General features: G+C 39.6%; 2 protein-coding genes across 2 annotated transcripts; both read right to left on the reverse strand.

Annotated features, from left to right (window-relative positions):
- Window positions 1-10,805: 10,805 nt before the first annotated feature.
- Window positions 10,806-12,000, reverse strand: LOC131225701 (nicotianamine synthase-like). Its single transcript, XM_058221277.1, has one exon. The coding sequence runs from the start codon at window positions 11,934-11,936 to the stop codon at window positions 10,977-10,979; it is 960 nt and encodes a 319-aa protein (XP_058077260.1). The 5' UTR covers window positions 11,937-12,000; the 3' UTR covers window positions 10,806-10,976.
- Window positions 12,001-24,779: 12,779 nt separating this feature from the next.
- Window positions 24,780-47,474, reverse strand: LOC131226185 (probable glutamyl endopeptidase, chloroplastic). The gene is made up of 15 exons (XM_058221939.1): window positions 47,066-47,474; window positions 43,990-44,206; window positions 43,696-43,806; window positions 42,349-42,394; window positions 42,161-42,267; window positions 40,905-41,408; window positions 40,038-40,166; window positions 33,242-33,538; window positions 32,203-32,661; window positions 31,882-31,947; window positions 30,487-30,547; window positions 30,245-30,394; window positions 30,015-30,152; window positions 27,686-27,996; window positions 24,780-25,101 (listed from the first exon to the last, which is right to left on the reverse strand). Coding segments are annotated over exons 1-15 (2,859 nt in total). The 5' UTR covers window positions 47,328-47,474; the 3' UTR covers window positions 24,780-25,100.
- Window positions 47,475-72,089: the final 24,615 nt, after the last annotated feature.

Here is a 72,089-nt window from a genome sequence, read left to right on the forward strand (position 1 = left end):
TGCATTTGGACTCGTTATCCACTACACCTATCTAGGCCGTCCATCAATTTGAGTCCGCACGTCTGGAAGAAATCACAGCAATTCGATGATCAGAAACAACTTCAACTGGACCCGTCTTCGAAAAAGATCTTGCCCCCTCCATATTTGCATGCCACTTTAGCGTTTGGATCCCGCAATACGTATGAGCTTTTCAACGCAGCTTATCATGTGTGGAATGTATCTAACGGTAGATGATGTGTATGCCAACTTGTCCAAATGCAACCGTGTATGGAAAGGTTTCCATGCACATATATATCTTTAACGGCATGGCCGTACGTGAGCCGGCTTGTGCGAAGATGTTTATCAAGGATTATCATCTATGCTTGCCTCTTTAAAATAAGCTGAGCCACTCAGGTGGCCATACACATTCTTTTAATGTGTGCCACTGTCATTATGAAAACCATTCATTGCTTTTAATCCCAAGTGGGCCCTCTCTATAAATATTATTTACGCATGCTTAAATACGGAGTTTTTTTTTTTTTTTTTGCTAGATTATTGTTAAGAGTCGCAATTCGGGCAACCCGACTGACCAATGACCGACCCGACATTGGGTTGGGCTTGGGCAGGATGTATCGGGTCCGGTCTCAGGCTTGGGCTATACAAACACCAACCTGATAAAACTTGGGTTAGGCTCAGGTTGCCCGGCCCAACCCGAACCTAATCGATATATAAGTTACTTATAATTTGTCTGTGTTGAAGGCACAAGAAATTCGAGTGCCATCGGGTTTCATTGGTCCGTGCCTTGAGCTAACAAGATATGGCCAATCTCTCTCTCCCAAATAGATTGCATGCTACAAAATATAACTTTTAAAGGAGCTTGTTTAGAAAGAAAATGAAGATCTTTACTATAAATAACTAAAAAAAAGACGTATATTGAAAATATAATAGACTAATGTAATAACGAAAATATTAGCATGTATCAGCCTGCTTGGATTAGGCTTGGGTTGAGAATTTGGATTGAGGTGTAGGAACCTTGGGTTGGGCTAGGGTTGAGCACCAACCCGACCCAACCCAACCCGCTCTACTTTCAGCCCTAGTTGTAATCCTTTTGAAAATTAGTGTTTTCGATGTTTGGTTATCTTTGTTGCATCAGTTTATATAATTACAACTGTGATGAGCCATGAACTGATGTTTTAAAACCCGGACCAGACCACATTATTTCCTTGTTGGATCTTTGCAATGGACCCCACTAACTCAGTGCCACAAGGATTGATCTGGTCCATTCAGTTGCACTGCCTTGTGATCACCCTCAAACCCAAAAACCACGACAGTCCAAAACTCAGGTAGGCCGCACCATAGGAAGCGGTTGGGATTGGTGCGTCAACCCACGTTGGTGTCTATATTCCATCTAATCCATTCATTTGAGGCCCCTCATTAGGATGAAAGCATTCCCCTATTGGGTGGCCCACCTGAGTGCTGAATCCAGCTGTCTGATGGTATGAATCGCTAAAGCGAGGAGAACCAGAATGTAGTAAGGCCATCTTTCTACAGAATACGTGGCATCGTGATGAGCGAATGAGGTCTGTCCATCTAGTGGGACCTATCATGGGCTGATATTGCTTCAAAAATCACACCTATTACTCGACCCAATTCATTTTCTTCACTCATAAGATGAGGTATATGTGCATTGCTTTATACCATCAGCTGTCCGTTTATTTCTGATGTAGTGCGGGCCGCAGACACTTTCATGTCCAAGATGCATCAGAGAAGGCCCGATCAGAGGCAAAAATCATTAAGACCATCACAACCATAAACATGCATATCTCGCAAACCAGAATGAGTTACTCGACGTACCATATATGATTTTGGGGTAGGACTAGCTACTTTAGCCAACCAATGCGGCTATGCCGGGTTGCCCATGCTGAATTTGTGAGATTTCATCCTATCGACAGTCTAATTCCATGTTTAGTTATGTTGTTACTATAAATAGTAAGTTTTAGTTTGATTATAACTCTTCATCTAATTGGCTTTAGGAGTTGTGTCCAACATAAAAAGTGCTTAGAATATTTACGGGAATAATGTGGTTAAGCCACATGCGAAACTTACTATAAAAAGTATTTAAAGGGTTGTGAACTCGTTTATTTCATTAATTACTCAACTTCGAATTTATTTCTATTTTCTGCTTTCTTTCCTCGTGAATTCGAGAAGTATCTGTGAGGAGTTCAGAAAAGTTCCGTGGATTCGGAATAGTTATCCTCTCGAGGAAGACGGTGCTCGACCTCAAGTCCTTCCCTGTGCCAATTTTGATTGTTTATCCCACCCAGATCAGTGAACGGCCCGATTTTTATTTTTTTTTACCACGTGATGATCATAGCGTGGCCACCGTTTTCATGGATTGAATTCTATTCGTACACTTTCCTATATGATAGTTTACTTGCTTGGGCTGCAAGGGATCATTTCCAGGGTAAAACTGAAAGATAATGAACTGTTTGCCCGGGAGATTGTGATGATTGATACTCGGGCAGTTGAAAATTGTACACGGGACATTATTTCCGTTTACCACATGAGCCAACGCAGAAGAGTGAGATCCAAGCCGTTCATCAGATAGATCTTGCTGCATACATTCACTCGATCAAATATCAAGCCTGTAGATTCGCAAAGTAGGCCACATCATTAGAAACAAATAATCGGATATGATGTAGGGCTGATAAAAGCTTGGCAATTCTCTTCCGTGGCTGTAAACTTTGGTCCACTATCGAACGGTATGGATTGTGTCAGGGCATATGTATGATGTGGCCCACCCGAGAGACGCTCGGCTCTAGCACACGTGCCTAGGCACAAAAAGGGGCGTGTATGGATGCTACCTTATATACGCGCGAAGGTGTGAAAAACCTTCGTGTTATGACAATCGTCCAAAACCCAAATCCTACTTGTATGTTTTTTTTAAGTTTGTTAAAATGATGGTGACTAGTCTTCCTCGCATGTGGCACTGATGTAATAAAATCCAGACCATCCAAATTGTAGGTTCCATTGTCGATGGAGTATATGACGAAATTCACACTGACCAAGGAAACCTATTCATCTCAGAATGTCTATCGAATGGACGGTTAGAAGTAAAAGAGTGAGTTCCCGTATCAGAAGGATGAAATCATATCTTCGTGCTATTTTTCGGCTATGTTCCATTGACAGTTGGGAAATCTAGTTGGGCCGTCTGGTTCACGATACAATCGGGAGTGTATTCGGTCAGGCCGTGACCGTGGGACCCACCTTGATCTATGTGTCATATATCCACGCCATCCATCCGTTTTTCTGGATTATTTTTGGACATGGGCATAAAAATGAAGCAGATCCAAATTTCAGTGGACCAGACTACAGGAAACAGTGGTGATTGGACGCCCACCGTATTTGATCCAACCTTTAATAAGGTTATACAGACCTGTATGAAGCCTAAACATAAATATTAGCATGATCCAAAACTTCTCTGGGCCAGAGGAGGTTTTTAATGGTCCATCACCGCTGTTCTCTGTTTGGTATGGTGTGGTCCACCAGATTTGGATCTGCTTTATTTTTTGGCCCAAGTCCTTAAAATAAGCTGGAAAAATATATAAACATGGTGGATATATAAAAGATACATCAACGTCGGCCCCACAGTTGTAGGTTCAGTGTTACCCTGATCTGAACCCAATCGGCTCCAATACAACCGAATGCGGTTTCGATCGATCCCGGGATACATTGATGTGGGTGGATCACTAGCTGTGGGGCCATTGTGATGTATGTATATATACCTTAGATCTTAAGTTGGATTATGCTCACGGCTGTGATTTTTGTACACAGGGTTAATATGTTTGATTGGAGTCACCGTTAGTTAATTAATTCAATTTTATCATTGGCTAGATCATGCAGAAATGTTATAGAGAATACGATGATTCCCTGTCCTAGAATGACTTCTTGATATGTGATTGAAGATTTTAGATAAGGGATTGTGGTTACTGGGAGAGAGGATGTTTGGCAAGCGACAATGTAGAAATGGTAGGAGGATTCTTTATCCTAAAAATGACTTCTTGATTTGCGATTGAAGATTCTGAATAAGGAATTGTAGTTACAGAGAGGGATGACGTGTAACAATGATTTTGTCTGTACAAATGTATGGTCTCTAATTCACAGGATCAAACGAACTATTGAGAATTGCAATTGGTTCATGCATGATAAAGATACTAAAGTGCGTAATGTTATGTTCAATGCAATGCCTATGACAAGTTGTATCGTAGGCTAGATAAATTTGCCCTAAGTCTCCCACTTATTAAAGTGATAACCAACTAATCTAAGTTTCTAGTGGGCAAGATCCGATTATTTCAACGAGTCATAGAGCATACACTTGAACTAATCGAGGTATTAAGTGCTATGTATGTGATACTTATATTCGTCGAGTTGTGTAATGTTGTGTATGCAATGCAATGTTGAATGCAATGCCTATGACAAGTTATAGCCTAGATTTGATAAATCTGCATTGACTGATCTCCCACTTGTCAAAGCATAAACTAATCAATCAAAGTTTCCGATGAGCGGAATTCAACTACATCAATAAATTGTAGAGCATATGCTTGAGTCGCTTAGGTGAGTAATGCAATGCAAGGTTGATGTATAGATGTCTGCACAATGCCAATGCTAGATGAAGTTAATTGAAGATTGGACGGTTGGATGTGTGGTTGTGTCACAAGAATTGGTTGAGTGGCTTGGATTAAGACTTAGGTTGCTCAAGAGGTTAGAGATCTAGCTTGATCAAGCTAGACTTGGGCTTGACTCTTTTCTACTACTCTCATTCTCCTTGGTGTGGGGATCGATGTGATGGATGGTTAATGATCAACTGGGTGCTTTGGGATTTACTAGACGTTTACGTGTGTTCTAGATCTATTGGATGTCTTGCTGGGTTTTTTTTTTTTTTATCTACTGCATGGGGTGGGGTGGGGTGTAACGTGTGGCAAGATCTTGTTGGCTAGATGGATTGATAAGACGGTGATTTGGGCTCAAAAGAAGAGTATTTGAGACTTTTGCAATTACACATGCTTGCACCCGTGAGTCAAGCGTAACCCCACATGTGTTGCACCCCTCCTGCCAAGGCAAGGGGCTTGCCATGTGGCAGGTAGCACACAGTGTGTCGCCCAAGCCATTCCACTCCCCTTGCTTTGGTAGGTGGGTGCTTATGCACATGTGGTGGTTCTAGCTTCCACGGGGTTACACTATTATAAGCACCGATTTTTCTCAGGGCATTGGATTGGGCTTACTTTGGACCTAGTTTTGAATTTTGCTTGAATCAATGGGTTAACTACGTAAGTGGAATAGGTAGGTTAACCGGGTGAGTTGACTTGGTGAGTAAGATTGAGTCTTGGTTAGGTTTTGACTAGGTTGGATTGGGTTAAGTTTGAATGGGTTAGACTTGGTTGGACTATATTGGATTTAGTTGGGTTTTAACTAGGTTCTACGGTTAAGGTCTTAGGGTTTTAATTGGGTTCTAGGGTTAGGGTCTTCGCCATCAAGTTTGGTTTGGTTGAGTGGGTCCAATTCAATCAGCTTGTTGGCCCAGGGTGGGGTACTGTCTACAACGTGCCTTATATTGAAGTGGTCCATTCATTTGGAAAATTCATTCTAATATAAGATCCTAAAAATGAAGCATATCCATTATTTATACCTAACTTGTTATTGTTAGCTCTAACAGATAGATGTCATTATGTGTTGGCGCGCCTTAACAGACACCAGAAAAGCATTCGAGAGAATATCGTAAAGATTCGAAAGATACCTCTTAAAGATACGTCCCACATAGGAAATGTTATATAGCACCTGAAGATATGCATGACCGAAATCCTAAAAGTGATCATTTCTCTGAGATACGTGGTTAGAAAATACAAGCCGCACATAAGCAGAGTGCCCACAAGAGCATGCCTAACCCAATGTGACACTAAGGTGGTAACATACGAAGATACATAGAAGTTTAATTGGGCACACACGTCCATAAATCACTAAGCGATATATCAAGAAGAGAAAGCCATAAAAACTAGAAATATAAGCAAGCACAACATAATGATTACCCAACCTCTTCTCAAAATAGAGGCGTATCAAGCCAAAGTCCTTAACCAATCGAATCATTGATCTCTAAAGATAAGGGACTATATGTATGGCTATCACCTAACCCAAGTTTGTAAAAGCAGTGGATAACAAACCTCTTATACAATTTAATACTAGCTATTAAAATTTTTTATCCAATATGGACACTTATCTTATCTTAACTTAAGTTAGTCTAATTTAATCTCTCCACTTATGTCATGCATACACATTAGTTTAGTTTTATTCAAAATCTCATTGTTAGACCCTGAATATTTAAGGCCTCGGTGATTTTTTAGGTCACAGTCTGCTAGATAAATCATGACCTTTCAAGTTTCGACAAATAAAAGTTCTTATATAAATATCTAAGGTAAAAAGAACCTATATGAGGGATTAATCACTTCCTTTGCAAATCACTTGATTTCTTGTTGATCAGTGGTTGATTAGTCGGGCAATCCTTATCGTAATCCAAGTATATCTGCTGGATTCAAATAATAGCATATATGACTTTATACGACTTTGGCACATCTAACACGTATGTATTGTATTTGTATATGCATGATCAAATCCCAACCGTCCATTACACATCCAGCCATGTATCTGAATTGATTTCCAATATCCATATCCAAATCTCATGTGAACCACGACACATGAAACAATGGTGATTGAATGCCCACCATTAAAAACTTCTTACTAGCCACAAAAGTTTTGGATCAAGCTTGTATATTTTTGTGGTCCCTTCATCCAGGTCGTGATGACCTTATCAACGGCTTAGATGGCAAATAAACATCCCCGTGGCCCGTAAGAAGTTCCACCACCACTGTTTCCTGTCGTGTGGTCCACCTGAGATTTGGATCTGCTGCACCTTCTGAGCTTATGTTCTAAAATAAGCTGGGGAGCGGATGGACAGCGTAGATATAAGATCAATACATTACGGTGGGCCCCATAATAAGGGATCCACCGATCGAAGCCACGTCCGAGAAAACAACGCCACGTGTACGCTTGGCGAGTCACCACCAGCACCGGCTGCATGGCATAGCTATAAAACCGTTATAACTGCCGTTTTCTTGTAGTAGCAGATGCATTGAAGTAGCAAGACCCAACATAAATGCATGTACGAAGTATCAACCATCCATCTCACCATCAATCAAGACCGTCCAAACGATAAGTCATCACCTAAAAGTTGCATTGGTTGTTTGTGACCGTCTAATGCATGTGATTGGATGACATCAGTGATAAATGAGCGACCGAAGATCATTTGACACGTCAGCAAAGGTTTTGTGGCCGACCACCGTTTTTGTCTTGGAGCATTAATGCAAAATAAGAATATTGCACGCCTACGTTTCCTATATATAGTAGATTCGTTGCTGGGCCGACGTGAGCATACACGCTCTTTCTACGACGTTCTGACCCTTTGTTTTTGGTAGATGAGAGGTGGTTTGCTAGCATACGTCCATATATATATATATATATATATATATATATATATATATATATGGTTATTGGATGAGTCAAAACCATGACATTTGGATCTGGGTCATGTTTAAATGACCCAAACGGTCCATACAATGTGCCTCACCCTCCATGGAGATTAAAAGGAAATGCACTCACAGATTAATACTTCAACTTTGGGCTCACCTACGCACCTACGCACATGCACACCTTTGCACACGTGTTATGCGGGTCTAAACCGAACAGTCCATGATGCGGAATCGCATGAAACTCAGGGGACGAATTTTCACCCTAATCTAAGATTCTGGTATGCCATAGAAAAGAGAAATACAAATCAAGGTAAGAAATTGTTTTCATTTTTCATGGCCCACCAGAGTTTTGGTTCAGAGTAAAAATTAGTACCAGTGGATTTCATGAGGTTCTACTTCACGTGGACTGTTTAGATTTTTGAGACCCATCAAGTATGATGAGTTCTCAAAAAAGTTGGTAGGACTTTAGTGCAAACTGGTTCTTAGCTGAGCATTCCGAGATATATATATATATATATGAGGCATGCTCTCCTACGCACCTACGCATGTGCGCACTTTTCCACACGTGTCTAGGGTGTTGAATCCAGACGGTCCATAAGATACGGAATCCTATGAAACCTTGGGGGTGAATTTTCACCCTGATCAAAGATTTTGGTGGGCCATAATAAAGAGATTCAAATCAAAGGAAGAAATTGTTTGCATTTTTATGGCCCACCAAAGTTTTGGTTCAAAGTAAAAATTGGTACTAGGGGGTTTTATGAGGTTCTGCTTCATGTGGACCGTTCAGATTTTCAAGAATCATCAGATATGATGAGTTCTCAAAAAAGTTGGTCGGTAGTCCACACGAACTGGTTCGCAGGTGAGCGTTCCGCTATATATATATATATATAGAAAAGGTTCCATGCAATCGAGTTGTGTGGGCCCCACCGTGATGTGCGTGTCGAACATCTACCCCATTAGTCAAATGCACCATTCCATGGTGGGCCTAACGCTTAAAAACAAGTTAATCCGTGACTTGTGTGGGCCACACCACATACAAAAGTTGAGAGGTGTTACCCTCCATTAAAACATTCATAATCATTTTTTGGGCCCACCGAGATGTGGTTCACAAATCCAGCCTATCCATTATGTGGGTCCCACTTGGATGAGGGGTCAGACCATGTTTCAGATGCATCCAAATTGCAGGTGGGCCCCACCAAGTGCTTTTATATGTTTTAGGAATGTCTTCACATGATTTTAGATGGTATGGCCCACCCGAGTTCCGCATACGGCTGATTTTTGGGATATCCCATAATTTAAAGGGGACCCATCAAATGCATGGTGTTGATGTTCGACATACATCATGGTGGGGCCCACACAGTTCGACCTCATGGAAAGTTCCCATGAGCTCAACCGCATAGAACCTTCTCCCACACACACACACACACACACACACACACACACACACACACACACACGCACACACACATATATATATAAAAGATATGTATTGGGTTGTCTCATCTACTGCCATACTTTTTGGTAATATTTTATTAATACAAATAAAAAGAAGGGAGAGAAAATGTCCTAATCTCCAGTACCGCTACTTAATGTCCCATCTGATCAGTACTGTAGTTCTGATGTATCCTTAAAACTATAGGCTGAGGATTGTGCCAAAAGTGTGGATGTCGATTGCATGCAACCCGAAACTTTGTGGGGCCCACTATGATGGATGTGTTATATTCACTCTATTCATCTATTTTGCTATCTCACTTAAGGACGAGTCCACATACAATAGCGACCCAAAATTCAAGTAGACTACACTATAAGAAACAAATGGATAAAGACATCTATGATTGAAAACAGTTTGCGGGCCATGGAAGTTTCTCCTCCATCTACTTTAGAGTCAACTTGTGAATGAGTTGGATGGCATATAAACATTACTTTCTAGTGTGCTAGGGATATTCCTGTATTGTGGTCCACCTGAGCTTTAGATCTTATGTTTGGGCTCATGTCCTAAAATGAATTGCAAAATGGATTGATGGAATTGATATACCACATACATCAAAGTGGGCCCACAGAGTTGGGGCTGCAAGAATGAGGTTCATGTGGGATTGTTAGGATAGATATGTACAGATAATGGGATAGAAATGTACAGTTGTACAAACAGTAGTAGAGTAGTGTGATAGAATCATAGTGTATTTCACACCATTCTTCCTTTTTAATTTTTATAATTTAATAAAATAGATATATAAAAAATTTATTTTTCTTTATATATAATTTTTAGATGTATAAACAAGCTTTAGCAATGTAGTCCTGTATAGAAGGTGAATCTGAGCATTTGTACTACACAACCATCCAAAACCTAAGCATTCGTACTGCAAATCAACCCAACTAATTAAATTAAAAATGGAATAAGATGGTCTGTAGGGATGTGGACGAATCTGATCAATAACTCTTCAGGCTTTTGAAGAAACATTTTGAGCTGAATCTTTTGAAAAGCCTTCTTCCACCTTTTCTGTCTTGACACACATGCAAGAACACGTGCCAATCCGGCACCAGTGTGAGTATCTGAGCCTTCCATCAGATGGGCAACACTATTTAAATCTTCTGTACTGAAAACCATTCAATCCTAAGGTCTAAAATAATGGACACCTAAACAAAATAAAATTATCTTAAGCTGTGGCCCACTTAGGGTTTGAAAGTGACTGCATTTTGAGCCAGTCTCTTTCATAGAACCAGATTAAACGGTAGATCTCACATGAGTGGGCCATATTGAGTGATTCGCTGCATGTGGGTGGGCATGGTTTCACACGCACGTGGGAGGTTCATTAAGCCTACATGCGTGCACCCTTGCTCATCCCCACGCTACCACCCATACCAACATGCCACACGTGTACAAAACCTGACTTTTCTTCAGGTGGGATACTGTTTAAACCTTATGGTCTGAAAATCAGGCTATTCCATTCAGGTGGGCCACAGTGAATAAAACAAATGGATGGCTAAAACAATTTTTTTAGCAATCCTGGGCACCAATCGTATCGTTTGATGATTTCAAATGGATAGTTAGGAACCGAAATTGAACCAACCGCCAACATTCAATGTGCAAAAATTCTCCAATCAGTGGTTAGGATCATCCAGTTGTTCTGGTTTCTTGTGCAAAGCCCATCTATGATATGCCCCAGTAGATGAACGGTCAGGATCTCTTTCGCCTACGAGAGATAAAGTGTTAGTGATAATTACTAACTTAGATATAAGCATTCAATAATCTATTTCTAACACAAAAGGCTAGTTGGGTGTTTTTATTTCTAGGAAATCAAGATGCATACATAGAAGGAAACATGGTGCAAGTACACAAGGTTAGAGATGCATAAAATCTTTTAGAAAAACAATCAAAACATCCATTTCCATAGGAATGGATGGATGGTAATGCTAGATAAATCAAGAAAGTTGCTCCTCAAGAGCCAGCTCTTCAATCATGGGACCAAGGTTGAGAGGATTGAAGGCTTGAATCTCAGAACACTTGCTAGGGAGAATGAGAGGGCTGAGCCCCTGGTCCATGGAATGAACATGAATCGGTACCGGGCATTTTCGGGCCACGATGACTGAATTTATAACTTCATCCGTCGGATGAAACTCCGAAAGAACCTCGAATCCATGGAGATCACATGGCTTGATCACCGGATAGAGGAACGCACGCGCGCCATGCGCGCTCCTCAGCATCAGGAGTGCACCAGGCGCCATGTACTTAGCCAAGTGGTCCACAACTTGGACCTTCTCCTCCATGTCCATGCCGACGAGAGCAGCTAAAAAGACTACTTCACATCCCCTCAAGTTATGTGTGACATCCATGATGTTAGTGGTGTGGAAGAACATCCGCTTCGATAGGTCGGGGTTGGTGGACACGAGGTGGAGGGCCTTGGAGTTGGCTGATGGGTCGATGTCGTAATTGTGGAATGTGGTGGACTGCAAATGATATGAAGCGAGAACGATGGAAGTAAGCGGTAGGGGACCAGAACCTACGAAGGCGACCCGGTTGGGCTCATGGGTGCAATGTTTGATGAGTATGGTGTACTCTAAGTGGCTCAGCTTGAGATAATTAGAGTAGTATGGGAAGATATCAACATGGTCAAGAGGGTTGGCAAAAGAGCCTAAGATGGAAGAGAAATGGCTCTCTAAGAGGCCCTCAGCTTCCCCACAAAGTCTAATGAGCTTTGATCGGATGTCTTGAACACCCTTACTAAGCTGGGCCACATCAATAGGGCATGGTGGCATGCATGTGAGGACTAGTTGGGTGAATAGCATGTTGACATCTTTGGAGGGTTTGAGGCTCTCCAACCTTGAGATGTGGTCATAGAGCTCACATACCCTCTCTATCAACATCTCTTCCTGGAATCCCATGTCGACACCCTTCCTTTGTGATGTTGCAAATAGGCTCTTTTAGAGGTCAAGAGACACTCTCATTCCACCAAAGGGGGTGTTATTTATGGGCACTTCATGGGGCCCACTTTGGAGGAAAGCATAACTGTAGCCGTACTTCAAAAAGCCCACAAACTCGACTCGGGTGTATGTATTACTGGGTCTGGGTTGACTCAGAGGCTTGGACTGAATCTTTTCTTAATTGAGTCGTTTTACATACATACATCTATATATACATATATAGAGTCTATCCATGGAACAGGTTCGAGTCCCAAAGTTCAACCCTAGGCCTGGCACCTCTCAAATCAGACCTAGTTCTGACCTTGACATAGCTTTTAAATGGGTTTGATTTTGGCTATTTGGAAAGGACCTGGCCCAAGCTCCAACCCAACTTAGACCTAAGAAAATTAGTTAATTGATATAATAAGCATAAGGAAATCTAACCATCTGGTTCATTAACTAACACCACCTGGGCAAGTTATGAGATTTAAGGGCCAATCCTAAACCCATCCTAATTTAGAAATTCAAATAGGAGTATTGGGTTTTGGAGGAAATTACATGGGAGACTTTCTTTTTGGATTTTTATTTATTTATTTATTTATTATTATTTGTTTTTTTGGGAATATTTATCGTAAAATGCCTCTATAATTCAGATTTTACCAAATAGTGTCTCCCATAGCCCATATTCCCTGGCAGTTCTTTTTCAAAAGAGAAATTACATTACTTCCTGTGTTTGATTTTTCTTTACAAAGAGGAGAATTCAAGGTCTACCTGGTGTGTGCTTGATATCCAATTGATATATATGGCTACATGATTATAAGATGAACCAAAAATATTGGAGATCCAATTCCAAGGTGGTCCAATCCATAAAAATTAATATAAACAACTCAAAACATCCAAATTTAAGTGTAGCCTATGTAATGATTTGAGTGGCATATTTTTTGGTTCATGCGATCACCATGGTGGGGTGCATATATCGGATGGCTTGGATGTTATACACATATCATGTGGCTCCTACAAGTTCGACTTTCACTAATTTTTAAAGAAAAGTTGAATGAGAGCATTTTTTGTAATTTCATTCCTCAAAAAGCACCTCCCTATAATTTTTAACCTTCGATGAATTATTTGATAAAATGTTAATTCTTAAAGAATTTTGCAGTAAAAGTCCCTTTTTTCTTCTTCTTTTCTTTTTTGATCCTTTATATCCTTAGCATGATAATATTTTATTGGAAGCACTACATGGATTATTTGTTCTAATATTCTTATGAAGTTTATCTAAGATAAAATAGGACCATTAACTCTCGAATCTTATTCAATCAAATCTTCGTACTAACATATTTAAGAAATGATTTATTTGAAAACCCACTTGAACAAGCTATACCTGACTGGGACTTGACCCAAACCTCACATATTGATACATGAAATGAATTGACCAGGCTTGGGTCCTTTTATACACAAATCTAACATATTAATAAATAAATTGGTCCTTTCTTTCTTTTTCTTTTTTTTTAAACTTTGGACCTAATCTAGACCCAACCCAAATTTTAATGGGTGGTTTATGATGCCAAAATTCTGACCCTATTATTAAATAGATCGGGTTAAGGACGCCCTCGACCCGACTAGAGCAGTCCCATTTGTACTCATTGGCATTTTGCTTTTCATTTAAAAGATGGTTGACCGGGTGAGTGATTTGATTTGAGTAAAGTTGACTCGGCTGAGTTTCCAGTCAAGCTACCCAGTTTTACAACACGACTGTAGCATCCGTCGTTGTGCATGCCTTCCTTGATAGGGACTGAACACTTGATTAACTTTCACTAACTAGACTTAGATAACGATATTATATTCTAATTGCCTATAATGATATTATATATATTCTAATTGCCTTTTTGCTAGCTAGGCTTTGGCTAGATTAGCCCCTTTTGTGTGCTTATTTTAGAAACTGTATGATGCTCTTCCGGACTGTAGATGATATACGACCACACACTGAGAATCCTAGGTCCCTCTGTGGATGGAGCATAATTCGAAAATAAGATTGATTGGATGGTCCCAGGTCTCAGTCTGTGGAGATTTGCTTGTCCAATTTGCACCCATTTGCTCATTTTCTTTTTTGGCCATTCATTCTACATACTGTTTGGACAGTTGAAATCGTCCAATCAGTGAGATTTTTGGGTGACGCCCCATCCACAGTGGGGCACAAAATTTGTACCGTTTGGATTTAGGTGACTACTTGCCACGTATACTGAACAAATGTATGACATGACACATTCTGTTAGTGTCATATAGCTCATTTTGTTACATGAAAAAGGGAGAGTGAACCATTGCTTCCTCGTTACCGTAAGTTAAGGTGCTCCTAGCTGCACTGGAACCTTAGTCCGAACTATCAATCCGGGTTGTCTTTGGGCTCGGCTGACACAGGGATGGATGCGATGAGATCAAGAGAATAACTACTCCGAATTCAGGCGCTTCTCTAGAACTTTCACAAAGATTACTGGAGTTCACGAGGAAAAATAAAAAAATAAAAATAAATTCTAAGAAATTCAAAAATAACTTCATTGATCATAAAAATGAATTTACAATCCTTAAAATAGTGATCCCAAACTTAGGAAGAAGTTTCAAAATCAAACTCCAACTAAAACTCTCTAAAATTCATGACTTACTATAAATAGTAAAGTTACTATTTTATAGACGGTCACGATTTCCACTAGGCTTCATGGTTTTCGGCCAAAAATGGTAAGTGTCCTATTTGGCCTAACCACATTTTTCTCCTGACTAAGACTTTTTCATGTTGGACACAACTCCTAAATCTCAAAGGATGAAGAGTTATGATCAAACTAAAACTTACTATAACTAGTAAAAACGGAAATAAAATGGATTTTTGACCGTCGATCTGATGGAATCTCGCAAATTTGGCATGGGTAACCTAGCATAGCAGGGTTGGTTAGCTAAAGTAGCTTCTCATACCCCAAAATCATATATGATATGTCGAATAACTTATTCCGATTTGTGAGATATGCCTGTTTTAAGGTTCCGACTGTTCGGATCACTTCCGCCTCCAATCAGGCCTTCTCTGGTCCATCTTTGACATGAAAGTGTCCACGACCCACTCAACATCATCAGTGCTGGTGAGATGATCCCATCCATCCCTAAATATGCCTAATTATAGCCATCTAATTTTTAACTCATGGATGAGGTGGAGGGGATTTTATTAAGCAATTCATGATGTCTCGACGAATAGTTAGATTTATGCATATTATTAATTAAATGATCTTGACCATCCATCTTATAAGCTATCATATAAAATCATATGATTAGGTTGATTTGATTTATTGTGGAAAAATACCCACATATGATCAATGCAGATAAAACAAAACCATAAAAGAAAAGATCCTAATAAAAAAAATTTAAAACCAAAGTTTGAAAAAAACAAAAAAAAAACAACAACAACAACAACAACAACAACAACGTGAGACAAATGGCACAAATATTATGTTGTTTGACAGTACATACCTATGTCCATAGGGTAACAATGTGAAACTTTCTTCTTTATTAAAACATGATAAATAAAAAATACAAGGCTTGCACAAAGTTTTCTTCACTAATATAAGAAAAAAAAAATATATAAGGCTTAATTCTTTCCCACACTTCTTTTTTACAATCTCTCCCACTAAGAAATACCATACAAGGATGATAATTTTTTAACACACAACACTCACACCCCACACACCCACTAACTCACACCACATAAGGATGATACTTCTTTCCTCATGTGCTCCCAGTTATATTGAGCCCGAATATATTGCTCTTAGCTTTGCTATTAATTTCCATCCCATAATGCCATGTGCTATTTATAGTGTTTATGCAGGCGTCCATCTCTCCGTGTAGATGAATATTGAGCTTGAATGTGTGTTGTTTGCTTCTCTTTGTGGAAGCGTAGTGTTGTCTAAGCTTTGACTTGGATGCAGGTGTAGGGTGGGGAGAAATTTGGCCAGTTTGGTTGTTACTTGTGCAAACATCAACACAGGAGTCGGGACAAACGTCAACACCAATCTTGTATTAAAAGTTTTTTCAACCTTGGCTTTTGAATCAATTGTTGAGGGAAAAAATCTCACCCAATCATGCAGGCAAAACAAAACCACAAAAGAAAAGAGACAAACAAAAAAGTAAAAAATCAAAGTAAAAATAAAAGACAAGTGGCACAAAGTTTTAAGTGATTTGACAATATATTTACATTCATTAAGTGACAATATAAAGCTTTTTTCTTCAAAAAACAAGAGAAATCAGAAATACAATACTTATTTCTCTCCCATTCTTTTTCTGTATAATAACTCTTTCACCAAGGAATCCCCCAAAAGAATAACACTTTTCTACACTAGAGCTCCCCTATTATATAAATCACGTAAGAGAGAACAGGTGACAAAGCCGAATAAAAGTAGCTAGACTTCACATATAAATATGTAGAGAAAAGAGACGTTTCTTAATAGAAGACATCCTTGTTCCACCACCTTAATGCGATCAACGTCATTTTTACTGGGAAGCCCATTAACTAATGGACAGACCAGATCATTCTATTTGACTATACCAATGCCCCGATCCAACTAGGAGCACTACAACTTACAGCGCGTGATTATTTCTACAAAAGAAAAGAACAAATTAGAGCGAGAATGTGACATGTTGCATTTCAATCTCCAAATATTTAAACACAATAAAAGGTAATTGGTGAGGTGGATTCTATTAACTCATGGTTTCACGGGATGCATGAGTACACACGCCACCATTTTGTGCACACACGTAGGAACCCAACTCACTTATTTAACTAATCCCCCTATCTTCTCGTAAAATCTTTCATATATTTTATATTATGTTTTACATATCGCTCTATGAAGTCTGCTAAAAAGCATCCCCATGCTTTGCTGCTTCTTTTTCTTTTTTTTCTTGGTTGTTAACGTCAGAAATACAAACTGTTCACATGATATACCTCACAATAAAGAATAAGAACTTCAAGAGTAGTAGATATTCTCAGCAGCCCACAAACAATGAATATAGAAGAAAAGAGTTAAATGATCAAGCGGTTGAAATATTCTGCTACATGAGTTTCTTTCCATGTGCATTAGATTCGAGCTGCGTGGCCATGATGATCGGATCTTCCTGATCAAATGCCAGGTCGTTTCATTCAGTTTCACTCCACAGATGGGTCACAAATGTATGAAACAAATAGATGGTTAAAACAATTTCACACATAGGGAGTGAAGTAGCTAGCCTGATTTTTAGGTCAGAAGATCTAGCAGTGTGGCCCACAGGTAGAAAGGCAGGATCTTGCACACTTGTGCTTGCCGTGGATGGCATGGCCCCACAACCTTGTGGGCGTACAAACCTCTTAATCACCATCAATGATTAAAAATCAGTTTGTTGTATTGTGTCATTCACCACCGACATACGGTCCTATCGCCGTTTTTGTTATGAGCCGATACAGGTGTATGGATGATATCAATACATGTTGGGCAAGATATACTAGTTTTGTTCTATATTTTACACCTTGATCAGATTTTAGCCTTATTATTAGTACATGGGCCCCTGTCATTAGACTCGATGTATGTGCCTCCGTCGCTACTTATAGATTCCCAGCATGTGTCGCCCTCAATCTTCTTCAATTGGATTTTGTAAATGAGCTATGGTGCAATAATCAATATTCAATAACGATACTTTCATTAATTTCTGGAGTTGCATATGAGCTATGGAAATTGGTTTTTCAACGTTCTCTTTAATCTGTACAGCGGTTTTTTCTTTTCTTTTCTTCTTTCTTCTTTCTTGTCCTTAGAAAGTTGCATGTGTAACACAGATGGTTCTGATAATAGAATCATCTCTGCATGTGAGCCCTAGTGAGGTGACACATGGTGGAGGTCGTGACTCGCAGTAGTAAAATGAACTCATCAAATAGGAAATTGGCACTCCTCATGAGAAGTTGATAGATGAGAAGTACTTTGATACTTAAAAATTATTCGGAAATTGCATACATGGCTTACAATTTATTTAAATTAAACTATTCAAATTATATGTCCAGTTGAGATGTACCGTTAACTGAAAAATTATGCATACTTTATTGGATGTTTAGAATGAAAAATACCCAATGGTCCCATCTCAACAAACAACTGTCCACAAATTAAAAGTTCAGGCGGCCATACAGTGTCTGTGTTTGAAAGTTCATAGGCATCAGACTATCAAATAACTCTTTTTGATAAAACCTCATTTAAGTTCAATACTTCCCTAACAAAAAGGAACAGTACTTATTACTGTATAAAAGAAGCGTGAAGGTCATTGACAAGGCCTGTCGATGTAGCAGCATGCGTTCTATCCACTAATAATGAAAAAGTGTCATATATGTTATATTTAATATCTTAAATCAAGTCAGATACAAGGCCTGTCGATGTCATTGACAAACTGTTCGATGTTACCTTTGAAGGCATCGAACAATGCTCGATCTCATCGAGAATTTTTGAATTTTCTCCAGTTGGTCATTGGACTATCAGGGTGTTTTTTCGATGTCATTGGAGGGTGTTCGATGACATCGAAGGAAAGGTTCGATGCCATCGAACATAGCTTGATGCAATTGAGAATTTTTGAAAAATCATGTTGTCTCTGGACAGTTGAAGTCTTTATTGGATGCCATCGATGTGGCTTTGATGCCATCAAACTATTCGGCACAGGTTTTCGCAAAGTTGCAATTTTGCAGAATTTATTTTTGATTTCGTTTGGAATTCTTCCATAACTTATATATGTGGGTGTAAACGGGATTGTGAGACTAATCTAGGATTTCTAATTCGTCCAAGGGATTTTCAAGAGTGTAACAAGGGTTTGATTTGAAGTTGTTTGAATCAAATAAGTTATCTATCTTGTAATTCTCTGCTTTCATAGCAATCACATATCACTTTGTGCCGTGGTTTTTTTCTGAAAGAGTTTTTCCACGTTAAAACAATGTGTTCTCTCTATGCTTGTGTGGTAAAATTGGATTACTTCTTTATATTCATTTTTGTGTGCTTCCGTGGTTCCTCAACAATATATACATGGTAGATATGAAAATCACGATGAAAAAGATGGAATTGTAATTTTATACACAAAATTCTTTATTTTCCAACATAAGTTATACATAGATGCACACATGTTGTTTTTTCATCAGCATCCACGGCGAATGAAAAGAGAAATTTTTAAATAGAGAATTCATCTACAGTGGTATGGTACAACCTATTTTCAAGCCACCCAAACTTTAGTTTCAATTGTTGCCCTTGGAAATATTGAACACCTTCAAAGTAAAAATGCTTATAAAAATGGATTGTAGTCTAAGCTAGCATGTAATCGGTTGTAAATGATCATCATTTCCCATAATCACACTTTTATTGGTTTAATCATATGTCATATCACATCTCTAAAAAACAAAATAAATAAATAAATAAATAAATAATATCAATACAGGGAAGTTTCAAGGCCCACCAGTGTCACTTTAGTAATGGTGGGCCCAACTACAGTGTGATGTTCGGCTTTCATTCCAACATCCTTGCCTCTATTGGTTCTTACAAGGGAATAAGGCCATGGTCTATGAGTCAATCTCCCACTTCCCATCTTTCTGTCCGTTTACGATAGATGCCTCTGGGTGGGGCCCACCCCTAGCGTCATGTACCTCCTTAAGCCACCAAAAGTTGCCCAAGCCCTTAGATCTAATCAACGGACAGAAGCATCATTGAATATAAGCCTTGGGAGACGTATAGTTCGTTGAGGCACAGGATCAGATGTGAAAATCACACTGGTCGGATGATCAGATCCGTTCGTTAGTTTGCTTTCTTTTATACAACCATCTATTTTCGAAGCCATGGATTAAATGGTGAGATTCTCTTATAAAATTGATTCTTTAGAACCACATGCAATCCATGATGGCACCAACAAATGGTGGATCAGATTGTCGATTAGGCCTACTATTCTTTTAAATGATCATGACCGTACATTTTATAGGACATTACTCAGATTGTTAGGATTGTTTGATTTGTGTGATTTTTAAATGGTAGTCAATGAAATTTGTGTTCGGCCTAATGGACAGCTTGGATCAGTCCATATACAAGGGAAGATTGTCCAAAGATCAAAGGGCCAGGATTTTATAATCCTGGTCCCACATGTACAGGATCTTGCACTTAAGTAAACTATACCGGTGCTAAGGCCACGCTCTTGTACTGATTCCTGATAGACACACCATGTCGACATTCTTCTCATCTCAAGAGGGTACATAGAAATGCATAATATACTAATACTTTTCAGTTTGTACAAAGGGGCTCCCACTCTTCGCTGATCCAGATCGTAGATTTGATAGGCCCCACCATGGATGGACCATTCCCTAAAAATCTTCCAATTGGATGATCCCAGTCGTTCAATCTTAGCCCTTGTTTCCATTGAATTTGGACCGTTGGTGCACTTCTTGTTTCAAGAATCTATCTGCATGCCACCAATAGAAGGGCCATGGTCATGCCATCGACGAGAATTTTGGTGCATGGCCCATCTATAATGGGGCCCATCAAAATTAAAGGTCCGAATCACCAAACTAGGGGCCCCAGTCATGCCCCACTGATACCATAAATATCCTCAGGTCTAGGATCATATAATTCTTCCTCACCACAATTGAGATTCAACTCCCTGAGGCAGCTTAGTGGCCCACCTGTTTTTGACGGTGCAAATCAAGTTTCCTCAATCTCTTTATGATAGTGCTTCAATAGTAATGGCCTTTACCTTCTCCCCACTACATGCTAACTTTGGAGATTTCCTACTTATTTTTAACCTCCCCTTTTGCTTTCTCCTTGAAATTTCTATGCATATAGGGACACCACTAGTGGTAGTCCCTATCAAGGGAGACATTGGTCTTAGAAGAATCATGATGTAGGGCGCGAAGCAAGCATGGACCTATCACAAATGGATCAGAAGAAAATCAATAAAATTTAGCATAGTTCAATGGATCAAGGTTGATCGAGCAGATCAATTGAGTTAATCAATTGATCGGTTGAATTAATTGATCGATCAATGGAAATTCAAATTTAGATGAAAAGCTTGCTAGACGTTTTTTGCTCAATTCGATCAATCAACGGGTCAGGTTAATCGATCTGAACAAATTCAATTTTATTAATTTTAGTCTTAGGACATTTTTGTGCCCTTCTGATCGACGAAATGTGAAAATTGTGTATTTTTCGGTTTTAGTTTCCTTATTTATTTAGGTCTTCTTTAATTATGTCTTAGAGTTTGATTAAGGTTATTTAAGAAAGCAAACTCATTTATTTTAAAGTGTTTTTAATAAAAATTCCTTAAATTTCCTTTATTTCTCTCATGGATTTGGAACTCCTCTTGTGGATTCAAGGGCCTGTTTGGCCAGGCAGATTGGATGGGATTGGAAGGGATTGGAAGATAGATCCCGGGATTGGCCAGGCGTGCCAAACAGACATGGGATCCTGATCCCGGGATATAGCAATCCCATGAATCTTAAGACAATCCACTGACATCACCATCGCTAACTTTAAATCCCATCCAATCCACCCTAATCCCTTCAAAATTGCTTGGGACGTGTTTGGTTCAAGGGATTGGAAGGTTTAATCCCGGGATTGGCCGGGCATGCCAAACAGACCGATATAGCAATCCCATAGATCTTGCCCCAATCCACTGACACAGCTATCATTACCTTGAAATCCATGCAATCCACTCTAATGCCATCCAATCCCATCCAATCTGCTTGGCCAAACAGGGCCCAAAAGAACCATGTGGATTCAATGTGCTTATCGTTTAAGGAAGACTTGATTAACCTCATCATGCCCACCCCCGTGTCAAATTATAAGGTCCATAACACATCCATTTTGTACAAGTAGGACTGACGGTTCAACAATCCATACCGTCCATCACATAAGAACCATAGGCGAACATAGTATGCTCCAAACCTCATTCAGGTTGGATGATTCTATCCATCTGACCCATGGTTGCTAATTTTGACTTTTATTTTTTACCTGACCATTTGTTTGTGGAACACTAATCCAAGAACTAGATTCATTGAATCTGGGATATCTTCTAGTGATCACCATCCATTGTGGGTCCCATCATATCAACAGTCGCGATTGCCAGCCGCAAGCCATATACGTACAAACTAGTGCACAGGGACAATGTCATGATATGTCCATTGGCATGACATGTGTGGTGCCTTTTTAATATGCCTGGCTTTTGCCAATTTGGCCACTCTCCTTAATACAAAAAGGAGACTAATGCGACTACTCGACGAAGGAAATGGAGACTTATTTTCTTCCTTGGACTCTTTTTGTGGGGTAGGATTTCTTCCTCTCCTTCCCTTTTTATGACATTATTAACTTTGGAAAGATAAAAAAGCAATGGTCGTGGCATTGTTGGTGAGTCAAATCACGAGGATCCAATCATTCGAGTTGGCCAAGGCAATAGTGGTCAAATGTAACTCAGTGGTGACTCAGTTGACTCGATGAGTCAACTCATTTGGGTGAGTGTGCTCTTAAGTCCAATGACATGGGTTGCACAAAAAATTGGTGTTGTGTAAGGGGTGGAGTGCTACAACTATGATACATATACAATGTTTAAGAGTAGATATGATTACCAATTCGTGTGGAGCCTTGGGGAGATGAGTTTTGTTGGTTTCAAACTCCCCACACCTCTAATCTATATTAATAGGGTTAGGTTTCCAATCCAACACCATTAACAGAAGCTAGTGTAAAGGAAAGGAAGACCTCTGCATCCTTATCTACAGCAATGTCATCACAGATAGGCAAATCATCTACTTTTTCACATCTCCATATACAATACACAGCAAGGTCCTTAGGGAATTCCACAGATAAGATCTTACAATTGGCACATTTTCAAAGCTTGGGGTGGTGTGTTCACGGCCCGTTTTCAATTTTCCAGCCATCTCCACCGCAAATCGTTTTTGGGTTTGTTTGAGGAGGCTATTAAAAACAAATCCAATAACGTTTTGCGGCTGAAAAGCTCGAAAATAGAAGCCGATGGCCGATATCTGTTTTTGGTACATCTCTAAATGCCAAACGGATAGGATTGGCCGCTGCCGAAGCAACGCCAGCCAATGGTGATTTGGTGGTGCACTTGTTGCACGTGACAAGGTGTTATAGGCCACATTCTAGTACGTGCCAATGTGTGTGGAAATTCATGTGTGTGTTCACGTGCATGCATGTGCATATGCAGGCGTCCAAGTGCTGGTGAGCAAAGAGAGATGCTTTGAAAGATTTTAGCTGGTTTCAACGGGAACTTAAATTGTGTGAGGAGTGATTACTATTATAACGGGCGGAGGCCGAGAGACTCCCGTGTTAGTTTTGCTCCATTTAAAATAATGGTGGTGACTCCTCATTCGTAGGCATGACATGGTTATAAGGCAATCCAGACCGTTCAAACTGACTGTGGATGGAGTATAATCGACATACTGTGCTGAAAAGAAAATACTAAACGTCTCACTTTTCAATTTTGAATCCGGACAACTTGCTATATTATTTTCATGCATCCATTTATCGCCGTTAATTGAATGATGGTTACGTGAGGAGTAAGAATTGCCACCGTTTTTTAAAGGTGCGAAACTAGCACAGGAGTCTTCAACCCTGAATGAAAAATATGGAACCAGTGAATGGCGTTGGCGCTCTGGGGACCGCCCTGATGTATGTGTTATCCACACCATTCATTCATTTTGCCTGCTAATTTTAGGGCATGAGCCCAAAAATGAAGCAGATCAAAATCTTAAGTGGACCACACCACATGAAAAAGTAATGATTGAACACCCACCATTAAAAACTCATTGGGTCACAAAAGTTTTGGATCAAGCTGATATTTGTATTTTCACTTCATCCAAGTCTTTGTGACCTTATCAACAGGTGATGGCAAATAAACATTACAGTCGACCCTAGAAAAATTTTAATAGGTTGTCATTGCCCCACCGCTGCATGTGGCACTTAACTTCCTTTATGTTTCATTTTTTGGGGCTCATACTCTAAAATGAGCTCACAAAACAGATGGATGGTGTAGATAAAAAGTGCATACATTACAGTGGGCCCCACAACTTCCAACACCACCTAGCTTGGGGTTGACACCCAATCTGCTGGAGATTTGGCAGAGATTAGAAAGTTTGAACCAATGGATAAAATCTCAACATAGCCATTTAAAGAGAAAAAATAACAAAAAGAAAGAACAGGAGTAAAGATAAGAAAAATGGAGTTATTTGATACTCAAGCATGGTCAATAAACTTTCCCATCTGACCCACTTTGGGGTGGGACCTGCTTTCTGTCAAGCCTGTGAGCTTGGGCTCGAGGCTGAATTATTTAGCTCATTTCCTTATTAAATTAGGTTCCTCCTTACTCAAAAAATGTGATGTTTGAGAACAACTGCTTGAGAAAAATGAAAAATGGCTGACTATATATATGGTGAAAATGTGCAGTTGTAAAAAATGGGGCATCATGTTGATGGGAGAGAGGCCACCCAACTCTGGTCAACCATCCATTGTAAGCTTTGCTCATTGAAATCAAATAACATTTTAAAGTCACCATTGGATGCTACCATCCAACCCCTTCCAACTTCGGGGTCATGGCCCATCCACATCTCACAAATCAATGATCCTGAACAACATGCCATCGCCTCGTGTACAATGAGTCTTCCAATTATTTCTCATCTCTAGAATAAACATGAAGGGAAGCTGGGCACCTCATTTCAGCATGGAAATGTCAGTTGGACCAAGACTCATGCCCCGGCCATTATGACCCAAGTCAAAGTTTGATACAAACATTACAATCTGGTGAAGATGCAGAACTCAGAATTTTTAACTTTAGCAATCACGTATAAAAATGTCCAAAGGATGGAGTGTAAATGGCTGAATTAGGAAATTATTGTACATAAATAGGGAGGATTCATTTATATAATTTATTTGATAATACAAATCAGAACATCACCAGATCTTACCTCAGTTGCTTTTAATCAAATCAGAACAACCGCAGCGCTTCCTTGATCATTACTGGCTGTATGGCGAGACCCATATGATCATTGTCGTTGCAGATGCAGTATTTATCATCTCTAAGATACTTTGACGCATGCATGTAGAAGCTGGTATATAACAGGTCCGATCTACACAAGATAGATGTTACACCCATCATTAAAAGAACCATATCCGCTTCAATTGTATGCTTTCAGAGTATCAATGCAGCAAAACAGCAGCAATGTCTATAAACCTTGAGGATTTCAATAATTGAAGAATGAGGTTCGCTAATCCTGTAGAGCGTAGGAGGCAGCACATCTCCATCACATGTGGCAACATGGCAAAGGGTTGCCAGATCCAAGACGCCCATCAGGTGGTGCGATCCTGTAGATGTCCTTTGCCCAAAAAATCATGCTGGCATATGGATCAGGTGGGTAGCTTTATATGTGTGGGAGATTGAGTTGTCATAGAAGCAAATCACACTGTTGTGCACAAAATCATATAGCTTATATAAACTTTTGCTACTTTGCTAGCACCACGAGCACCATCTCATGTGCACCTTTACATGCAGTACATGTGCCTGGCAAAAACTTGACTCAAAATTTCTGTAAAGTTGAGTAACTCCAAGCTTTTTCGAGTCTTGAACACCCCTTTTTCTTTTTTTTTTTGAGATGCGGAATTTTATTCAAGAAATGCCAAAAAGATTTGGCTTCTGAGTTCTGTAAAGTTGAGTAACTCCAAGCTTTTTCGAGTCTTGAACACCCGCTTTTTTTTTTTTTTTTTTTGAGATGCAGAATTTTATTCAAGAAATGCCAAAAAGCTACAACCAGAACCCGAACTCAGAAACCAACTACAACCCAAACAAGGAAGCCAACCGACATCCAAGTCTCAGAACAAGAGGCTCATCCTGTTACGTCTAGCTTAGCCCCTCCGAACACCTCCAACACAGTCCCACACTAATTCTGAAAACAACTCCTACAGCTAACAACACTAGATGTCACACCGCCTTTCCTTCCTTCCTGACACCACCACTGTGCCGAGCCATAAGAAGCATTGCAATGGATCCTGGCACTACCCATGACACTTGAAAAAGAATCAATAATCTCTACCATGACAAAAAGGTCAATGAATGAACGAGTGATCCACCGATGCCATATTTTGCATACACATGATATCGATATTGGAGAGGACCCTCGCCCTTTTTGAAGATTATCTGTAGTAAGCATAATATTCCCACCAACCAAGCAAAAGCTTCAACCTTTGGGGGGAAGGGGCCAAAGAACCATAAGTGAGAAATGTGGTCTCATTTCTTCCCCAGCTAGCAACTTTGAATCAGCTTGGAGAAAGATCACCGGCCCGATTTATCCTTGCTCAGACCATCGCATCCCTCCCTCACGATGGACAAGCACACAGAAGGTGCTCTAGGAGCCTAACAACATCAGCCACTTTCTCATCTGATAGGTTCCTTCAATAAGGAGTCCAACCTTGGTAACATTTAATACTTGAAACCATTAGCATTGTTGAGTCTTGGCAGGGCAAGTCTAGTTGACTCAATGAATTGACCAATTCTTGAACAGTCAATGACCAAATAGTGTTCTCCCAATATTGACGATATATAAATAATCAAATATTCAAATATTACTTAAAAATCTGAGACAACCCAGCTTGCTTTAGAGATGATAGTCTCTCTATAGACATGTCATTTCTTGAATATCGATGATTTTAACACAATTCTCCCAGGACCCAAATTCCGCACACACTGTGTGCACCCAATATTCTAAAATTCTGTTATTTTAAATGGAATTAAAAATTATAAAAAATTATATATATAAAATAAAAAAAATTTAAATAATAATAATAACAATAATAATAATAATAATAAAACACTTTCTGAATAGCCAATTGCATAGCTTTCTGATAACAAGATAGTATCATCAACAGACAATTTCTACCAAAATGATTGCACAGAAACCTCCGAATCTTTAGAACATTTTCACTTTTATTTCATTTTAGGCCATAAAAAATTGCCAATGCAGATGATTGCTAATACAAAAAATTAGATGGGACATCAAAGATTCAAAACAGGTAATTGGACTATCCTCTTTCTAGAGCAGCGATCATTAGGCATTAAAATCCACATTGTGACACAAGAAAGAGACAGCCCAATGCCCGAAATATGTTATGTAACCCACTTATTTATGTGGGATAAAAATACTAACGTCAGTGAAGATTTGAAGTGGGCCCCAAGGACTTTTAATAGTGACATTAGTACTAATAGCTAATCATTGAAGTCAGCAGCAGTATTTACAAACAGGAGATGATACAGAAGGTAAACCCAGAATATTGTAGAGCCATCTCTCTACAATAGTCATGGTAAGACAATATACTATAATCAGGTCCATCCATATACTGGACACTAAAAAAATTAACACCTACTAAACAATCTTTTCCATATGATCTGTGGCTATCAAGGCATCAGTCGAAAAAAGAAAAAGTAACAGTCCAATATTCAGGGATGTAAGGTGAAAGAAATTTGTGGATGGAATTGTCTAATGGATTTGATTTTGAAACATAAGCCATCCACATTAAGTCCCAATAGATGGATGAACCTGATTGGTGCATTATCCTACCACTTGTACTGCGGAGATATGCCTCCACCATATTACGATTCTTCTGGCTCTACACTGGATAGATTTATCTGAAACAGAGTAATTAATAATGGGGGGAACATACCACAATGATGACCTTGGTGCTGGAAGAAATTCTTCCTGCTCTAGACCTTCTGGAGACGACCCACCTCCCCCACTGGAAGACATAGCTTTGTTCTCGGAATCATTTACAGTTTTGCATTCATCAGCTTTACTAGCATCAATATCTGTAAGCACATCAGGATTGTTTACACAGTACTTCTGCAGCCACCTATCAGTCTCCCAAAGAACATGCATGATGCTCTCTCGTGCAGCATAGCCGTGACTCTCAAAGGGCAGAACCACCAGCCGGCACAGTGCACCATGGCCTTTGAGAGCATTGAAAAACCGATCCGACTGTATCAAATGCAAGAGTTAGATAAGTTGCATTTTCTTTGAAAAGAAATTTTACTCAAAGTTGGAATTATTGATGGTGGAAAGTATGCATGAGGCGTGCCATGTGAATCTGATGCAGCTCTCAAGCAAGTATGGAAGTCCCTAAACATTTAATAAAATTCAATTATAAGGCTGGTCATTTAATGCAATGAACAGAGTGACAACAAGATGAAGTAGAAAGAAAGCAAAAGAGGCAGTGTTGTCAAGGAAGCCTGCTTCAAGCAGTGGGATGAAATTTTGGATACAACCACAGCAACTCTACCCACCAAAATTGTACAGAATAGTAATAGCACAATGATTCAAGTGCTGTCAATTAGAAGGAATTATGAAGATTATCAGCTATATACATATGGACACCAGATGTTTAACTTAATTATGCCTATCAATGCCAAATTAGGCCTGAGACCCACTGGTTTGATTACGACATTTTGCTCAGATACCGTAAAAGAAGTTTAGGGAACATTTGCTAGAAGCGAACATTTGCTAAATGGTGACTTCCTGCAATTTCTGAATGCTATGCCCAAGAGTTGGGTGTACAAAATTATCTTTATAATGGATATGGGACTGATACCAATCAGTTTTCTGCAGTTTATGACTTTAGGCTGAGATAGATTAGGGATTACTCCAAATTCTGATTTAGCTTCTTTTTTTTTTTTTTTCAAATGAATTGTCTGATTGTGTTTCTATTACAACACCATTATATCAAATCTGACCTGATGGCAGTGACATAAGCTATATCTTTGAGAGTTCTCAGAAGAGGTTCAAGAGCCATATGAAACAAACAAGAGCCAACTCGACTCAGCGAGTTTTTGAGCCATCCCTTGGAAACTCAGTTCTGAGTCTGACTTGATCCCAACTCGGGAGACTCGTTGAGTTAATTCAAACCAGTATTTTCAATAGTGCTGTAGTGTATGCTATGTAGCGTACGCATGTAGCGTAATTCCCTGGTAGAGTAAGCTACAGGGTATGTAGCGTACGCTACATGTAGTGTAGCATAGTGTGTAGCATGGATAGCGTAAGCTAGCTGAAATCTCTTTTTTTTTCTAGTGTTTTTTCTATGTTAGTTAAACACCTATTTTAAAATGGTGATGACTTATACCTATGACACATGACACTACATTAAACTAATCCAAATCATCCAAATTGTGGTACATATCGTAGATAGAGCACTTAGATCAATCCGGACCATCCAAATTGTGTCAATATCATGAATCTGTGATGTTTCAGTAAATAAAAAAGAAGTCACACTTAGAGATGTCTAAAGGCAAAGAGAGAGGGATTTTGCATGGAAATAAGTGGTTGATAATCCAGATTCGTAGTCAAGAATTCATAGAAATTATGCATTTTGTAAATTTTATCATATGTTCTATTATTTTAATTAAAAATATTAAGGATTGTGTAGCTTATGCTACACGCTATAGAGGGCCAAACGCCACACTATATGCTACACACTATTTAAAACACTGATTCAAACACCTGGTCAACTTGATGCGACTTGCAGTGATTTGAATCAAGTCACTAGGTGAGTTGGAGTGTTATTAATAATATAAAAAAAATAAATGAAAGTGATGAGAATCAAACCCACAACTTCAGCCATGCAAGGAAATGCTCTAACCAGAGCACCAACCAACAATTTCATGATAATGATTCTATTTTAATTACTTATGCATTTTTACTTTCTTTTTTTTTACATATATTTGCATACCTATTATTTTTAATTCTGATTAATAAATATTGAATCGAGTTAGGTCTAGTTTTCGAGTCAACCCCACCTGGCTGAACATCAAGTCGAGTTGAGTTTTTGGGTTTTTGAACCATTAGTAATACCACTGGCACTGGTCATAAGCTGATCGCTAGAGAAATTTCTAAAACAGAACCAAAAAAAGAATAAAGAAAAGAAGAACTGAAATGAACTAATAATATTATGTTCATTGCTTATAAGACGGCAGAGCATCTGAAAAGGTTTGAACTTTTCTTACCTGCATTGTGAGTGTTCCTGGATTGTTGTCTTCTTCTCCATGCATAAGTAAAATTGGTTTCTTGACTTTGTTAGCTGACATGAAGGGGCTCATCTCAACATAAGTATTAGTAGCTTCCCAAAGTGTTCTGTCTTCATTCTACACCAACAAAAGTGAAATAAGGCCTTCAATGGTCGGCAATCAAAGGGCTGCTTAGCCAATTTCAATAGGTATCATGAATGGGGCCATACCTGAAAACCAAAAGGAGTAAGCGTTCTGTTGTACGCTCCAGAACGAGCAATTCCACAGCAGAAAAGGTGGGGAGCATGAGCTAGGAGGTTTGCCGTCATGAATGCCCCATAGGAATGACCCCCAACAGCAATTTTATTTGGATGAGCCACCTAAATAAGCATACCACAAAAAAGGCATGGCCATAATATAAATAGAAAATTACACTAATGGTATTCATGAAGGAATTACTATGGAAACTCACCCCTCGCCGTATAACTTCCTCAACTGCAGCCTCTGCGCTACCAACCAGCTGTTCCACATACCTGTTAAACGTTCAATGAGACTGATAGGTCTGACAAACCAAAATAAATGTGCATTCCTTCTAATTGAAACACGTGTCTTAGTAAAGGAAAAGTTGTGGAATCTTGCCCAAGAATCATGTAGGTCCACTAGTCAGGTGGGCCACAGTTAGTGGAACAAATATCCGGCTGTAAAAAACTTAGCTGAAGTTTGTGTACCATCCAACTGCTAAAATCTTGGCCCACCTATTGAATGGACCAGATTTATTTTCATGCAAGAACATCGGCATGGTCAAACCCTCCTTATGGACAGCTTGGATATTGCACCAATACACCATGTTGGGAGTTGGGACACATGGCGGCATGTGCATGAGTTGCCTAATCACTCGTGTGGGCTCAGAAAAGCTCTAATATGGTCGAATCCTATCATGCATAGAGCAAGAGAACTATATATAAACGTAGAGTCAGATGAATACCTGTCTAATGTAAATAGACGCAAGCCAGATGTTTAAATAACCAATGATAAGGAACATTCCACATGTAATAAAGGGAAGTCAACAGAGATAACATATCCAAAGTTTGAATCAGTTAAAAAGGAAAAGCAGTTGGGGTTGTGAAATGCAGGGCAAGACAACGGTGGAAACTTCAATTTTGGTGCACTCTCCTCCTCTTATCCATTTATTCTCACTAAGGGGGTATGGTACATGCAACGCACATGAAGCAAGGAGGCTACGGTGCTACCTTATCCACACATGCAGGTGTGTGCTACACAGAGAGAGGGGAAAGGTGGGTGGCCCACTTGATTCCCTGATCAGCTTAATTTTGAGCTGATGGCCTAACATGAACCTAGTAACAGATGTATGGAAAGGATCTCACACAATCATTAGGGTGGGCCCCATAGAGCCTTTGTCGCACTTCAGACGCTTCATGTGAGCACAGGCTACACGCTGAGAGGTCAGTGTGGGCTACACACATTAAAAGAAAAGAAGTGAAAGCAAGCAGGTGCAATCTAGGCCATCCCTTGTGCGGCAAAATATCTATCATTCCTGCTAACCAGCTACATTTTTATGATGAATTTACCCTCTTAACTATCGCTGTGAGGACTAATTGCAAGGGCAAAAACATCCAGAGCTATTGGAGTTATATATGGCAGAGATCAAGGAAAATAGTCAAGTAAATGATTCCAATTTTCAGACCAACAACTAACGTGCATGAATATCCTAATATCCGGTTCCAAGAGATTTTCATTTCTGAATTTCAGATAATTGTTACTTATTAGGTGAAAACATTAGCACAGGAAACAAACATATGATTGAACGATTTCTTATTATTATTATTTTTAAAGGTAATTGAGTTACCTGTCATTTGCCTCTTCATCACCCTCGCCGATGATTGGAATCGTCGGTCCAGATAAAATAGCAAACCTGCAGGACCAAAGGTTTCCATTTTATAAATTTCCAGGAAAAAAAAATCATTTTAAAATTCAGACCTTATAATACTTCAAAAGGATCATAATACAATGGACTGAAAAAAAATCAAATGCCTTCATGTCTATGATGAACCATAACAGGTGTAAAAATGTCAATCAGCATTATCCCCAACTGCCATAAATGAGAACACAAGAGACAGGAGAAATATTCAGCGGGAATACCAGAAAGAGAAGAAAAACAAAACCATACCGCCTAGCCAACCAAAGAAGGGCTGATGTTGGGCCTATGCCTGCAAACTCATTTGGAGAACCACGCACTTGTCCGGCTGCATCTTTGCTTTTAAACTCTCCCGGGTAAGACCAGACCAAACATGGAAGTGGCCCATCGTTTGAAGGATCATAACCTGGAGGCAGGTAGAGTGTCGCAGTGAGTTGAACACCATCCTTCCGCTGGTATCGGATCATCTCTTTCTGTAAAGAGGCAAGCTGAGGATACGGATGGGGGAAATTCGTAATTTGGGATACTTTCCTATCAGGCCAACTTTGTAGATAATACTGGGTGTTTTCCGTTTTTGACTCCTTGGATGTCAGTATTTTTAGTCGATCAATGGATAGATCTCCATCCTGTTGATCCGACATCAAGGCTACAACAGCCTCGTAATATTTTTCCTTGTTGCTCTCCCATATTCGCTCTTTGCTACCTGTATTTCTGGCAAAAGATCTCTCTTAGTTTCTTGTGTGGCTGCAATGTAATGAATAAGCAAATACAAAACAAGGTCCTCCAGAACAAAGTTTGGAGTTCAGCTCACCTGGGGCCAAAACCGTTACAATCAAGGTATTCGGTCATGGCAACGGCCAGCCATATGACTTTTAATGGTTGAAATTTACCGGCCCTGTATTGGCCTGTTATGGGCCCATAACAGCCATTACAGGCCCATTACAGGCCATTCTTCTCAAGTCAGGTGTTACAAACTTACAGTCCTGTATACAGGCCATTCTTCTCAAATCAGGTGTTACAAACTTACAGTCCTGTATACAGGCCATTCTTTTCAAATTGGGTGTTACAGTCCTGTATTGCGTAACGGGTACCATCATTACCACACGTAACCGTTTCTGAATACCTTTATAAGTCACTCAGTTTACCTGAAAGCCAAACTCATCCAGGATAGATAAGATCTTGGGAGGCAAGTTGGTTTGTTCTCCAGAGACCAGTCATCTCAGTTCTAGCACTTTTTAAAACATGGATTAAAAAAGGCAAAGAAAAAAATAATTCTGAGAAAAAACCTTACATGTCAAACAAATCAAGAAATGGGATGTTCCCTTCTGGCGTTGCACCGCTACCATTCAATAAAATATAGGTTCCTTCATCTTCCTTTTTAATCTTTGCAATAACATAGGTTCCAGCAGGTGTTCTTCTCAGCATTGGCGATCCAGGGTCAGAATACACATCTTCTGATGACCTATCAAACAGTATCCGTGGACTCGCATCTTTTAAGCCAGGGGAAATAACCCATGTTCTTGTTCGGCGAGTTTTATACCAAGACTCATAGAATAAAGCAAGGGAATCATCACACCATGAAATACCCCTGAAGAATAACAGAAAAACACAATCAAGATCCCAGAAAAGCAGCCGGGGTCAAGAATCTTTGGACATGGATATCACAGGTGATGCAGGACATGAAAATTAAATATGATATGAGAGATTTCAGGCTTAAGATCATGTTAGTTCAGAAACAATTACACAAATTTCATATCCCACATGAAAGTCCAAACATTCAATTAAGGGGAATCTATGCAGGTCCAGGCCTACACATGATAGGGCTAGATCAATAAAAATTATGAACCAAACGATACTCAAAGATAAGAAATAATCATCCACACATGCATAGTAATCAGTCCCTAATCCAAGGGATTCACCAATTTCAAATCAAGGAACCCTAGGGTAAGAAAAGGAGCACAAAATTGGAGATTTGAGTAATTTAGGGTTAGGTTTAGAGATTTTAGGTGAAAGCGGAGTGAAAGAGAGGAGAGACGAACCAGAGAAGTACCACACGCGTGGACAACAACAATGGCCCAAACGCACATGCGTGTGATCTCGGCCGCACGTGTGTGGGGCCCACTATTCAGAAAAAAGGTCACCTTGGCCCTGGTCGGCCAGGGATGGACTCCAAAATTTCCAAATCTCAGCTCGATTCGATGTACGGTTTGTGCGTGGTGCTCCACCGAAGTTTCAGTCCTCCAGTAGGGCCAGATTCTGAAATTCTGCCGTGGGGAGGAGAATTGCTGCAATAGATGATTGATTCGAAGTGTAGATGATGGGGTGAGATAAGAAGAAGAGATGGTATAAGATGGATAGTAGAGATGGCGATGGATGGGGGTGAATCGGGATAAATGTAGCTTCGCACCATGGTAGTTAACCCTTCGATGAAAGGAGGGCTTCGCACCCAATTAGGCTTCATAACTCAGAGTAGGAAAACGTAAAATTTTTATTAATCTTCAATCCATTAAAAAAGCTACAAGGGGTGCCTATTTATAAGAAAACCCTATACCCCAAAACTCGCACCATGTGCGCAACCTATTACTTGGCGATGAAGTAAACCAAAATAAAAACTAATCAAATAAATCTAAAGCATCCATGATGTTCTAAATAACATTAATAAGCAAAACCTAAAATATAAAATCAGTCTGACTAGTGGGCCACAATCATGAGATCGCATGATGGGCTTTTCTTGACTAACGAGCCTACTCTTTTGAATCAAAACTTTGTCTTCTAGCTAGGAGGCCCTCCTTGGACGTCGTCATCGATCTAAATCGACGGTGGGGCTCTCCTTCTTCTGACGTACGAGCGTGGGGGGGTGGTGTGTGTGCACGTGTGTACGGCGTGCGCGAGATGTCCCCATCAATTCTCCCCGGCTGCGAAGATTTCGCCACTGGCGAAATAAAACTCCTGAACCGCTCCGAGATGTAAGGATCAAGTCTTTGAAGCTCCTCAGCGAGCCACGTATTGGTTGAAGCTGGACGTGACTTCCACTTGACCAGGTACTTTTGAAACCCGCCGTCCAACGTTGAAACTATCTGATGGTCCATGATATTCTCTATCTCCTCTCTGGGTATGTGAAGGTTAGGTATGGGAGGCAGAGGCTGAGAAGAAATGTTAAGAAGAGTAGGTATAGGAGGTAGAGGTTGGGAAAATGGGTCGGGACGAGTAGGTATGGGAGGTAGAGGCTGAGAAAATGGGTCGAGACGGGTAGGTATGGGACGTAGAGGCTGAGAAAATGGGTCGAGAAGGTTAGGTAGGTAAAAGCTGAAAAAATAGGTCGGGAATGGGGCATGATTCAATGGATAAATTGGGAAATCAGGATGGGTGGGCGAAGGGCCGGACAAAGTATCAGTGGTCTCCTGAAAAGTAACTAGATCATCCACATCGAATGTGAAACTAATTCCCATGGAAGGTGAAAGATCTACCTCATACACATTGAGACCGTTTTGTTTTATAATTTTGAAGGGTCCAGCGCTACGCGCATGTAACTTACGAACGGCCTCCGGAGGGTACCGCTCAGGCCAGATGCGGACCATCACAGAGTCTCCGATATTGAATTCTTTGAAACATTTATGTTGGTTTGTAGAAAGTTTGTAATGTTCATTTCTAGTAGTGATCTTCTGCCTGATTTCTTGATGCCATGAATGAATGTGATGCGCAAAAGACTCTGCAGGCTCTAACGGCCTATGGGACAGTGACATAGGGACAAGATCAATAGGTTTCTCAGGTTTATAACTAGTAACGACTTCATAAGGACTGAGACCTGTGTACCTATCGACAGAACTATTAAACACAAACTCGGCTGTAGGTATTACGGTGTCCTATGTTCTTGTGTGCTCTATATCCCTCATAGGGGGAGACTCATCCGGTAGATCATCAGGAAAGACATCACGTAACTCATCCATTACTAAAATGACCTCAGTGGGTAAATCTACACTAGCCTCTGGTGCACTCTCTCCAGCCACAAGGCTGCACATGTTGTACCTCTCAAAATAGTGGTCTTAATGTCTCTCATGGGGTAGATGCACGGGTGCACACCCATAATTGATTCCTTGACCAACTCTATTCATTTGTCTATCCTTCAGGCCACCTGCTTGAGATTGAACATCTACCCCAATGGTGGGGTTTGTCTTGGCGATGGTCTTTAGTCGGGTAATGCGTACATCAAGTTGTTCAAAGCATTGGTCCATTTCTAAGCGCTTAATCATAAACTCCAACTTTTGGGACAGCTTGTTTAGTGATTCTTGCAATTGTTCCATGTTTAGTGTAGGGTGCCAACCAAAATTCAGCAATATAGTTGTCAAAATATAAGATTTTTTTTCTAATTTAAGAAACAACTTAGTTTTTACAAACGAAAAAGGAAAGTTTTTTTTTAAAACAAGTTAGGAAAGTTTCTTAAAAAAAAGCAACCTAGTTTCTAAAAATGAAAAAGGAAAGTTTCTAAAAAAAAACAAATTAGGAAAGTTTCTAAAGAAAAGCAACCTAGTTTCTAAAAACGAAAAAGAAAAGTTTCTAAAAACAAATTATGAAAGTTTCTAAAGAAACAAATTAGGAAAGCTTCTAAAAAAAAAAAAAAAAACAAATTAGAATAGTTTCTTAAAAAAACAACCTAGTTTCTAAAGAAAGAGAAAAAGGAAAGTTTCTAAAAATAAAAAGTAAGTTTCTAAAAAGAAAAAGGAAAGTATAAACTAGTTTCTAAAAAAGAAAAAGGAAAGGAAATTAGTTTCTAAAAAACATATTAAGAAAGTTTCTAAAAAAATAGTTTTTTAAAAAAAAAAAAAAACAGAAAAGGAAAGTTTCTAAACCTAGAAATAGAAAACTAAGTTCTAAAATAATTCAAATAAGGGGATAACAGAAAATTTCAGCAGCTTATGTCAGGGTTTATGGACCTATAAATAGCCATATATGATGAGAATTGATGCGTAATGGACATAAACAACCAAACCCTAAATATGTAATGAATTCCCCCTACAAGAACCCTAGGCTCTGATACCAAATTTGATGCAGGACATGAAAATTAAATATGATATGCGAGATTTCAGGCTTAAGATCACGTTAGTTCAGAAACAATTACACAAATTCCATATCCCACATGAAAGTCCCAACATTCAATTAAAGGGAATCTATGCAGGTCCAGGCCTACACATGATAGGGCTAGATCAATAAAAATTATGAATCAAACTATACTCAAAGATAAAAAATAATCATCCACACATGCATAGTAATCAGTCTCTAATCCAAGGGATTCACCAATTTCAAATCAAGGAACCCTAGGGTAAGAAAAGGGGCATAAAATTGGAGATTTAAGTAATTTAGGGTTAGGTTTAAAGATTTTGGGTGAAAGCAGAGTGAAAGAGAAGAGAGAGATGAACCAGAGAAATACCGCACACGTAGACAACAACAATGGCCCAGACGCACATACGTGCGATCTCGGTCACACATGTGTAGGGCCCACAATTCAGAAAAAGACCACCTTTGCCCTGATCGGCTAGGGATGGACTCTAAAACCCCCAAATCTCAGCTCGATCCGATGCACGGTTTGTGCGTGGTGCTCCACCGAAGTTTCAGCCCTCCTGTAGGGCCAGATTTTGAAATTCTGCTGTGGGGAGGAGAATTGCTGCAATACATGGAGGGTGAATCAAGATAGATGTGGCTTCGCACCACGGTAGTTAACCCTTCGATGAAGAGAGAGCTTTGCACCCAATTAGGCTTCACAACTCATAGAGTAGGAAAATGTAGAATTTTTATTAATCTTCAATCCATTAAAAAAGCTACAAGGAGTGCCTATTTATAAGAAAACCCTATACCCCAAAACTCACGCCATGTGCGCAACCTATTACTTGGCGATGAAGTAAACCAAAATAAAAACTAATCAAAGAAATCTAAGACGTCCATGATGTTCTAAATAATATTAATAAGCAAAACCTAAAATATGAAATCAGTCTGACTAGTGGGCCACGATCATGAGATCCCATGATGGGCTTTTCTTGACTAATGGGCCCACTCTTTTGAATCAAAACTTCATCTTCTAGCTAGGAGGCCCTCCCTGGACATCGTCATCGATCCAGATCGACGGTGGCGCTCTCCTTCTTCTGGTGTACGAGCGTAGGGGGGTGTTGTGCGTGCACGTGTGGATAGCGTGCGCAAGATGTCCCCATCAACAAGCAAAATAAGGCAAAAAATTTATATACTAGTTGATGAGTCTGGGGGAAGGGGGAAGCCAACCAGGACAATCCATTTTTCATAAGAATACAAAGTTATTTTCAGTGTTGATACATCCACATCATATAGCAAAACCTGCGATGTAAATGGTAATAATGAAAAATAAGACGAAAACGTAATCGCTGACAAAGATATGAAATTTCTCAAAGGCATCGCTAAGGGGGTGAGATCGCAGCAGCAAGGGAACAGGCATTCCACGGACCACGAGCAAAAGGGGGGAGACTGGATTCAGTTTCGAAATAGGCAGAGTAATCCACTGAAAGCATTCAACGGCTTGTTCTCCATTCCATGAAAGGCTTCTGGAAAAATGCTCTAGGTAGAGCTGTTGTTGCATTTTGGAAAACATGGAAGAGTCACAGGCATCATTGTCCCTAGAGAAAAGGGTTGTCTAGCAACAAGAGGCTTTGCATTTGTAAGGTTCCAGGATAAGATGGAGGCTACTTAGGCCATTAAAGATTTAAATGGTAGAATGCTACCAAGTAAACAAATGATTGTTTCCTTTGTGAAATACGGCCTAGAGTTTCTGATTCAGGGAGGTCAACAGAGGAGATTTCACAAGTATCTAATTATCTTCCATGACTCACAAGGATAACGCAGTATCAGGCAGATCTGTTTTTTGGATTTCAGGTTATGGGATTTCATCATTCAACAAAGCTCTAGTTGGGAAGGCCGACGGTTTCTACAGTTAACCTAGCCTTAGTTGCAGGATCCTCCTAACTAGGTGTCTCTCCTGCTTCGAATCCCCGCTTCAGAATCTCACTCCAACTCCTGCTTCCAGCCAATTTATACTTCTTTATATGTCATGGTATGCCAAAACAGTTCCATGACGGCCGTTATGTAACGGTAACCGCTATGTGTGACAGGGCTCCTGTAATGATCCGAAATAGTTTTACTTTTTTTTATTTTTTATTTTTTTTATGGAGAGAGAGAGAGAGAGAGAGAGAGAGAGAGAGAGAGAGACCATAACGGCCGTTATAGGGGCCATAACATAATGCTCATGGTGGTGGCCGTCATGGCCACCGTTACCATTATGGCATATCTCGTAACCATATTGAAAGAGACGCTTCCCTGATCCCGCACGCGAATTTGTTGCAGCTTTACTTCACACTTCGTGCAACTATAATCCTGTCTAAGATGGGGAACAAAAACCAAGAGGTCCATGCATTTACACGCTCCCACACCTGAATTTGTTGCCACTTTACTTCACACTTCGTGCAACTATAATCCTGGCTAAGACAGGGAACAAAACCCAAGAGTCCATGCCTTTTTACCTACTTCAGGATTTGGAAAGAAGAAAAATACTGAACTCAGTTTTTTCTTTTCTTTTCTTTTCTTTTTTTCTTTCTTTTTTTTTTTTTTTTATGGGAGAATCCAGATTTCTCCATCCAAATACGTATGGCGTTCAATTTCTCCAAAACCTCCAAGGCTAAAGCAGAAACACATCAGCCACCTTTTCTTACCTATTTCCTTTCACCCCACACTTGGAACAAAATGGATGGAGGTATCCAATCCAATTCAATCTGTGCTACCTCAAAATTTAAGACAAGTTCTAAGAATCCTTGCAAAGAAACCCACCCAGAGGAAGTAAACAATCATGACATTCATATTTTGATAACGAGTTCCGGAGTGTCATTTTTACATGAGATATTAAAGAAGCCATCACAACTAAAAACTGTAAAAAGGATAGAACAACTATTTGAGATATCAAATAACACATAGTCAAATCCTGTTGGATATGGACCGGAAAATTTTGTTAGTAAAATCTTAACACATTAAGCCGTTATGGAAATGCCCAAAGATGAAAGAACTGCTTCTATACATACCCATAGCGAAGATCAAGCTTATGTAAAACCTCAGGCTGATCACCATCTTGCAGCTCAGCAGGCTGCGTATAAACAATATCACGTGGTGAAACTTCCACTTTTGCATCACCTCCATCTTGCGTCTCCACCCTGTTAATTTACAGCAAGTCAAAAATAGGAGATGATCCCAAATATTCTAAATAAAAATAAGACTCAGAAAAATTCAATTGGGATGGAGCTTAGAAAGCTACAACATCAACTTGGCACATCCAAAACCACATTTGTTGTGATAATAAAGCGGAAAAATTAACAGCATTAATAATTCAATTGAGGGAGAAACATACAAACGTACATGCATGCACCATTTGTATATTGTATGCATGTATTTTACTGTCTGTGGAGCTCAGCTTTTATTATCCTGATTTGGACATAGGATATGACAGTTCATGATCTGAACCATTCATCTTGCAAGCAAAACCATGAATGGGCCACAATGGAAAAGGTCCACTGACTGGACGAGTATAACCACCCAAAGCATGAACTACAAGTGGACGGTAGAACTTAGAAGGAACATTGACAAGGGTCAGAATTTAACAACAAAGGTCCACCAAAGAGACAGGTTCTATTGTTTAATCATGCAAGTTTTGGCCCATCCACAACAGGACCCACCGATAAACGGTTTCCAGATTATCGTGATAAAAAATGTCCTTTTTTTGCAGCAGACAGGATTTAACTCCATGCAACGAGGATTGCTTATTCTAGAACTTTTCCACTATGGCTTACATGCTAAATGATCGACACAACAAAATATGACTTGATTTGTAACATATGAATACAGATGCACTTCACAAAGGGAAATCATGAAGACGGGAAATCTTTTTTCTTTACCAGTATAGGGTTGAAGGCTTATCTGCCCTCCAATTGATTGAACGCATTCCTCTACGCACACTATTGAAAGCAATGGGGATATCCTCAGCAAGGGGCAAGTCGCAAAGCTCTCTGACAAACTTCCCATCAGCCGTCCATACATCTACTTTCTTGGGAAACCTTCCACAAGGTACAATGAAGGAGTATGGCCGGTGGATAGAGCTAATCAAAAGATACTTATCATCTGGCGATGGATCTATTGATGTATATACAGCTGGAGGGCCAATGGCTTTCATTGTCCCGTCCAAGGAAGCCAAGATCAGCTGTGTGGTGGCATAATAGTCAAATAAATCTTCATCATATTCGTCCTTCAGCAAGTCCTGGTATGTTCTAATTTGCACGATATTTTTCTGCTCATTAGATTGAATTTTGGGGCCGGAGGGAACCAACGGCTTCTTTGGTGGGGCCCCTCGAGAAAGCGGGATAGTGCAAACCAATAGTGTAGAGTTATCAACCCAAACGAAACTGCAAAGCAGGAAAGATAATGGTATTAGAATGCAACATGCATATAGAAAATGCTTAATTGACAACAGTAAGAAGAATTATTGATCCTGATGCATCATGTCATGAATACTGTCCTGCTGCGCCAATTTTGTACCAGTGGGGCTCACAGTTTGGTGATCCAGAACACTGACCTAGCAGGTCCCATTGTCAATGGATGACATGTAATCTCCCATATCAGAATATCATTGTTCCAGAAATAAAATGTTAAGCATACAGCAACAATTTAGAAAAAGAAAAAAAGATAATGGTATTAGAATGGTATTAGAATGCAACGTGCATCTAGAAAATGCTTAATTGACAACAGTAAGAAGAATTATTGATCCTGATGCATCATGTCATGAATACTGTCCTGCTGCGCCAATTTTGTACCAGTGGGGCTCACAGTTTGGTGATCCAGAACACTGACCTAGCAGGTCCCATTGTCAATGGATGACATGTAATCTCCCATATCAGAATATCATTGTTCCAGAAATAAAATGTTAAGCATACAGCAACAATTTAGAAAAAGAAAAAAGGATTGGATGACTAGGACTTTCTCATCTGGAAGTCTACCCCATCTGTCGTGGGTTCCATCAGATCAGTGGTCCAAGATCATTGAACCATGGTCCCCGCTTGAATAGAATGGGCACGCACAGACACTATTAATGTCCTGATGCACCCAAACCCAATAATTCCTTATAATATTACATCAAGCAGGTAAAGCAGGCACCTACTTGTCAAAAACCGCATTGAGATAAATATCAGGTGATTGAAACAATGGCCTAGCTTTTCCTGTTTCTACATCTGCAACCCATACTTTCAGCTTACTGCTGCCGTCCTCCTGGCGAATAGAAACTTCCAGGTGTTAGAATATCAAGTGAACTGCATACTAACATCTCAATTCGAAGTTCTAGTTGATCACCTCATCAAATCGAATGCTGAAAGATAAATGCCGACCATCCCGCGACCTTGTAGAAACACAAAACATAGTATTAAGAATGGATGAAGACTATAATGCCCCAATGCCATGGCACGAGGTTAAATTTCTCGAAATAAAGATTATCAATATCAATATGCTGTCACCTCAATAACACAAGGAAGCAACGATTCTGAACCTATCATACTAAATCCACAAAGAATAAACGTATAAGAAAGCCTCCTGGCTGACAGAAAAGAAAGCATAGTAAAATAAAAGCAGACTTTCTCTTCTTCTTTTTTTACGGAAACGGAGATTATGTCGAAAAGGTAGTATCAGTAATTATTGTTTCATGTTTGATCAAGGTTCAAGCCTTTCTACCATCAAAGTTTCATTTCCCAATTAAGGTTCAAGTCTCCTCTGTCAAGTTCATTGCTAGCATCCCCAAGAGATCCGAAAATATAAGTTACTGGAGCATACACGCGCATACACACGCATGGACACGCGTATGCATCCACCCATCCACATGCGCATGCATGTGGGGGTGCACACAACATATATATGTATATATACACACACACACACAGATGTATATACACACCTACATACACGTATGTATACATATATACATGCATATACATCTATATATGTATATGTAGGGGTGGGTGTGTGTGTGTGTGTGTGTGTGTGTGTGTGTGTGTGGCCATATCCACAAGGACAGATATGTGTGAATGCTCAATAAACAGAGAGACATCACCCTTGAAGTCAAAAGCCATATCCAGCTGAGTAAGGACCTTCATCACTAGGGTCAGTGGGAGATAACTGGTGGCCATATCCACAAGGATCAGCGAAAAAGTCACATTAATTGCGGTGAGAGGAAAAACGCACAGCCTATCATCATCACAGAGGAGAAATCCCTAACTTGGTTCTAGTGCAGCTTTAGGACAACTGACTCTAGTAACTTCATATTGCGCATGAATGCCAACGCCTTCATCATGTAATGTTTCAAAGGCAGTAGTCTCCATTCTTGCAACTTAGCTTTTCATAGCAACAAATATCGTTCCTCACTCGTGCAATTGAACTATATTCATTTCATTTTCTATCTTTGAACCTTGAATTGATAGGAGATCAAGAAATTGAGGACAAGTACAATCTTACAGGTGCCCGTAAGTTGTTGGATGACAACAAAATCAAGCATCATATGTTATAAAGTAAAGAACATGCTAGAGCTTCATTGGCAAGAGCTGAAATAACTAGATAGTAATGTCGAGAGAACATGACATTCCAAACTTGAAAAAGCTCCATGACAGAGATAATTGCTAGAGATGAAACATATGAACGTTGGGAGATTACCAGCTAACAAAGTTGATCTTAGCACCATCGGGGAAGCCATGTACCTCTTTTTCTGGACCTAGTGTTCCATCATCCATTAATGGGTGGATCGCGATGCCGGTGTAAAATGACCTAAGAATGAAAACCAACATCGGCTGTCAAAGATGAGATCTCCCAGTGTAAAATGACCTAAGAATGAAAACTAACATCAGCTGTCAAAGATGAGATCTCTAACTCAATTAAGAAAGGAGATGTTTCCTCATCATAGATTTCATAAGTTCTTCGGAAAGACATAAAGAGATTAGTGATACTCACATGCGACTTCTAGTATTACACTTTCCATCAATGCGTATGCCAGCAAGCTTTTCCTCTGGTCTTGCAAGCTCCGTCAATGGAGGCAAAGCTCTGCGCTTAAGGAATAGTATTTTATCCCTCTGAGGAGAAAATGACAATGCCGGAAGGGGTGGCGCATCTACAATATCTTTAATTTCCGGGGGAGGAAGGCGATAACCAGCCCCCAATGAAGAATTCTCTACAACACGTGAGGAAAGAGATGTTACATGTTAACACAAATAGATAAGACAAGAAGACTGCATTAGTTTACAGCTTTTAGAAAAGACGGCAATGAAGATGCATTCCACAGATATGCATTCTTTTGGTTTTAGAAAAAGAAGAAAGAAAACTATTCTTTGCCCTGCCACATTTCATTATGCAACAATTAATACAAGAAAACTTAGTTCGAGGAATAATGTTTTGGCAAAGTCATAGAGATTGATACAAGTACTTGCAGCTGTCTTCCACATAAACAGGTATGCTTACCGCCATCTACGCGCACATGGGCATGCATATGAATAGAAATATAAAAACATCCAGCTAATAATAGTGCACCAGTTCTAATAACAAGTTGCTATAAGAAAGAAAAGAAGAAATATATATATATATGGTCACATGGGAACTCGTGAGCACTTTTTGACACGTGATGTGTGCACGAAATCTAAACAGTCCATTAGATGAATCACCTCATAAAACCCATAGGGCCCAAAAGTTAGACTAATCTAAAACCTAGTGGGTGAATTTCCTCCCTTGATTTGCCCCTCACTTTGCTATGGCCCACCAGATTTTTGAATCAGGCTAACGTTTGGGCCATGGAGGTTTCATGATGTGGCTCGTCTAGTGGACTATTCGGATTACACATAGACATCATGTGAGATATGTTCTCAAAAAGTTCTCACGAGTTCTTGTGAGAACCGGTTCCTAGGAGAGCATTACTGCACGCACACATGCACACTATTAACCCATTAAAAAGTCAAAATGTAACAAGCATAAGTAGACATCAACTCAAATCAAAATGCCCAAATTAATACTAGGGGTGAAACTCAGGCAGTTTGGGTGGGGTTGAAGGCCAACCCGAGCCCAATATGACCTCAAGAGAAACCAACCCACAACCCAAGCCCAATCAGACCTCAAGAGAACCCAACCCACAACCCGACCCTGTTAGTGTCACTAATGAAAGGATAGCTCACTTAGAGAATTTTGGCTCAAAGGAGCGTGGCAATGCTATTTCTTCAAAAAAGTTAATGCCTCCCCAAAGGCGTAACAGGGCTCATGCAGTCTCTAAAATTCAAATGAGCCTTGACCCTCATAGAGCATGTATTTGGTCTCAATACCAAAATGGTGTCTACCACTAGTTTGCACTACCAGAAAGGCAGACCATCGTCTTTAGACCTTATTCAAGATGTAAAAACTCAAAACTCTAAGAATAAGTAAAGAAGGTATTGGAGTCATTTGGTAGCATGGATCTTGAATATTGGAATCCAAATTGAAAGTCCACTAGAATCCAGAGAATTTTTATTCCCCGGTCGTGTTTGGCAGCCTAAATTTTGAATGTCATGGATCCTAAAATTATGTTTGACGAACTGGATTTTGACCATAGAGTAATCCTGAAATTATTCCATGTATAATAAAAGGATGATGTGTTTGATTAAATAAATCATCTATAAATATTCCAAAATGAGATGGTATGCAACATGTTAGACATTCATTGTGATAAGGGAATTTCAAGCCCATTGAAATTCTAATGAGATAGTACATAAAACCATTGAAACACTTGCTTTGCCCAAAAATCAGGCAACTTCAAGCTTTAAGTGACCTACAGAAGTAGACCCACAAAAATTGGACAGATCTGAATCACAGGTGGACTACACAGCAAGAAACAGTTGGGATTACAACCACCATTTAAATAACACACGGGTGATTCTCACTAGAATCAGATGGACCCAATCAAATGCTCAGATTGCAGCCCAACCTGACCCGTCCCAACCCGAAGTCCTCTATACTCAACCCAACCTAACCGGACCTCTCCCAACCTGACCCAAGTACATGTGATTGTTCCCAACTCGACCTAACCCAACCTGAATTTGCTCAACCCAAAACCAACCCCAATTCGAATCAGGTTGCAGTTTCCAACCTGAGGACCTTGACAACCTGACCACCACACCCCCCCCAAAAAAAAAAAAAATTTGAAAGCCTTGATTTGTCATTATCTCGAGTAGATTGTGCCTCCCTGCAGATATGGGATAATGCAAAACTCTAGATGAAGCTCCAAATGTCAAAGTTTACATCAGAAACAGCAATTAAATATTGCTGAAAAACTTGCCGTTGATGATGCCTCTGCTAATAATTAAAAGATTCCCTTCTGCCCACAAAGGAGGATGAAATCCCATATGATAGAAGATTCTGAGATTAGTTCTAAGAGGGGTGATGTTGCACAGTTCGAAAGAAACCAACTAGGCGCAGAACTCAATTGACATATTAAGCTAAAGCACTAACCCTCCTTTTATACAGTTTGGAATCTTGGCCACTTTCAATATTAAGCTAAAGGACTAACCCTCCTTTTATACAGTTTGGATTCATGCCCCACTTTCTACAAATAACCAACGTAGGACTTGTTAACAGAGCAATAACAACATAATAACTGAGAATCTCCAGTGAATGATTATACTGCTCTACGGACATCTTTCATCAAAAATCCACCAGTGACTTTCGAAACTACGAAACCGAACAAACACAAGAAACCCGAAAAGATTCATACCACAAAAATCTACAAACATGATAATAGAAGAGGAAAACAAACGTCAACCTATTTGGGTCAACTGAAAAATGGACTTTTCAGCCCATAATACACACACAACACAAACATACATATTCATATTCAATCATCCAAGAAAACCCAACAGCTTTTTTCTATGCAGAAAACACTACACAAAATAAGAAATCGGTTTTTTCTTTCCTTCATCTGCTGATATTCAATCATCAAAGAAAAACCAACATCATTTTCTCTGCAGAGAACATTAAAGAACCCAAAACAAGAAATGGGTTTTCTCTTTCCTACCTTCATCTGCAGATTGAGAAGGAACAGACCCATTTCTATCTCCCCCACCATCCTCAGCAGCTACTGCAACAGGAGCAAGCCTGAGAAGCCTGGAGCTGTAGGTGGAGGTGGTGAAGCTCTTCATGGGCCTTGGAGATTTTCTCAGAGGGATTCCAAGAGTCCCAGGCACATGGACTGCTGATGGAATATTAAGAGAAAGAAAAGGAGGAGAAAAGTGAGAGGGGAGGAGAGAGAAACGATGATAGGCTTTGTGAAGGAGCATTGATGATGGTGCTCCTTCCTAAAGTGGGCTTGGGCCCTTTGTATAGTTATCACTGTTTGGAATTCCAACAAAAGAGATTCCAGGAATTTTCGTATTTACTTTGGGATTGGTGGAGAGAGCGAGCAAGAGAGCGGAGAGGAGCAGGGAATTATCTTGCTCATGATATCTATCGTATGGTTTTGTTTTCATGGTTCATGGGCTGCAGGAGTATCCTAAACTGTGCCTCCCTCAGACCTCCACCATGTAATGTGTGGCCCACCAAAGCTAGGTGGTCGGAGACGTTCCTGTCATGGAACGGGACGGACGATGAAAATTCGGGCGATAGATGAGACGATGGCGTTTTCTGATCAGCTGGCCTTTTTCAATGGGGCCAATCCTGATGGGGCTACTAAATGAATGGTTATGATCATTTGATCTCAGCCCACGTGCTGTTGTCCATGTGGCTGAAATGATCAGAAGGAACGGCCCAGGATGGAGGCAGATTGCATTCGACAGAAAGCTAGATCGGGATCATCTCGATGTTTGTACAAATGCGAGTCCATTCAGAATCTTCCAACTGTACGACTCATATATGAACCACCAACTATTTTTAGCCTACAAGCATTTTAGAGAAAATGACCACTGTAGACAAAACCTTTTACCCAGCGGTTTTTATGAAGGAATACAAACTTAAGTGACCAAGTTAGACTAGCACGTGCGGATAGCGACTTTGAAGACGAAACTACCCCTCCTTTTCACTGCGAAGACGAGCGCTGACGCTCCTCTAACTGAGAGTTCTACGAACGGCTTAAAAGAGATCAAAGTTACATGGCCCACAGCTATGTATTTATTATATCCACAACGTTCATCCATATTTCGAGATCATTTCGGAGCATTATCAACAAAAATAAAATCATATCCAAAGATCAACTGGGCACACCACACAAGCAGCGGAAAATTGATTTTCATCGTTGAAACTTTTGTAGGGCCCACCATAACATTTATTTTCCATCCAATGTATTCATAAGGTCACAAAGACCTGGATGAAGAGGAAAAACAAATTTCATAACGATCCAAAACTTGTGTGGCCCCTAAAAGGGTTTCAATGGTAGACGTTCAAGCAGAATGGTAATGGTGTATGGACAGCGATACGGAAATAGCTACGGCTATAATCCGTAGCCATAACAGTAGCTTGGCAATCAATCGTAAATCTCGTGATTCCACCGCAAGTCGCGTTCCTATCGGCGATTAATCCCAGAATCCATGATTCCACCCCCCGATCTATGGCTACGGATTATAACCGTAGGTATAACCGTATCCCTGTGCACTTTCTTTTTTCTTTTCTTTTCTTTTCTTTTTTTTTTTTCTTCTTTTTTTTTTTTTACATGGAAAATTTTATTCTACCTACATTTTTTCTAACACATATTTATATAAATATGTAAATATAAGCGTATAAAAAAAATTTCTCTTTTTTTTTTTTTCATTTCTTTCTTTATTCATATAAAAAAATATTTTCTAAACTAAATTTAGTTACTTGACGTACCATATATAATTTTAGGGTTGAAAGTTGGGCGGGCTCAACCTGACCAACCTGTGACCGACTCGACATTGGGTTGGGCTTGGTTAGGATGTATCGGGTTTGGTCTTGGGGTTGGGTCATACAAACAGCAACTTGATAAAAGTTGAGTTGGGCCTGGGTTGAGGCCTCGGGAATTGTCAGGAAATGCATGGAAATGACCGTGAAATGAAGAAAAATGATCGTGAAATGCATGAAAATGACCATGAAATGTATGAAAATGACCATGAAATGACCGCGAAATGCATGGAAATAATCGTGAAATGAAATGGAATCGCGCGGGATTGACCGTGAAATGCATGGAAATGACCGTGAAGTGAAAGGAAATGACCGTGAAATGAAACGAAACACTAGGATTGACCGTGAAATGCATGGAAATGATCGTGAAATGAAACAGAATCACCGGGATTGCCCGTGAAATGCATGGAAATGACCGTGAAGTGAAGGGAATTGACCGTGAAATGCATGGAGATGACCATGAAATGAAATGGAATCACTGGGATTGACCGTGAAATGCATGGAAATGACCGTGAAGTGAAAGGAAATGACCGTGAAATGCATGGAAATGACCGTGAAATGAAACGGAATCGCCGAGATTGACCGTGAAATGCATGGAAATGACCATGAAGTGAAGCGAATTGATCGTGAGCAAGGGAAGCTAGAAATTGAGCGAGGCAACGTACAAATTAAACGAGACAACCTAGGAAATGAGCGAGGAAACCCAGTCGACCCCGCAAATGGTATTCATACCTCAAACATTTGAGATCGTTTTTTGTTTCTCTAATAATTGAAACAAGGAGAAATAAGTTTTTAAAATAAAGGCAAAAACCAACTTTGGTGTATGTGAAATCTTTTCGTATTTCAATTTTTGACTCAAGGTTAAGGGCTATTGATAAACATAAACTAGAAATTGAGCGGGCCAAACTGGAAAATGAGTAAGACAAACTAGAATTTGAGCGGGCCAAACTGGAAATTTGAGCGGGCTAAATTGAAAATTGAGCGGGATAAACTGGAAATTGAGTGGGCCAAACTGAAAATTGAGCAGGACAAACTAGAAATTGAGCGGGACAAACTGGAAATTGAGCGAGACAAACTGAAAATTGAGCGGGCCAAACTGAAAATTGAGCAGGATAAACTGGAAATTGAGCGGGACAAACAGGAAATTGAGCGGGCAAACATGGAAATGAGCGGGACAAACTAGAATTTCAATGGGCCAACATGAAATTGAGCAGCAAACATGAAAATGAGTGGACAAACTAGAATTTGAGTGGGCCAAACTGAAATTGAGCGGACAAACATGGAAATGAGCGGGAAAAACTAAAATTTCAGCGAACTGGAAATTGAGCGGACAAACATGGAAATGAGCGGAAAAAACTAGAATTTCAACAGGCCAACATGAAATTGAGCGGCAAACATGGAAATGAGCAGACAAACCGAAAATTGAGCTGGACAAACTAGAAATTGAGTGGGCCAAACTGGAAATTGAGTGGGACAAACTAGAAAATGAGCGGGCCATCCACCTCTAGAGCCATGAACAGACCTGAACAAGGAGAGAAGGGCTAGCTTTGCCAACTTCAACTACTCTTGGGTGTAGTTAATAAACTCTAAAAGATTGAAAATCCATTGTCCTTACACAAATGTGCAAGTCCTGAAACATGGCAAATATCAGACTGGTCATAGCATTTTTTTAGGTACGTTAGAATTGTGCTTTGACATAATGAATACCCTAGGAAATAAGCCACTTTCAAAATACCCACCATTATAGCTTCTCCAATTTTACCAATTATAAAGGTAAATCTTTAAAATTTTAAGAAACAAAACTATGTGAGATTACTTCAGGATCATTTGAATTGGGGGCATCTAGATGCATTGGATATTTCAATTACCAGGCATTGCAATGCCTGGATGGCGTAACTGCTGGCAATTGAACATAAAACAATGAAAAGCTGAAAAGCTGCAAACATAACATAAAACAATGACTCTTTGATATAAACCCATAAAACTTGTAGTAGAAGACAGAACATTGTGGGGATGTTCTATGCACAATGAAGCCAAAATGTGAACTATTTAGACACCTAAAGTGGATCCCACATTTATAGGGCTAGGGTATATCCAAGATTCTTCATCAGTTATAGGGGATGCGCCTAATATAAGTTTCCAACAACCCAGGGTATATCTACTAGATTACTCAATTTTTATGAAAATGTTCCTCAAACGAACATCCTAGCTTATCCTCTTGAGGCTGCATGCCTCTAGAATGTCAAGAATATCACCTGATTGCTGAGAAACCAGTTCTGAATGGTCTCTCAATTTGGTGCTGGATGTCTTGGAGGGACCAAACATCCGGCCTTTTCTGATTCAAATCCTTTTGGATGAAAAATCAGAATAATATTGGGATACTCCATTATGAACCAACCCTATTGGTTCATCGATAAATCTGTGACCACTTCTTTGTTAATTATGTAGTGAATTGGTTGTAGCATCACTCGTGGAGGATTATGTTATATACATTGACGATCTCCCATGTCCTAATAAGACGCCTCAGCTCATTTGCCAGTGTTGTTTCCGCCCTTTTCTTAGGATTATACATCATATGTTGTAGGAAGAATTTCAATCCTTCTATGAATAAATTTCATTCTTATTGGGAGTATTTGAAATTTTATTAGGGTGAGCAGTTAGGGTTCTCCATCTTTGAATTGGTTGTGTGAATAATAGTAGAATACCTTGTTTGCTTTTAGTGCTTGTATGTAACGGTTATGGGTTATCTACAAATGTGATGTGAAGAGTTAATACAAATTACTTGTCTTCCTTTTTTAGCAACTAGCCAAGGAAAATGTACCTAAATAAGACTTTAATTTCACTACTAAACTATGGAGGTGTCCCAAAAGAATACTTTATGGATCTTCTGAGGAATGTTTTGAATGATGCTCAATTTCCAGTTTGTCCTACTCAAATTCTAGTTAGGCCCGCTCAATTTCCAGTTAGGTCCGCTCAATTAGCTATCCTAGTAACTGGAGCAGCAATTTCCAGTTTGTCCCACTCAATTTCCAGTTTGTCCTGCTCAATTTCCAGTTTGTCCCGCTCAATTTCCAGTTTAGCCCGCTCAATTTCTACTTTCCGAAATTGCTCCATGCTACAAGTTCTCCAGATGCAAATAACTGAAAAATCATGAAAACATGTTCCTCATAATGTTGTTCTGTTTTCTCTACCACCCCACCGAATCCATTTTCCATGCAACCCGAGACCTCAACCCGAGCCCAACCCATGTTTTATCGGGTTGGTGTTTGTATGGCCCAACCGCAAGACCAACTCCCATAACATCCTGTCCAAGCCTAACCTAATGTCAGGTCGATCACATTTTGGTCGGGTTGAACCCGCCCAACCTTCAACCATAAAATCATATATGATATGTCAAGTAACTAATTTGGGTTTGAGAAATTTAGGACTGTGGACCCCACCTTTTATCCAGCTGTGTTTTATGAAAGAAGACAAACTTTGTTTTGCAACTTAGACCTCCACGTGCGGATTACGAATTTCAGGACGAAAATACCCCTTCTTTCATGGAAACGGATTGGGTACTCCCCTTGCCACCAGCCAATGGTGGATGGTCGATGGTCTGTGGGCCGCACCATGATGTATTCTTTTCATCCATGCTGTCCATATATTTTTCCACATCATTTTATGATATGAGACCAAAAATAAGGTATATCCAAATCTCAAGTGTACCACATTATAGGAAAAAGTGTTGAATGAGTGTCGAGTATTAAAAACTTTTTGGGGGCCCACTGTGAAGTCTGTGAGAAATCCTCCCCATCTAAGTTCATTCATAGGGTCACAAAAACCTGGGTGAAGAAGAAAAACAAATTTCATAATGATCCAAAACTTTGATAACCCCTAAAAGGGTTTCAATGGTAGACGTTCAATTCCCTAATGCCTTTTACAGTGTGGTCTACTTGATAGTTAGATCTATCTTATTTTAGGTCCCAAGCCTTAATATGAGGTCGCCAAATATATGGACGGTTTGGATATAACACAGACCTCATGATGGGACCCACAAAAGGCGGTGGGGATTACAATAGCAAAAAAAAAAACTGGGAATTGTAGCTAGGGTTTTCTATAGCTACAGATACAACCGTAGTTATAGACGTAGCTCCGCGATCAATTGCAAGTCCCGCGATTCCTCCGCAAGTCGCTGTCCCAATCGGCAATCAATCGTGGATCCCGCGATTCCACCCCCGATCTATGGCTACAGATTATAATCATAGCTATAACCAGATCCGTATCCTTTATTTCGTTCTCTCTTTTTTTTTTTACATGGAGAATTTTATTCTACCTACATTTTTCTCTAATGCATATTTATATAAATATGTATATATAAGCATATAAAATTTTTTTTATCTCTTTTTTCATTTCTTTCTTTATTCATATAACAAGAATATCTTCTAAACCAAAATTAGTTACTTGACGTACCATATATGATTTTGGGGCTAGAAGTTGGGCGGGCTCAACCCGACCAACCTGTGGCCGACCCAACATTGGGTTGGGCTTGGGCAGGATGTATCGAGTTTGGTCTTGGGGTTGGGCCATACAAACACCAACCTGATAAAACTTGGGTTGAGCTCGGATTGAGGTCTTAGGTTGCCTGACCCAACACGAACCCGATTAATATATAAGTTTCTTATGAATTAATTATAATTGAGTGTAGATCATCTATGTTGAAGGCAAAGGAAATTCCAATGCCTCCCCTCAAGCTAACAAGATATGCTGGATTTTCCTCTCCCAAATAAATTGCTTGATACAAAATACGACTTGTAATGGAGTAGTCCTATACTTTAGTTTGTTTGTTTAGAAAAAAATGCATGGAAATGATGGTGAAGTGAAGGGAATTGACTGTGAAATGAAATGGAATCACTGGAATTGACCGTGAAAGGCATGGAAATGACCATGAAGTGAAGGGAAATGACCGTGAAGTGCATGGAAATGACTGTGAATCAACACAGAATTGCCGGGATTGACCATGAAATGCATGGAAATGACTGTGAATCAACGCGGAATCGCCGAGATTGACCGTGAAATGCATGGAAATGACTATGAAGTGGAGCGAATTGACCGTGAAATGCATGGAAATGACTGTGAAGTGGAGCGAATTGACCGTGAAATGCGTGAAAATGACCATGAAGTAAAGGGAATTGACTATGAAATGCATAAAAATGATCGTGAATCAACACAGAATCGCTGGGAATGACCGTGAAATGCATGGAAACGACCGTGAAGTGAAGCGAATTGACCGAAAATTGAGAGGGCCAAACTGGAAATTAAGCGGGACAAACTGGAAAATGAGCGGGCCAAACTGAAAATTGAGCGGGACAAACTGGAAATTGAGCAGGCCAAACAGGAAAATAAGCTGGCCAAACTGAAAATTGAGTGGGACAAACTGAAAATTGAGCGGGCCAAGCTAGGAAATGAGCAGGCCAAACTGAAAATTGAGCGGGCCAAACTAGAAATTAAGCGGGCCAAACTGGAAATTAAGCGGGCCAAACTGGCCTAACTGAAAATTGAGCGGGATAAACTGAAAAATGAGCAGGACAAATTGAAAAATGAGCTGGATAAACTGGAAATTGAGCAGGGGAAACATGAAATCAGCAAGGCAAACTAGAAAATCATTATGCCCACTGTTTCCTGTGGTATGATCCACTTGATATTTTGATATGCTTCAATTTAGGACTCAACCCCTTAATTAGATAGAAAAACAGATCGACGGTATTGTATACTACATGAAACGGATTGACTACTCCCCCTGCCACCAGCTAATGGCTGGTGCTCGGTGCTCTGTGGGCCCGATCATGATGTATGTGTTTCAACCATGCTGTCCGTCTTTTTTTATATATCGTTTTATGATATTATACAAAAAAATGAGGTATATCCTTATCTCAATTGGACCACATTATAGGAAACAATGTTTAATGAACATCGACCATTAAAAACCTTTTGGTGGCCATAAACGTATTGGATCAAGCTGATCTTTGTTTTTAGCCTTCATCTGGGTCTTTATGACGTAATAAACAGATTGGATTTCATATAAACAGTACAGTCGGCCTTAGGAGGATTTAAATGATGGATATCCAATCACTATTGTTTTCCTGTATTGTGGTACATCTAAGATTTATATCCCTCTTATTTTTAGGATGAAGCCTTGAAATGACAATAGGGAAGGATGAAGATTTCCTATTAGGCAGTTTCAGCAACATAACCATTGGAATGTTGTCTATCTAATGAAGGACTTGGTCCCATGGCTGGCTAGTGGTAGACTCAGGACATGATTTAAGGTCCAATTTGAGGCCCACATATCCAATCAAATTCCATTGATTGGACTTGGTCCCACATATCCAGATTGCCCACTCAATTTCCAGTTTGTCTCGCTCAATTTCTAGTTTATCCCGCTCAATTTCCAGTTTGGCCCGCTTAATTTCCAGTTTGTCCCACTTAATTTTTAGTTTGTCCCGCTCAAATTTCAGTTTGGCCCGCTCAATTTCTAGTTTGTCCCCCCTAACTTTCGGCCATAAAATCCTATATGATACGTCAAGTAACTAATTTTGGTTTAGAAGATATTCTTGTTATATGGTTAAAGAAAGAAATAGAGAAAAAAGAGATAAAATTTTGTTTATATGCTTATATATACATATTGGTTATAACTATGTGTAGGTGGAATAAAATGAAAAAGGATGAAAACTAAATGTAAGGAAAACATTAAATTCCTCTTATGTAAACTGAATTAATGCTCCAAACAGTGTTCCCACAAACAAATTTTCCGAAAGGACATTGATCCAAACATGCTATGAAATAAATTTTCAGACTAAAAATTTGTTTTCGCTTGGCCTGGGCCTGGCTCATTGACAGTCCTACATGTGACCAGCAGGCAACAAATGAATATGCGTATTTGAATGCAAAGACCTTTTGGTAATGAATTTGTCTTTTAAAAAAAATATTCAATTTGTCTGGAGGCTGAATTACTCTCATTAAGCCAATGTTTTCTAATTCATGTTTACTTAATGTCATTATTACATTGTAGGGTGCCATGAAGAGACAGGAAGCCTCCAAAGATATTTTCAGGCCACAACAGCAAAAAAAAGGCTAGGATCTTCTAGAGTATGAGATTTCAGCAAAGATGATATGACTTCAGCAAGCAAGAAATGTGCCACTTGTGTAGAGAAATAGAATAATCATTCAATCACCTATATCTTGTTTGTGGAATGCCTAGGGATATGGAACTTCTTCAAACGCTTTTTAATTTGTTGGGTTCTCCAAAAAAGTAGCCTTGGTCGTAGGTGGGAGGATGAAATTGTTGTTTAATCAAGTAGGGAGAATTTTGAGGATGCTTTCATTTGACATAATCTGGTAGATCTGGAAAGAAAGGAATAAGAAATTCTTTGAAAACAGAGTATCATTAGAAGTGAGTGAGAGACATGATCAAGAATTTTTTATCAGTTGGTTGAATTTAGTGAAAATGGGTTTTGTGTCACTTTGGCATCTGTATGAAAAGAGCTTGAACAGCGACAACATGGACAAAAAAATTTAGTTGATGTTATGAGAAGTGACTAGGGAGAAACAATATGGTGTTTCAGACCGGTGAGACTCCAACAAGGCAGGTGAGTCTCATTTATATATAAACACTTCAATAAAAGTGGAACTCATTGTTACAATACTTAAAACATACAAAATTCAGTTTATTTAACTTTCTGTAATCCAGTCAGATTGAACGGGATCCCACAACATTAATAAAGATGATTTCAGAGCCCAAATGAGAGTGAAATGGTAAATTAGTCATTGTAGAGAGAGATTTATGATCAGTCATTTCTGAAAGTTTGCATTTTAAAATGGCTTGCTAATTCTACCAGGAGATAGATAAATGTACAGCCAACTCTCAGATTGCCCGCTGATTTGCATGACCATTCCTTCAAAACTAAGAACTGCCTTTGAAAACTACCAAACCTCACCAAGATTATATGACCACGATGCAACCAGTAGTTTAGATAAACCAGATGCAACTGATAACTATTATAGTTTCATTCCTACAACCTACATCACACAATGTTCCTCATATCGAAGCTCCATTCCAAATAAAATCTTTGAAACAATCAGTGTAATGATAAAAAGAATAAACAAAATTTATAATAGAAGCAAAGGAAATAAGCACCACCAAATGATAGAGCAAAGGTTAGTGCATTATCAAACTGATTCAGTCTATGAGATTCTTCTCCTTCTCGTATATACTAGCCTGAACAAAGAAAACAAGCTCACAAACATGAATGAATTTGTCTCATGACTTGAACTCATTTAACCTAGAGAGCATCCAAGAACCAAGGCCCAGAAGTACATATCAAGTTCAATATTGTGCTAAAAGTGAAATCGATCAATTTCTGGACAAAACTAATAGGAACAAAAAAAATGGGAGATTTAATATTGTTGCTGCATTTTCTTAATGATCTATATGCAGCTAGCACATCCGTAGCTGGCTCAGATCAATAGCCTAGCTCACCAAACCATGGACTGCTTTTGCATCTTTTTAGTGACCAACTATTTTCTTAACTGATGGTTTGCAAACAGACGATTAAGAAAAAGCTGAAACAAAAATCAAAATTTGATAGAAAAAAGATAAAGATTGGACCTATTTACAATAGTCACTTGCCCATCAGTTGGGTCAGCTTAGCATCAAATTCCTTCTTCAGTTCCACCTCTTCTTCCAAATACCTCCACTTCAGCTCAGTCTTCTCATCTTCATGCAATCATATCAGCTTCTCTCTCTCTCTCTCTCTCTCTCTCTCTCTCTCTCTCTCTCTGCTTCAAACTCTTTTATCTGATTTGACTGGCTATCAATGAATTGAGCAATCTCCTCAAGCCTACTTTAAGGACTGTTTGGATTTGTGGATTTTTTATTTTTTATTTTTGAAGAAAATGGAGTTTTTTGGGAAACTCCATATCTTGAAAACAATAAGAAATGAAAAATTGTTTCCCATGATTGTCTTTCAGCAAGATTTTCTTGAAAAAATTTCATCGTTTATAAATCTATATTCATGGAAAATTTGTTGCCAGTCTAGGTGAGGAAACTTAAAGGGGGCATTTTTCAGGAAAGAAGCTGATGCGAATGGATTGGCATGTTTCATCGTTTACAAATCTATATTCATGGAAAATTTCATCGTTTACAAATCTATGACAATAGTTTTGCAATTTCAAATACCAGCTTCTAAATTGAGCAACTTGGATTGCATAAATGATTGAGTGAACACATAGCATGTAAAATAGGAACTATAGGCATTAGTGAGCAGAAATGAGCAAGAATGAATCAGGCATTTCATCGAACATATGGACTACAATGCACTTCATAAAACATATCATTTGAAAATCATTTCAAATAAACAGCACAACAAGTCTTAAGCGTAGATCGTAACCCGTGATCATTATCTGGGCCCTCAGGGGCCGATAAAACGGTAACATAGGGTTCAAACTTGTCGGCGGTTTCGAAGTAGGAGTTCGACGCAGGGTGTAAGGATCTCTACAATAGATGTATTCTATTAGCAATTGTGAAAAAAGGGTTTCAATAGTCTAGGTTTTTGGGTCGAGGGTTGGATCTCACCTGTTTGTGGTCCCGCTCGTGGCACGAAGTCTTCTCTCATTATTCAGGTGTGTTCATGGCTCTAGAGGTGGATGGCCCACTCATTTTTCAGTTTGTCGCTCATTTCCAGATTTCGTTTGTCTCGCTCAATTTCGAGTTTGCCGGTAGCCTTATTTAATTAGCATTTTCATTTGTCCATAGTTTGACTTTGCTTTAATTTGTCTCGCTCAATTTTCGATTTATGCCGCTCAATTTCTAGTTTGGCCGCTCATTTTCATGCTTCCCCACTCAATTTTTGATTTGTCCCGCTCAATTTCCATTTGCTGCTCGATTTTCGGTTTGTCCGCTCGAAATTCTTAGTTTGGCCGCTCAATTTCCATGTTTGTCGCTCAATTTTCGATTTGTCCGCTCATTTCCATGATTCTGCCTCGATTTTCGGTTTGTGCCGAAATTCTAGTTTGTCGCTCATTTCCATGTTTGCCCGCTCAATTTTCGATTTGTCCCGCTCAATTTCTTTGCTCAATTTCCACTTTGGCCCGCTCATTTTCTAGTTTGTCGCTCAATTTTCGATTTACCTGTTTATTTCCATGTTTGCCGCTCAATTTCATGTTGCTCAATTTCTAATTTGGCCTGCTCAATTTCCATTTTGCCTCACTTTTTGGCTCATTTTCAGTTTGTTACTTCATGGTCATTTTCATGCATTTCACGCCATCGGCGATTCCGTTTCATTTCCATGCATTGTCATGCATTTCATGGTCAATCCGGCGATTCCGTTTCATTTGACGACTGGTCATTTCCATACATTTCATGGTCAATCCTGATGTTGATTTCACTTTCCGGTCATTTGCATGCATTTCATGATCATTTCCCTTCACTTCACGATCATTTCCATGCATTTCACGCACAATTCCCTTGATTTATCATCATTTTCATGCATTTCATGGTCAATCCGGCGATTCCGATTTCATTTCACGGTCATTTCCATACATTTCATGGTCAATCCTGATGTTCACTTCACTTTCACGGTCATTTCCATGCATTTCACGATCAATCGCGACGATTCCCTTTCACGATCATTTCCATGCATTTCACGATCAATCCCGACGATTTCGTTTCATTTCACGCATTTCCATGCATTTCACGATCAATCCGGCGATTCCGTTTCATTTCACGGTCATTTCCATGCATTTCACGATCAATTTCCTTTCACTTCATGGTCATTTCCATGCATTTCACGATCAATCCTAGCGATTCCATTTCATTTCATGGTCATTTCCATACATTTCCTATTCATTTCACGGTCCATTTCATTCATTTTTCGTCTTCATTTCACGGTCATTTCCATGCATTTCTGCAATTCCCAAGACTTCAATCCAAGCCCAACTCAAGTTTCATTTACGGTCATTTGTCATGGCCAATCTTCAAGACCAAACTTCCTTACATCTTGACCAAGCCCATTTCCAATGTCGATTTCACGGTCAATGCCTGAGCGATTCCAACTTTCATTCTAAAATGGTCATATATCCAGTACATTTCATAGAATAATTTACATGCATTTCATGGTAAATGGAAGCACACAGATATGAATCAAACGAAAGCATACATATATAAATCAAGCAAAGTAAGACTTCAATCCAAGCCCAACTCAAGTTTTATCGATATGTGTTAGAGAAAATGTAGGTAGAATAAAATTCTCCATGTAAAAAACCAAAAAAAAACAATTGACCAAGCCCAATACATAGACTGTGGTATCACGGCTACGGCTGTTATGCCTACGGTTATAATCCGTAGCAAAAGATCCGGTGGATATGCATGGTTCACGATCAACGCCGAGTTGTTAGGCTATAGCTACGATAATAGCTACGGTTATTATATCGAATAAAGAAAGAAATCGGGAAAAAGCGAGGTTCACGATTATATCGCCTTATGATTTACATACTTGCGGTGGAATCATTAAATCCATGTGTTAGAAAATCGTAGGTAGAATAGCTATATCCGTATCCATGTCCAAAACACACCATTACCATTACTACTTGAACGCTACCGTTGAAACCCTTTAGAAGAAGCCCACAAAGGTGTTTGGGATCATTACGAAAATCGTTTTCCTCTATCTTAGGTCTTTGTGGCCTTATGAATCCGATTGGATGGAAAATAAATCGTTATGGTGGACCCTGGCAAAAGTTTTAACACGAAAATCAATTTTCCGCTCGTTGTGGTGTCCAGTTGATCATTGGATATGATTTTCTTTTTTGGATAATAGCTACGGATATAATCTGCATAAGATAGATGAACGTTGTGGATATAATAAATACATAGCGTGGGCCATGTAACTTTGATCTCTTTAATCGCCGTTCGACAACAACTTGCGGTTGGAGGAGCGTTGAATCGCATCGATCTGATCGCCGAGTGAATAGGAGGGTAGTTTCGTCCGTAAAGTCCTGTCCACACGTGACCAGTCTACCAGTTGGTCACTTGAACGTTTGTATTCTCGTCATAGAAACCGGGCAAAAGGTTTTGTCTACGGTGGTCATTTTCTCACAGTTTAGGAATAAGCCCCAATTGTACGGCCTCATTTCCCAGGTCGAAAATGCCCTTGCTGGCCTTATGAAGTAGGATCGCGATGCTCGAAGACAAGAGGCTCCTCACTCTGAGTGTGACCCTACAAAACGGTTTTAACAAGGGATCAAACTCACATTGGCCCGATAGTGTGGTGTGATTGATCATATGGATCATCCATATTTAGACATGTCCATCCATATTTAGGATATCATTGCTCGAGCAATGATCTCGAAATATAGAAAAAACGTTATCCAAATATCAATGAAACCACATCAGCAAAGAGCGAGAAAAGTTACCACATTTGATATCATTTGAAGCATTATCAAAAAGAAAATAATATCCAAAGATCAACATAACCACATCACAAGAGAGCGTGAAAAGGTTCGCTTACTCTTGCGCGGGTGAAAAGGACTCTCGGGTAGTTTCATCTCGGTTAAGGGTCTAGTATCCACGTGATAGTCTAAGTTGGTCACTTAAGTTTGTATTCTCTCATAAAAACCGCTGGGCAAAAGGTTTTGTCTACAGTGGTCATTATCCCAGCATTTTACCCCTCAAGAATAAGTCCCAGCGGTACGCCCCATTTCTCAGGTCGAAAATGCCCTTGCTTTCCTTCCGGAAGTGGATCGCCTGGTGCTCGAAGACGAGCGCTGACGCTCCTCCTACTCCTGAGTTGTACAAACGGTTTAAAAGAGATCAAAGTTACATGCCCTATAGTTATGTATTTATTATATCCACAGCGTCCATCCATATTTAGACATGTCCATCCATATTTAGATATCATTTCGGAGCAATATCAAAAAGAAAAAAACTTATCCAAATATCAACAGAACCACATCACAAAGAGCAGCAAGAAAAGTTCAACCACATTTGGATATCATTTCGGAGCATTATCAAAAAGAAAAAATAATATCCAAAGATCAACATAACCACATCACAAAGAGCTGCGAGAAAAGGGTCCTTACTCTTGCTCGGGTGGTAGACTCTTGGGAGTTTCAACTCTCGGTCAAGGGTTGAGTACCCATAGGTGGTGAAATTCCACTAGCGTGAGTGTGTTGGGTGTGTGTGTGCGTGTGAAAAAAATAAAGAGTAGTGAAAAAATTAATTTTCACCATTAAAAATTGTAGGGCCCACCATAACATTTATTTTCCATCCAATATATTCATAAGGTCACAAAGACCAAGATGAAGAGGAAAAACAAATTTCATAATGATCCAAAACTTCTGTGACCCGTAAAAGAGTTTCAATGGTAGATGTTCCAAAAAGCATGGTAATGTCTCATGTTACAGTCAAACTTTTGAGTACAGATTATAAACATAGCCATAAATGCCATAATTCGTAGCCATAGAGCCTCCCCCAATAATCAAACCCGAATCCGTAGCCATAGAGCCCCCCCCTCCCCCCTTGACCTGTCCAGTGGGGTCACGCCGCTGGCAACCTTCCTATGGCTACGGACTATAACCGTAGCCATAAGTACTGTAAGCCGATCTCTCCCTCTCCCCCCCACTCCAATTCCTTTTTATATATATTTTTATTTTTTCACACAAACTCACACTTTTTCAATGACAATTTGGAATAAAATGTAAGTGACATACATAACTAGGTCGGGTTTTGCAATGACTCAACCTACGTTGCAATTTTCAAGTTGATTTTGTATGAAATGCATAGAATTGACCATGAAATGAAGGGAATTTACCGTGAAATGCATGGAATTGACCGTGAAGTGAAGCGGAATTGACCGTGAAAAGCATTGAATTGACCGTGAAGTAAAGGGTATTGACCGTGAAATGCATGGAATTGACCATGAAGTGAAGGAGAATCGTCAGGATTGAGCATGAAATGCATGGAATTGACCATGCAGTTAAGGGAATTGACTATGAAATGCATAGAATTGATCGTGAAGTGAAGCGGAATCATGGGAATTGACCGCAAAATGCATGGAAATGACCGTGAAGTGAAGGGAATTGACCGTGAAATGCATGAAATTGACCATGAAGTGAAGCGGAATCGCCGGAATTGATCGTGAAATGAATGAAATTGACCGTAAAGTGAAGGGAATTGACCGTGAAATGTATGGAATTAACCGTGAAGTGAAGAGAATTGACCGTGAAATGAGTTGAATTGACCGTAGAGTGAAGGGAAATCGTTGGAATTGACCGTGAAATGCATGGAATTGACCGTGAAGTGAATAGAATTGACTGTGAAATGAATGGAAATGACCATGAAGTGAAGAAAATTGACCATGAAATGCATGGAATTGACCGTGAAGTGAGTTATATGTTTCTTGCAGTTGTGAGTCGAATTTCGATTAGTCCTCAGTCAATTTCATTCACCTTGTGGTCATTTTAAGTCAATTCACGGTCATTTTAACTCAGTTCACGGTTATTTTACCTCAGTTCACAATCATTTTAACTCAGTTCACGGTCATTTTAGCTCAGTTCACGGTCCTCATCATGTTTACCAGTGGGTACTCGGTCTATATAACTCAGTCGGTGCTCGGTTTCTTTCACTTGGTCTTCGTTTAATTTCACATCTAATTTCGTTCTTTGTTTCAAAAAGCCTCATGTGGGCCATTTGAGCATTAAATTTGCTCATTTATCATGACATGCCATACCATTCAGTGTTTTAAAAAAAAATGGATTGTGGATCGTGTGCATATATAGTATAATATACAGTCGCAATGGGGTCCATAAAAAGAAAACAGAGATTTGAATATACCTATCGTTCGAGGCTTTTTAGATGGGGGGACCATTTTCGTCCTATTTTGAGCTCACAAAAGTCGAAAAGGACGTGTGTGGGGTGTGTATTCTCGACCAGATAAAGGGGAAAGAAGAAAGCGGTAAAGGGAGGATTTTACTGCAAGGGTTGACAGTCACAGAGGGAGAGAAGTAATCAGAAAATATGATTCTTCGGCTAGGATGAAAGATCAAGAAGAGGAAAGAAGAAAAAAACAGGTTTTTGGAAGCAGATGCGACTAAGAGTGTGAAGAAGGTGCGTTTGGTAAAAGTAGGGGCATTTTCGACATGTGAAAAGTCATCCGTAGAGCAGGGACTTATTCTTGGGATGTAAAAATAAGTGGGCTTAAAAAGGTTATTGGGCCATAAACGGGTCATACAGTAGGAAATTTCTCTATTTTGATGCTTAATAATGTCACACATTGACCTTAAAAATGAGGTAAATCCAAAACTCAAGTGAGCCACATCATAGGAAAGAAGCGGGTTGTAAAAGGCTTGCTAGTAAAATCTCTTTGGTCCACCATGATATTTATATGCCATTTATACCCTTCAAAATGTCCTTCCTTACTAGATGAGCTGAAAATACATAAATATTAGCTGGAATGAAAACTTCTTTAAGGGTGGAGGTTAAATCCTAAGTGTTTTTTTTTTTTTTTAATCGTAGGGCTTACTTAAGTTTGAGGTCAGCCCCACCTTTGGGCTCATATCATGCATGATCTGGCAAAAGAGATGTATAAGGTGGATTTCTCACAAACATCATAGTGTACCTAGATAGCTTCCTAGAAATTACTGTAACATGCCAGGTCCCTCCCCACATGGTGAGCCCTGACCGTGGGGCTCACCTTGATATATGTATTATACATTTTGGTTGTCCATTCATTTTTGCTAGCTCATTTTAAAGCATGAGCCTAAAAATAGAGTAGATCCTAATCTCAAGTGAACCACATCATAAGGAATAGTGGTGATTGAGAGTATACTATTAAAAACGTCCTGAGGCTTATCATAATATTCATGTATTATTTATTTATCATCCAACCCATTTACAAGGTCACACCCGCCTCGAAGGGTAAAAATAACAAATATCAGCTTGATTTAAAACTTTTATGAGTCACAACAAAATTTTAATGGTAAATCACCACTTCTTCTTGTGGTGTTGTCCACATGAGATTAAGATTGCTTCATTTTTTAACTAATGTTGCAAATAAGCTGCTAAAACAATTTGATAGAGTAGATATACAATACATACATCAAGGTGGACCCATGATCAAAGCCTCACTATGTTGGGTGAGGCTAGGCCGCACCTCATCAACTCCTGTAGCAAGACAAATGCGGACTCTAGTAAACTCTGTGGGCCCAATGATATTTATCTATCATTATCCATGTTAAACATCTATTTCTCATTTTAAGGCATAAGTACAAGATTGAAGCATATCCAAAATTCAAGTATGCCACACCATAGGAAACAATGCGGACATTGACATGGAAAATTGGAATGTTTAACTGTTATCCAACTTATTCAGAAGGTCACGCAGATTGGACAAAGGAAACATAAATATCAGCTTGATTTAAAACTTCCTAAGAAGTTTTCAATAATGGTAAGCATTAATTCCTATTGTGTTTCTCTTGCGTGGTCTGCCTTAGTTTTGGATATGCTTCAATTTTGACCTCATTTCCTCAATTCCCGTTGTTCCAATCCTTGCCTCAGTGGCAGGCTCTAAGGAGTTTCAACACGAGAGGTCTTGGGTTTGAAACCCATAGGTGGTGAAATCCCACTACGGCGTGCGTGGGTGTTTGTTTTGGGTGCATGCGCAAAAATAAAATAAATAAATAAATAAGTAGAATCCTTATGCCATGGAGCAACCTAGTGCTGGGTTCACAGCACAACCCAATGGACACTCCAACCAATCATCATCTCCATAAGAGGGCGTTGGGATCATAATTTGAGGGCTCATGAGTTACTTTACATACATAAATTACTTATTTTGATTTATAATTATTCAATAGATAAGTATATTTTTTAAATAATATAATTGTAAGTCATAAAGTAGAAAATATATTTGATTCCAACACCGCGTAAATGTGTATCCCTTGAATTTGTGTGGTCTATCCTTAATTTCCACCTTTCATTATATTGGGCTCACCTTGGCCTTGTCTTTGATGTGAATTATCCAATGCATGGGGCCTACCATCAATGTGAACCATCCACAATGTGGGTTATCCATCATGTAGGCCCACCTTGGATGTGGGCCATTCATCATGCAGGTTTACCTTTAATGTGTACCATCTATCATGCAGGGCCCAACTTTGAAGTGGGCCGCCCATCAAGTGGGGCCAGCCTTGGATGTAGGTCATTCCTTGTTAAGAGCAGACCTTCCATGTGAACTATTCTCATCTAGGGCCCACCTTGATACGGGGCCATCTATTACGTGGAGCCTAGCTTTAATATCAATTGCCCATGGAGTCCAACTTTGATGTAGAACGTCCATCATACGGGGTCCACCTTGGATGTGAGTCATTCATTGCCGACACCTTTCATATGGACTACATATTATGTGAGGCCCACCTTGATTTGTATCATCCATCAAAATAATTTGTCCAAAATATGGGGCCGACCTTCAATGTCCACTGCCCATCATGTGATGCCCACCTTTGATGCGGATCATCTGTCATGTGGGCTTCACCTTTAATTTGGGTTGTTGGTCATGCAGGCCCGCCTTGAATGTGGGTCATTCATCATTAGGGGACTATATTTGATGTGGACCATCCATTATTTGGGGCCCACCTTAACGTGGGTTATCCATAACGTGGGGCCAACCTTTAATGTTATTGTTGGTCACAAGGGGCCACCGTCCATATCCGCCACCCCTCATGTGGATCCCATCTTTGATATGGACATCCATTGTGCGGGCCCCACCTTCAATGTTGGTTGTCCATCACGTGGAACTTGCTTTGGATGTAGGCCATTCATCATTAGGGGCCTACTTTTGATGTGGACAATCCATTATGTGGGCTTACTATGATATGGGTCATCCATAAATAGAAGGCCTACCTTTTATGTAAACCCTCCATTGTGTGGGCTCCACCTCTGATGCGGACTGCCCGTCATATGAGACCTTCCTTGATACGGACCATCTATCACATGGATAGAGAGAGAGAGAGCCTGAAAAAAAAAAAATTACAAAGATAAAGTAAGAGTAATTTCCTACTGTACAACTCATTTATGGCCGATGAACCCTTTTAAGTCCACTTATTTTTAGCTTCCAAGAATAAGCACCAGTTGTACGGATGCACATTAATTAGGCCAAAATGCCCCTGCTTTTTCAGAAATGCGGAGCCGGTGTTCCCTATAACTACGGATTATAACTGTATCCTTAACCGTAGAGCCACAACAGTCTGTACACCTTTTTTTTTAAAATTACCTAGAGAACTTTATTCTACCTATATTTTTCTCTAATACATATTTATATAAATATGTATATATAAGCATATAAAAAAAAAATTCCCTCTCCTTTTTTTTTCCTTCATTTCTTTCTCTACTTATTTAACAAGAATATCTTCTAAACTAAAATTAGTTACTTGACTTACCATATATGATTTTAGGGTAGAAGAAGCTACTTTAGCCAACCAACCTAATTATTTTTCAAGATTCCATCAGGTCGATGGTTGAAAATCCATTTCATTCACTTCGTAGTCAATTTCATTCACTTCGTGGTCAATTTCATTAACTTCGCAGTCAATTTCATTTACTTCGCGATCAATTTTAATCAATTCACGGTCAATTCCCTTCATTTTAAGGTCAATTTCATGCATTTCATGGTCAAATCTGCCGATTTCCCTTCACTTCACGGTCAATTCAATTCATTTCATGGTTAATTCCCTTCAGTTCATGGTCAATTCCCTTCACTTCACGGTCAATTCCATGTTTTTCATGGTCAATTCTGGCGATTCCCCTTCACTTTACGGTCAATTCAATTCATTTCATGGTCAATTCCCTTCACTTCACGGTCAATTCAATTCATTTCACGATTAATTCCTTCATTTCACAGTCAATTCCACGCATTTCACAGTCAATTCCGACAATTCCCCTTCACTTCACAGTCAATTCAATTCACTTCATGGTCAATTCCCTTCACTTCACGGTCAATTCCGACAATTCCCCTTCACTTCATGGTCAACTCAATTCATTTCACGGTCATTTCCCTTCACCTCATGATGAATTTCGTGCATTTCGCGGTCAATTCCCCTTCACTTCACGGTCAATTCAATTCATTTCACGATCAATTCCCTTCCCTTCACGGTCAATTCCGTGCATTTCACGGTCAATTCGCTTCACTTCACGATTAATTCCATGCATTTCACAGTCAATTCCGGTGATTCCCCTTCACTTCACGGTCAATTCAATGCATTTCACGGTCAATTCTCTTTACTTCACGGTCAATTCAATGCATTTCACGGTCAATTCCCTTCACTTCACGACCAATTCCATGCATTTCACGGTCAATTCCCTTCACTTCACGGTCATTTCCATTCATTTCACGGTCAATTCCGGCGATTCCCTTTCAATTTATGGTCGATTCCTTGCATTTCACGTTAGGCTTGCTCAATTTCATGTTAGGCTTGTTGAATTTCATGTTAGGCTCGTTGAATTGTAGTGACAGATGCAATCAGAAATTTCACGTTAGACTCGCTCAATTAGAAAACCTTGTCTACGGTCACTGACCTTCGATATAGCAATCGGAAATTCCTTGATAAAATTTAATGTGACTAACATTGAGAGGATTTCTGGGGTGCCATGCGGGACAGTAATTGTTTCATATAAGGATGCGAAGAGGTCCAAACAAATAGTATATGTAGACAAAATCCTAATTTAATATGTAAGTACATGGGTCCAATACACAGTCCTTTATTAAATTCAATGTCTGAAAAAGCCCATGGCTCATATGTTTAAATCCATCATCACATTTTTCAATAACACTAACATATCATGGAAATGACCGTGAAGTGAAAGGGAATTGACCATGAAATACATAGAAATGACCGTGAAGTGAAGCAGAATCGCCAGAATTGACCATTAAATACATGGAATTGATTGTGAAGTGAAGGGAATTGACCCTGAAATGCATGGAAATGACCGTGAAATGAAGCGGAATCGCCGAAATTGACCGTGAAATGCATGGAATTGACCGTGAAATGCATGGAAATGACCGTGAAGTGAAGTAAAATCATCGAAATTGACCGTGAAATGCTTGGAAATGACCGTGAAGTGAAGGGATTTGACTGTGAAATGCATGGAAATGACCACGAAGTGAAGCGAAATTGCCGGAATTGACCATGAAATGCATGGAAATGACCGTGAAATGAAGTGGAATCGCCGAAATTGACCATGAAATGCATGGAATTGACCGTGAAGTGAATGTAAATGACCGTGAAATCCATTATTTTGACCATGAAGTGTTCACCACCCCAAGTAAAGGGTTGCAATGTAGTAATAATCTCAATAAGACCGAGGTCGAATCCATAGGGATTGAACCTTGTACATAATCTAAAAGTAACTAGAATTAGAATTAGAAGAAGATGCGATCTAAATCAAGAAAATTTAAGAGAATAGTGGTGAAACACTTTAACTAAAACTTGTAAAATTCAAAGGTGGGAAACTAAGGTGCCAAGGATCCACTTGCAGAGATCAGGGAGATCTATACTTGATTCATGAACACAACTAGATTTAGAGTCTCATCTTCATTAAGTTGGAGGATATAACATTAAAAATCAAATCTGAACTTCCTTTGATCTAATTTTCAAGAGATGAGAAGAATGTGAATTAGAATGGATTCCATCACATGGCCATGCCCATGAAACAAAGCAAACAACAGAATTTAACCAATCCACAACTAATCTGAGAGCTGTATGAATATTAGAAAGGATTCCATCATCCAACCATGTCCAAGGGGCGAAGGTGAACAACATGGTTCCTAATTTCATAATCACAATAAAGAAAAGAATACGCCGAAAGATGTCACAGATCCATTGTAATTTAAGTCACAATGAACCATTAAAAACTAAAGGCATTCCTTAGAATTAAACTAGAATAAAAAACAGTTCAATTTAAACATGAATCAAAAGACATAAACAAAAAGTCTCCCATCATACTACAAGCTTCACCTTTTAGCCTTAGGTAAGAGGTTTAGCCTGTCATAGACATCATCAAGCTAAAAATAAATCAAAGGAAGAAAACTATGAAAGAAAGAGCAGCTCTTGATGATTAGAGAGATGGCTGGCTGCTCTCTCTCTCTCTGGCTCTTACTCGTGCTCGCTCGTCCTCCTCCACGTCCGATGATCTCTCTCTCTCTCTCTCTCTCTCTCTCTCTCTCTCCCTTTTATAAGCTGTAGAGGTCGGCGTGGCGTGTGTAAGGAGAGAAGTCGGTAGTTGGAGTCGTGCGTAAGCTCTGTTTACGCAGTTGCAAAACACAAAACACTTGCATTTGATGTAGTTTTGGGACGGCCAAACAACCTGTCCTTGGTATTTGCCTCCTTGATGGTGGTCGGCCCCACCTTGGGCTCCATCTGGACGGTCCTGATCACACCAGGGAATGGCCTGTTAATCACAGAACAACTGAGATCTTGCCGATTTCAACAAGAACCAGCTTCCTTTGCGACTGTGCCTGCGCACGATACATCTTGCATGGATCTTTCGGACTTTGCAGTTTTGGATTGAAAGGGGCCCTGAACGAACGGTCCGTATCATCTATGTAGACCTTGATGGTGGCCCACAGGGATCGTCCGCAAGCTTTGTCTGCGAAACAGAGCCTGCAAAATGCTTCTTGCGCTATGGTTGGTGGGCCCATGATCGATGCAGGCAGAGAATCTATTTCGTCCATTGGGTTCGCAGTGGAATTTCAGTGCGGAAGGGATGGTTTTGAATTGCCGTTGATGCAGCCCACTGAATCTGTGCTTCTGCTGTCCGTCCTGCGTTTGAGACTTCATATACATGCAACGTTCGAGAAAATCGGGCCGCAGATCAGGGTGTGGTCGGTTTGGCCCTATGATTCAATGAACGGTGCGGATCATCGAATTGTATGATGATAGTGGCCCACCGAGCTTTGTCCGCAAGCTCCGTCGTCTGTTACGCAGGCAGAAATTTAGATTTCCAAATCTAGACGGGTCAGCGGTCGCTGACCGTTTTGGTTGGCTTGGTGCACAGCGAGTGCACTTGCTGCAGTGCACGTGCAGCACTCGTGTGGGCCCCAAAATGATATTTCTGATAAATCCACACCGTCCATTTGCCTTCCCATCTCACTTAAAGGGTTGAGACCAAAATTGAAGCATATTCAGAGATCAAGTGGGCCCTAGATTGATGATTTATGGGCTGATCTATTCGTTGCACCACTTTCATAGGGATCCAATGGCTAAAATTCGATGTGTATGGTTAATTTAGGGTCCTCAGGCCATATGTGCAGTTTTGAGCCAAACGGATGATGGAAACCTTGTGATCTTGTATTCAGGATGACTTTCAGGCCTCTTTATCGTTGATCACTTGATTTTCGCGAATCTCTGGCACATAAATTCTTTGATCTTAGTCCCCTGAGGTTCGTCCCTTGCCTTGGTGACTTCTGACATTAAATTTATGCTTTTAGTACCATTTTTCAGTCCAGGCTCCTAAATTCATCTTGCAGCACAAACATGATTAAAATAGGGCGATAAACAGTATTATGTTCATAAAATCAGGTAGTAACTAGAGTCTAATATGCAATATTTGACCCTCAACATAAAGTGAATGAAAATGACTATGAAATGCATGAAATTAACTGCAGAGTGAAGTAAATTGACCGTGGAGTAAATGAAATTATCTAATACATAAACAAATCACCATTCATAATGAAATCACTATTAAGAAGACATCATTTATTATAAAATTATGATAAAACATACAAGACATTATTTACATCATTTCACATAACTTTTCAATTCATGCAGTTCGTCCTCCGATTTTATCCTAAATGGATCAATCTTGGCCTGGAAGGGTATCAGAAAAGTACAAAATTCTTTCGATTTCTCAGAGTCGGTGGCGTTGTTTGGAGTTGTTTGAATGACAGAGATGGAAGTGAATAGAGAACGCTTGTAGGCAGATGGCTTCACTACCCTTTTAGTTCTCCTTTTATATATTGGAGTGGAATGCAGTGATTTATCACATATATCAACGTTCAATGCATCCAAATGTTGAACCTCCACCTCTCCGTTCTCCTGGTCTTTACCTTCTAATTCCTTATCCTCACTTCACGGTCATTTCCTTTCATTTCACAGTCAATTTC

This window comes from Magnolia sinica, chromosome 14 (assembly GCF_029962835.1).
Source record: "Magnolia sinica isolate HGM2019 chromosome 14, MsV1, whole genome shotgun sequence".
In the NCBI taxonomy this organism is placed as follows: domain Eukaryota; kingdom Viridiplantae; phylum Streptophyta; class Magnoliopsida; order Magnoliales; family Magnoliaceae; genus Magnolia; species Magnolia sinica.

Coding starts and splice junctions, on each gene's coding strand:
- LOC131226185 (XM_058221939.1), bottom strand. CDS start 47,327: ATGCTCCTTCACAAAGCCTATCATCGTTTCTCTCTCCTCCCCTCTCAC. Junction 40,167..40,904: donor AAGCCTTCAACCCTATACTG/GTAAAGAAAAAA, acceptor GTAAATTAACAG/GGTGGAGACGCAAGATGGAG. Junction 31,948..32,202: donor CTTCTTTGGTTGGCTAGGCG/GTATGGTTTTGT, acceptor TTGGTCCTGCAG/GTTTGCTATTTTATCTGGAC.
- LOC131225701 (XM_058221277.1), bottom strand. CDS start 11,936: ATGGGATTCCAGGAAGAGATGTTGATAGAGAGGGTATGTGAGCTCTAT.